The following is a 72,089-nucleotide window of genomic DNA, read 5'->3' on the forward strand; positions in this document are numbered from 1 at the left end:
TAGTGGAATGTAAGATGGGAGATGAGCAGTTCAGATTCAGATCAGGATGCAGCACAATTGCCCCAATGTTTGCAGTGAGACCGATACTTGAGAAGAAGCTAGAGATGAGGAAAGAGTCCAACTGGTCATTCCTAGACTGGCAGAAAGCATATGACAAAGTCCCAAGAAACCTGATCTGGGCAGTACTGCAGTGGTATGAAGTCCCAGAAAAATTAGTAGAATTAGTGCAGGCTATGTACAAGGACCCAATGACTCAAGTGCGAACAGTGTTCAGCCTCACAGAGGGGTTCCCCGTGGGAGTACGTGTACACCAGGGTTCAGCTCTGAGCCCACTGCTGTTCATACTGGTGATGGACTACATTAGCAAACAGGTCGGAGGGGACAGATCAACAAAGTTGCTGTATGCAGATGATGTGGCATTACAGGTAGACACTGAGCTAGAATTTCGCAAAGGTTAGAGAATGGAATGCAAAACTGAAGGCACATGGGGTGAAACTAAGCATAGATAAGACAGTGGTAATGGCAGCAAACTGGGAAAATCAGAAGAAGCTGAGAAGAGAGATAGACGGGAACACAGTGGAACAGGTAACAGCTTCTAGTATTTGGGAGGGGTGGTTGAGGAGAAGGGAAGTCTGAATGAAGAGGTCAAAGCTAGAATCAGAGGGGCTGCAGGCAAATGGCATAGAGTGTCAGGTATAGTCTATGACAGAAGAATGCCAAAGAAGCTGAAAAGTAAGGTGTACAAGACAGTGGTGCAACCAGTACTACTGTATGGCACAGAAACCTGGGCAGTAAAGGGAGAACAGTTATAGAAGCTAGAGGTGATATAAATGAAGTGCCTGAGAAGGGTGGTAGGATGCACACTGTGGGACAGATGAAGAAATGAGGACATAAGAGCAGAAGCCAAAGTAGCTCCAATTGCAGAAAAGATCAAAGAGAACAGACTACGGTGGTTTGAACACATGCAGAAAAACAGAAGACAATCTGGTGAGGAAGTTTTGGGATAGACAGGAAGATGATAAGAGAAAGCGAGGATGTCCAGCAAAGAGGTGGATGGATTGTGTGAAAGAAGATCTGTGACAGTCAGATATGAGTGTTGAAGAAGACAGGACTGTGGCACTGAATCGAGAGAGTTGAAGACAATTAACACAATACCCCAACCCCATTTAGAAAAAAATGTGAAAAAGGGGTCTGATGATATATATATATATATATATATATATATATATATATATATATATATATATATATATATATATATATATATATATATATATATATATCTATATATGGTTACTGCCATAACATCAACATTCACTTTCCCGACACTCAGTTGCCTGAGACCACAAGACTGACACCTTCAGAACACCAACATCCGGAAGACCGACATTTCACACAAGGTAAGTAACCACTTGGCTATCTCAATTAAATTAACTAAAGTAAGCACCGAAGTGGGGGACACCCCCCTAACTAAATATACCAACTCCAAGAATGCACTACCATGGGAGTAAGGGGCAAAGTTCAACAGGATGGCCAAGTGGTTACTTGCCTCGCGTGAAATGTTGGTCTTCCCGATGTCGGTCTTCTGAAGGTGTCAGTTTTGTGATATTGGTCAACTGAGCGTGGAGTAAGTGAGTGGTCAGTCTACTGAAGTAGACCCACACACATATATATATATATATATATATATATATATATATATATATATATATATATATATATATATATATATATATATATATATATATATAGATAGATAGATATATAGATACACACACACACACACACACACACACACACACACACACACACACACACACACACACACACACACACACACACACACACACACACACACACACATATTTCTAGGTGATACACTGCTATTGTCTAACAAGAGGCATTATTACCTTTGACTCAATTACTTTGAGTAATCTAGCTGGCAAGGTACCCCTGTATTTTGGTATCCTCGTCCACATCCCTCTCACACTGTTAATTTAAGTTTAACTTTGACATGTTTAAATCTCAAAGACATTTGTCATGGCTCTGGTTACTCTGAGTAAAGCTCTCTATGTTAAGACTTTGCATGTGGATTATTATTCCAAAAATGCAACTTCCCATGTTTTTTTTAATTTAAAATGCTGCCCCTTTCTCCAGTGTTTGCATGCCTCTCCTTAAACTACCTCTGCCGTTGCTAAATCTTCATCCTACCTTGTTGTCATTTTGCTAATAACTTGGTAAGGAATTCTATTCCTTGAAAAATGTCAGATGCATATACATTGAAAAAGGTTAACTACAGCACCAGTCTCAGTGGCACCACCCTAAATAATTCTCTTTCTTTCAGTAGTTACACTTTGATACCTCCTCACCAGCCATATGACTTTATATTGCAACATCTTAAATTCTACTCAAAAGCTGAATTTAATTTTCCAGTGATATGCCACAGGAATTGGCACTGGGATTATTATCTTTTAATGTATTTATAAATGATACTTTGGAAGAGATACAAACATACTATACATAAATGAATAAATAAATAAATACACAAATAAGTAAACAATGTTATGAGGGATCGTTCAATGATATAGGTACTGCATTTCAATACTAGAAAAGGGAAAGTTATATATTAGAATATGTGAGGACTGAAATATGGATATATTCTATATAAAATAAATAACATACATTTAGGATTACCAAATAAGCAAAATAGCTATGAATAAGGTAATTTGATTATTTCAGGACACAAAAAGTGACTAATACATGAATTATATTAGTGGGGGATTAGAAACAGGCCACTCTGAGACAACACATCGTATTACTCAGGTTAGCTACTTACTACAGTGTATTTTGGAGTCCTGGAGGCCACACGTCTGTAAGGAAATTTACAGGATGAGACGGCATAGAGAAATACTTGTTATGAAGGACATACAAAATGATCCTGCTTTGTACAAAGAAAAAGCCACACAAAAATTTGTGCATGATTAGTATTTATTCTCTGAAGAATAACAAAGGACAGCAGAATGAAGCAACCATACAGAGCATTATACATACACCCTCAGCCACCCTGCCCTTAAAAGCATTCTCCATAGTTACCACCCAAATAGATCTGTCCATTTAGTAGATAAACAACTCCTCTCCATTCATAAATCTAATAAAACTGCTGATCTTTTGATCTAACTAAAGCTACCATACTTTCAAACACATACTAAAACACATGCTAAAGGAATTCATATCTAATTCATGACTCTGTTCATGCTCTAATCCAGGGTGAATCCTCCCCCAAACAAAAATATCCCATTTTGCTTTCTACCACTAGTCCAAATCTGTCATGTAATACTGCCAGTTTTAATGTCTCCCATAAGCTTTTAAAATATTCACTATATTTAGCTAGCTAGGCACACCTTTTTTGCTTATTTCTTCTAATTGCAGTTCTGAAGATTTACTGCATTTACAATGATTTTTTTATTTTCCACAGGATATCTGTGTATAAAGCTTGCCTCTTTCAACTTATGTAACCCTTTTGTATATATGCATCTAACTGTATACAGTAATCAGCTTTTATATCATTGTTAGGTATAGTTTATCTACAATGAACATTTTAGGATCTCTTTGTTGTTGCCTTATTATTATAATATACAACATGGAACTTTTCTCCCCAGGCCTGAGCTGAAAATTGGTGGCCCCTCTAGGCCCATTCAGACTTTTCTGGTAAACAAATGTCAATAAATACAAACTAAGTATATAGCAGGATATAGTAGATGAAGTGTTTCACATGGTGTATCAGGTTTCTGGTGACACATCTGTTCAAAAGACAGGCAGGATATCTGTGAAATATCTGTTTATCTATGCAACCCACAGAAAGTGTGTTCATTAAAAGGGATACATATGTTAAAGAGACACATTAGGAGAAGGAAATGTAGGATCCATATCATTAAGTCAGTTGTTAAAGGCAGTGAAACACTGTACAGTAGATAATGGTTATTTTTCTTCTGTACACTAGCACAAAGATAGTCATAATCTGTTGAAGCATAATTTGCTTACTTTCAGCTGATAATAGGAGAAGGAACTTAATCAAAATACAATTACAGGGCACTGAGATGTATCTCATCTCTATGACCATCATGAGATACTTAGAATGGAATCTGTAGGCACCTCCTCCAGAGATACCCTATAAAAACTTCTGCTCCCTTTCAAATTTTATTTGTCTATGCTTTCCTTTTGTGCTCTTCAGAGTACATATTGAGCATGGAGATTTTTTTAAATTGGCATATTCTTTGCACAACGCAGGAATCACACACAGTATTAAGAGCATAATGTTTATCTCAAGGACCAACAGAATGTACTGACATTTGACTTTTATCAAACTGCATATGTGGCTGGACAGAGTAGTAGGGAGTATTTTAGATCAGTGAAAGTTTGTTGTTAATCTGACTTAGCATCACAAAGCAACAAAAATACAATCTCCTTCCAAAGGAACTTCATAATATTTATTTGCCGACAATGATCATCTTCCTGAGTTTGACCATCAGGACTTGAGTAATAAATGACCTTTTATCACATTGCTATTATAGCTTAGCTATATGATCTTCTTTAGGATGAATGTCTTAAGATAATGTCGGTAAAGCCTTCAAATGATTGACAGTGAAAGATGACATGTCAGCCATTGTACAGTGGGAGAACAAAAAACATGCAAGAGACAGATAACATAGTAAACTTGATCTGACGTGTGGTGCCTGGCATAATTCAGAACAAATCATACTATCAGTTAATTATGATGGCTAGAACACACTAGTATTAAACCAGTGCAGACTTACAGTAAGGTGACCTTTGTCAGTTACATTATTAGAAACTCTACTTTTCTAAAACTCGCAATAACAATTCTTTTCTTTTGTCACAGTTACGTACTGTCACTGTATTTTTATTCCTTCCATGATCTAGGAGAAGAACAAATTATATAAAAATAGGGAATATTATTCCGGGAACAACTGAACTTCATAAAAATGATACAGATACATGAATGGCATTTTAAACATCTGTTAGAGCATGATGACAAATTGACTTTTTTACATTTTTTAGGCTTTGAAATCTATTGCTGCTTATGAAAATTGTGACTTTACAGAACAGGCAATAACATCAACTTTAAGACAGATGTGGCATGTTTTTAAGTATTTTTCTTCATATTTATGCCCTGCATATGTACATATTTTTGTCCTGTGACTCAGAAATGTTGCCTTTTGTTACAAATTGCCTCTTAAAGAACAGCTGGGAATGTCTGCAATGCACTTTAGGAAAATAAATGAGGTCTAAATTAAGCCAGCGCCTCTGGCTTTGGCTCCCTTTAGCACACACTTCAAACTGGGAACTGTCACAGCAAGCTAAGGTATAGAGTTGGTTTGGTAAGTCTTTGTCCCAGCTTCTAGCTGCATTGAGATGTCTCTTTCAACTGCAGTTTAATAGCCATGTGTGCTTTTGAGAAATATGTTTAGCAGTGATAAATGGAGAGGCAATGGGCGCAAGACTCTTTTGTTTCTACTCAGCCTACGGTCATAACAGGTTTATAGCAAGATGAATTTGGCATTTGGGAAATGTGAAGGACATATAACAGAAAATAAACTACTGGCCTCATATGCAGGCTATGTAAACTGTGAATGGTCATTTTATACCATTTCACATTCAACATAATATACTGCAAATCCAAAGTAATAAAAAAACCCAGTATATCTCTGTTAGTGAGTTTCTTCATAATTTAATCAGTTATGACTAATGCAGCATTCACAAAACCAAATGAATATAAAACATGAAAGAATAATGAATAGAGCAGTGAATTGCTAGATCTGCAATATGGGTTTCCTCTATGACTTGAGTTTCAGCTCGACAAGGACCCAATCTGCCAAATTTTACTCATTGCAAACTCATCATAAGGAAAAAACTTAGGGTTAGAGTTAGCACATATTATAGTAAGGTGGGCAGAGGGACCTTTGCTACTGCTGTATGACTGGTTAAAAAGTTCTGTCAAGTGATTTATAGTTGTATAAGTACGCTAACCTGATTCCTTAGGATATGAGGAGGTATACTGTCACAACTCTGCACTTTTTCTTCCTTTAGCGCCTGGAGTTTTCCTTCTACATCATTTCTGGTTGTGTCTTAGTGTCTCAAACACCCTGTCTCTATCCCCTCTTCCACATCCCAGAATGGCAGTCTCTTTCATGATGATGGGGGGAATATAATTTACTGAGAATTTCTGCCTTTTTCCTTACACTCTTCTCCCTCCTAGACAAATCTATTCAACTCTGTCTCGACCTTTTTTCTCTCCTCTGTTTAATGGGCACTTTATTTTTCTTTTTATGCCTTCTACTAGTTCTTTCTCTGCATTTGTCTTTGCTTTCACTTAATATGTTGATAGCCATTTTTTCCTGTTTTACATATTCCTCCGTTCCTTCATTTTGACTCCTTGTTAATTGATATAATTTAGTTGACGAAATGCTCAAGACAATACATTTCTCTTCTAGAGAAATATATATGACTTTTCATTTTGAATCAATGTCATCTCAGTGTGAATGTATTATTATATAGTAGAGGGTAGAAAAAATGTAAAGACTTCATTCACAGACGCAGACAGAAACATAGACATACACACATGCACACTTTTTTTTCTGTTTTATTTTTTACAGTTGAGAGCTATGGGCCATGGATCAGCTAGCCCTGCCTTGTCACTATGTAGCAAGGAGAAAAAGCAGATGTAATTTTAATAAATAGCATGCTATACCACTTCAGCTTCCATTTTGTAGCATTTTTTCTTTAAAACTTCATGGTGATTATTTCCTTAGCTCATTAATTTTATTAGCAACACATTTATTACCAAAGGGTTTTGATTAAAGAATTAATGGAATGCAAAAAGACTGAGTTTTCTCACTACCTAATAGTCTTGAAGTGTAATCAGGTATTGGAAAATTCATTACCTTTAGTAAAATATTAAAGGCATAATTGTCAGCAATACTTTTCTATTCTGGATTGCAAGCAAGGGTGTCACACACAGAAATAGTCAATGTCTATCCTTGGCACAGAGGTATTCATTTTTGCCATGCCTCTCCCAGTAACTCACTGGTCTGAATCCTTCCTGTCTAGATCAGTTTTGGAACCATGCACTGTAGTCATTACTCCTACTCTTCATAGCTGTGATACTAATATGTCCAGTCAGCAGCTCTGAAAATACTACTGGATACTACTTTGCCTAGCATATCTTGGTTACGCTCCTTACCATGCCCTGCTCTAGTTCGACAGTTCCACCAAACGTGCTAGTCATGCTCACCTGTGTTATACCATTTGTGCTTTTCCTGCTATCCAGGATAGGCTTCCTTTATTCTTGGGCCTGCCCCATCTAAACTTATTTCCAAGATAGCTTTCACTGACACTTAGTCACTGCATTTTAAAATGCCTGCCCACCTGACATCCTTTGTGTTAGGGTTTCCATCTACTTAACTCGTCCATCTTCCTCCTTACCTGCTCTTCCTGTTTCACTCTTGCCTAAGTACCTGTGTTAGTTCTGCTCAGCATTTCTAAGCTATTTGCCCTGCCTTCAGCTCATCCTGCTGTCTATCAAATATTCCTGCACTTCGTCCTGTAGCATTGATCCCTGTGTCCTTCTGCGTGTCTGCAACTTGAAGTAAGAGGCACTGAGCTGCACCATCATCATCTGCAGCTGAACCACCTCACTTTTTAGAATCCCATCCTCCATCACGCTTTAAATTTACCTCCACTCCACAGGTCCCGACAGGTTCCTAAACTACAATGCAGTATCACACAAAGAACATCTGCCATATGTCAGCTTCTTATCTCTCTTCTATCCGGCACATGACAATCTCTTATATCTCTTGTATTTGACACATGGCAGTCTCTTATCTCTCTTCTATCTAACACATGGCAATCTCTTATATCTCCTATATTTGACACATGGCAATCTCTTATCTCTCTTCTATCTGATACATGACAATCTCTTATATCTCCAATATTTGACACATGACAATCTCTTCTCTCTTCTATCTGACACGACAATCTCTTATATCTCCTATATTTGACAAGTCAGTCTCTTATCTCTCTTCTGTCTGGTACATGACAGTCTCTTATATCTCCTATATTTGACACATGTCAGTCGCTTATCCCTCTTCTATCTGACACATGACAATCTCTTATATCTCCTGTATTTGACACAGGGTAGTCTCTTATCTCTCTTCGATATGACACATGACAGTCTCTTATATCTCCTATATTTGACACAGGGCAGTCTCTTATCTCTCTTCTATCCGACACATGACAATCTCTTATATCTCCTGTATTTGACACATGCCAGTTTCTTATCTCTCTTTATTCACTTTCTCTTTAACTTAGGGTTTTTCTCCCTCAGCTTTTGATATAGCTAAACTGAATGTTATCTAATAATTATAACTGAGCCTATTTTTACTTTATTTGCACTATTCTGGCCTACTTGTATGTGTCTATTTCACATGATTAGGCAATATCTGATCTGACTGTGTCTATTTAAAGAAATCAAAATGCTTCTCTCATTATTTTTGACTTCCTTCCTAATTTTGTATGCTACCTGCTTAATTTGTTTGTATTTATATATTATCTACTTATGTACAGTGGACCAAACCATTTAACAGCAGCAGTAAGCTGTGCAAATACAATAAGAAAAGCAGAAGACTGCTTATTGTCTAGTTTACCCTCCTTCTTATGATATAACTGGTCTCTGAAGCCTTTGATTGTCTCATGGTAGGTAGGTTTCTTCTTCAAAGAGCTCAGTGTCAGCTGCCTTACTATTCCAGTGTTGCCTAAAACTGTGCCCACATGCAAACATTCTGTTCCCAGACACAAGGACGCTCAAGATCCCCAGCCTGAATTTATCCTACTTCCAGAGGTTTTGGTCTTGGGTACTTGCTGGTAACTTTTACCTATAACTTACCCTTTACCAGAAGTTCTGTTCTCAGACAGCACTCACTCAGAAATCTTTAGCCCTGTAAAGGATATTTTGTGGCTGTTTGAACTCTTTTAGTGCTGCCTTTCACCGTGACATTTTGTGTTCCTTCTTTTCCTTTGCCCCATCTCAGCTTTTTCCTATCATACTGCTCTGTTTAGAGTGGTAAAACAATCCCCGAGATTTAATAAAGCTTATATGGAGTTAATCTCCATGTAAGCATAGTGGCATGGCTCAAACAAGGAGTTCGGAGCCTGTGCGATCCAGTAAACAAGGCTGGGGGGGGGTGTCCATGAGCCTCCCAGCACTATTCCGACATGGACACCATGGAATAATGGAAATCACCTCATTTGCTGGTGAAAACCATGCAAATGAGGTGAATTTGTGATCCAGCAAGCAGACAGACATCTGTGATGGAGCAGTGTCCACAGCAGAAATGTATTCTGTTAGTAACCATGTACATTTCTACAAAAATCAAAATGGGAGCATGGCAGCTCAAAGTAAAGCATGTATTATGTTTATTAGGAAGCCAATGGTTAAAACTATGGCCATTGGCATGCCAAAGTGTTTTAAATTTGCAAAAATCAAAAGTTTTTTTGTCCAATTTCGGCTGTTTAAGATGAGCGCAGCGGCAAGGAAACACGAGTGTGCAGAAAAAAAAAAGTAAAATGTCAATTAAATGTGAAACATGAATTTTGCCATTATAGTGGGCAGCATGCAGACTCATTACAATAACAGGTAACAGTGGTTACTAAGGACATAGTCTCCAGTGTAGTGGTGTAACTAGGGTATAAGCCAGTAGGATAATGCTGACAACTGGCCCAGACCGAGGAGGAGAAGAGTGTTCAGACCCAGGGTAACCTTCCATGGGCTACATGATCTAGAGATACTAGAGAGCTACAGGGTGGACAGGGACATACTTCAGCAACTCACCGAGCACTGCTGGCCTCACCTCAGACTCAGAGCCAACAGAGGGAAACCCATCCCAGTTTAAACCAAGGTATGTGTAGCCTTAAGAATACTAGCTACAGGTACTTTCCAAAGACCTACTGGGGACATCATGGGGGTCTTACAGGCATCTGCATCCAGGGTACTCCAGCAGTTCCTAGATGCTATGTGACCACATGCCGATGAGCTCATTTATATCTCCAGCACCCCTGAGTAGAGGACCAGCAATATGCACCTCTTCCACCATGTAGCAGACTACCCAGAGGTACTTGGTGCCATAGACTGCACTCACATCCACATCAAAGCACCACCCGGTGTAGACTGTAGAGTGTATGTCAACTGCAAGGGCTATCACTCCATCAACTGCCAGGTCATGTGCAATGCCCAGGACATTATCATGAATGTGTGTGCCGGCAGCCCTGGCAGCTATCACAACTCCCACATCTGGTATGCCTCACAGCTGTACCAGGAGTTTGCCAGGGGGGACATCCCATATGGCCATCTTGTGGGGGATGCTGGCTACACACTGAAACTGCAGATGATGACACCCATCAGAAATGCACACACGTCACTGAAGAATGCCATAATGAGGCACATGCACAAACTAGGAACATTATACAGAATGTGCTTGGGATGCTGAAGTAATGGTTCCACTGCCTTGACATATCTGGTGGACCCTTGCAGTACTCTCCAGCCACATGTACGCACATGTTCATAGTATGTGCCATGCTACACAATATGATCCTGCAGAAACAGCTGCATCAGGAACAGCACAGGGAAGAGGCACACAGCCCCCCCCATCATTGCCAAGGTCTGTACAGGCACAGGAGGACTTGGAGAAGGAACTCCCTGGGCCTGCCCCTGTAGGCAGATGTAGGCATGCCCAGTATGCCTTGGTCTTGGCAAAGAGGCAACGCATAGCACATACACTGACACCCTAGGGACCCAGAGACTGACAACTCTCTCTGACTTGCACACACAGGAAAATGGATGCCATACACATCACACTAACTGTACCTTACCATGTATAGGCTGTGGACTGCGTGGATCTGACAGAGTCAGCCCTCAAGCACCGTCCTCACAACTGCTGCAGGCACAAGGTAAGTCACTCTTATTAACAATAGATTAATGGAGTATTATGTTTTGGTAGCATATCTCAGGTATTGCTGCATGTATGCAAGGGAATGGGGTGGCCTACCGGGATAGCAGCAGACAACTGACATCTATGTGGGACAACAGGAAATATCTGCCTAATACTGGATTCTGCAGAGTATGCAGTAGGTCCCTAGGTGACAAAACTCACTGCAATGTATGTGGGGGGACAAATAAAATGGGTGGTCATAGGTGACATGCAGGGATGTCAATGTTGGGGTCCCATACTCACCCCTCAGCCTCTCCCAACAAGTCAGCCACAGAAAACCATTAAGAAATGTCTGGCAAAGGACCACAAATAGGGACAATGATAAAATAGTCCTCTTTCAGAGTTCCACAGTGATATCACAGCAGGTCTTGCAGTTGCATGAAGTCTGAAGCTCAAATATCTGCCATTACATTCTAACCTGTGGTCTTTAGTGATATTCCAGTATTCTCCAAGACAGGCACAACACTATGCTAAATGGAACCAAAAAGTAAAGCCAACATCTGCTCACTCTGTGCAGACGTGTACAGTTGACAGGTATGCCCCACAAAACACCCGTGTCACCATAGAAATGCAGAAACATGTATGTTTGTAGGGTAATAACAGCAGACCACGTCCACAATATGCAGGAGTCAGTGAGCTATGTATATGCATGGTTAATACTGTCAGGAAGTGGGCAGCACTTATTCTTGGCTGTTGTTGCTTAGTGGCCTAGGTACAGTACTGTAGGTGACATGGTCCATGTTCCAAGACTTTCTGTGACAACTATTTTGCATATGAGCTACCCCTAGTGTAGAACCTGTACATACTGTCATAAGTCAGTATCCATTACTGCAGGAAAGATGAACAAGTCAGGGACGGGGACCACTCATATGGACAGTACATAACTTAGAGTAACTTGCACAGTGTCTAGCATACCTCTCAGCTGTACAGATTTTTACTGAATGTCCAGAGTTTTTTATCATAATTTTGTTGTTTTTCATGAAATTGTGGTTTTCTGGCAAATCATTAGCAAATCATTAAAGACTAAAGTCAGAAAATAATGAACAGATTTTAGTTTCAGACTTCACACTTTTCGGAAAAATGCATGCTAATGCAAAAGCTGTTATTGTAGCAGCTATCTAAGTTTGTAAGTGCAATATTTAAAACATGTCTCTAGTTTGTGCCCTTTGTCCCCCAATTATTTATGGCTTTCCCCAGATTTCTGGCTGTAGGAGGTTGAGAGGTACATTGCCTAGTAGTACAGTAGGTACCTGAAAGTTAGTGTACTACAAGGTTATAAATGGCTGCCACCTTACTGTGTCAGCACTGACAACAAGCCACTGGCCACCATCTATCCCCATGGAATGACAGGCTGTCACAGAAGGACCACAGGTATGCCTTGTATATCTGTTCTGCTTGTCTTAACATTGCATTTGCCTGCCAAACTATTTGGAAAACAAGAAAGGTTCATGTCAAAACATCAATGGCAGACAGTGGAGAAGCAGACATCATACCTATAAGAAAAAGCAAGCAAATACCAAACTGGCCTCCCAACTGTCTGTGTTTGGCAGAGCATTATTAACACCCTGTCCCTATGTGTGGGCCTGTGTCTGACTGTCATATATGGGCTTGTCCAGATGTCAGTCAGTGACAGGTTGACAGCTAGGGTGAACATATAGCCTCATAATAACATAGCAACACAAACCATCTGAGGACCGCAGCATATGTAGTGGTGCAATGATGGACAGCCTGCTAAATAGATACACTCAGAGGTGTAACGTTACGGCATCTACCCCGCTCACACCAGAAATACAAATAAATAACAGCAGCCATTGTGGGCAAAGCCTGTGACTGGACTACAGAAGGACAAAGAGACACACATAAGGGGAAGGGGAACCACTGGCCAGACAAATGGAAAATGTGCACCCCAGAACAAATTGTGCAGTAACATAGGTACCCTGAAGGGTATGGAGTCAGTAAACATCGCCCACAACTAAACAACACACACCCACGTAAGTGGAGGTCATCAACAAAACAAAAAAGCAAACAAAGGACACCTCAGAGGCAAAAACACATGAGAACTCCACAAACCTGCACACCACAGAACATGCATAGTCCACACACCAGTGTCTCACAACCACTAAGGCCTTACCATAAACCCAACATATTACTCATAGGAGACTCCATCGTGAGGCACACAGATGTTCTGCTCACCAGGCTGGATAAGGAGAAAGTCATGCTTACTTGTCTGTCTGGTGCCAAAATCCACCATATCACACAAGTACTCAGGTCATGCCACAACAGGTACTGTTATCACTCTGGTCTAGTCCATGGGGGTGTGAATGATGTCAGATGTACCTCCCTGGACTATAGGAAGACAGGCATGATTCAGCTTGCTGAATATGTGTCTCATGCAGGTATGTCCCTAGCCTGAAGCAGAATTCTACCGTCACCTGGAATGATGACTCAGTACAAACAGAAAATAATTGTCAGTAACAATTGGCTTACTTACTGGTGTCATCCCAGGGGGATCCACTGCCTGGCAGCCTGGGAACATATGACCGACAGACCATGCTGCTTTGCTAGAGATGGCCTGCATCTGTCTCACTTGGCCTTCAGGCCTCTGGCAAAGGCTCTTGCCTCCCCCATAGTGCCTTTTTAGGGAAAGTCATGGGGTCAATACTGCCAACATAAAACACTCAGCAAAATGCAAAGTAAAGGCCATGCTGCTAAACGCTAGAAGTCTAAACAGGAAAATGCACTCATTGCAAGCATTTGTAACCCTGGCAGATGGTGACATTTGTGCACTCACAGAAACCTGGGCCACAGCTGCATAGAGCAACCCATCCTTACCTGATCACTCATCCTATGACACGGCCAGACCCCAAAATGTTGGCAGCAAAGCCAAAGGAGGTGGAGTATAAAGATATATTAGACAGACACACACCTCCATACTGGTCAAACAGTCTGACACACACAAGACACTCAAGTGCAGTCAAGTGACAACAAGACCCCATGCAAATTATGGGTAGCTAAAGGCCAGCATATCTGACTCAGGATACCCACCCCATATATCTGTCCCTCTAAAAATCTATCAAGATTCAACCCGTTACCCTGATCCTGGCTGATTTATATTACCCAACCACTAACTGGAAAACCAACCATCCCAGAACAGAAATGCACAGAGATTCCCCAATCTTATCAGTGCTAAAGCCTTAGGACAGTTACTTGATACCCTAAAAGATGTGATGCATATGTTGGACTTGGCAGTAACCAACATGATTAAACACTGCAGGACTCCTATGGTATCATCCTCCCTGGCAAGATCCAGCAAAAAAGCGGTCAAGTTCAATATCACCATCTCTCCTGACCCCCCTCTAGCCATGGTAAAATGAAAATGTCTCCCAAGCTGATCACAACCACCAGAGGGATGGCATAAACAGCTCAATAGCCCCCACCCCACTGGAGGAAGAGGCACCGATGTCCAAATGTACATAAAAGTACTACACCAGCATATATTTATATATATATATATATATATATATATATATATATATATATATATATATACACAGATGCATGGAATCAGGAATAGGATTCATGACATCTTCATCCATCCACAAGAGAGTACCAAATCAACAAATAAAACAAATAAAAGAAAAAAGTAACAAAAAGGATGACTGACCGAGAAGGAGTAGGTGCACAATTGGAAGTAATCACCCCTTAGCCTGAACAAACAAATATAAGCACCACTGAAATCCTCTAAAACCATCTTCAGGTCCAAATTGCCCACATCTAATACAGACAATCTTAAGGCCTTCCTCACATATATCTGCATTTGCAAAGGATGCTCCCAGATCTGTGCAGAACTGGTGGTCAAGGACACCACATACACAAATACTGTAGATATAGCCATACACAAATGCTGTAGATATAGCCAATCTACTGGCTGATAGATTCAGCAGAAATGTCTCCCTTCTGTCACCCCATCAGGAAAGCAGGGCATCCTCAGTATCAAACCACCCAACTGTTATCACTAGGGAACAGGGCATCAATGCCCTGTCAAAGCCAAGAAGACAGCCTCCATGGGACCTGAATACATCTCAGGCTGCAACTTACATGAACCCAGGTATGAACTGGCAGCATCATTATGCACCCTACACAACCAAAGCCTGAGCACTACCTTTGTCACAGCTGAGTGGCTGACAGCCACTGTCATCCCTGTACACCAAGGTGGAGTGTTCACCGATTCGGGAAATTAAAGACCCATCAGCATAACTAGCCTGATCTGTAAGGCCATGTAATGGATCATCATGGACCTCATTAACAGGAATATTCACAAACTCCAAATACCTGACCCCACACAGTCTGCCTTTCTCAAGGGGAGGTATGTCAGGGAACTCTGGATGACTTCCCTGAGACAGCCAATAAAGGTGTGGACGAGGGAAAGATGGTGCACTCTAGCCACGTTGACTTGGCCAAAGCCTTACACACTATTCCCCACTTGGCCATAGTACATGAACTCTGTCAACTAGGCAGCAATCCATATGTTACCAGATGGGTAGCAAACTAGTTAATTGATAGAACCCACATGATTGTAACAGGGGTGGGCAACTCAAGCAGTACACCTGTAATGAGTGGCATACCACAGGGATCGGTCTGAGGGCCTCTGGCATATGGGATATACTTCCCTGAGGTGCAGGCCAAAAACACTGGCCTATGGCTAACCAAGTTGGCAGATGACTGCAAGCTGGGAACAGTCATCAATACCCAAAGTGATGTGGACGTCCTACAACAGGGTCTCACCAAAGCAAATAACTGCTGCCAGATACATGGCCTCAAGCTGAATGCCTGCAGATGCATCATCATCCCCATTGGGGAGACTGATGTCCCCACATATTATCACATTAACAACAATGTCCTACATACACAATCAGTAGTAAGGCATTTGACAACCCAGGTTGATAGCAACCTGAAGCCTTTGCACCATGTAGCTTCCATTGTACAGAAAGCTTCATATATGGGCCAACTCACAAAGTAAGGTTTCTCATCCAGAGACAAAGAGGTCACAAGATCCATGTATTCTAAGCTTATAAGGCCAGTTGTTTTGTACAACACCCCCTTTGGCATGTACCTCACAAAGCACATGCAGCAGCTGGAGAGACCACAGAGGTTCCTCACCAGGAGATTCCAGGACCCCAAACACCTACTCTACACAGATAGGCTAACAGCACTGTGCCTCTATTCAGTTCCATACAGACTTCTCAGAGGTGACCTTTGTCTGGCATACAAAGCAATCCAGACCCTGCCTTGATGAGACTGTTACACATCAGGAAGACATGGCCTACTCGAACAACATGTAGGTACACCATCAACCTGGTCTATGATACTAATAGCTCTTGTTGGTGTGAAAGATATGTGTCCCACAGACTCCCCCATCTGCAGACTACACTCCCTGTCCACATCAAGCAGAGTGCCTCAATACCCCGTGTGAAGTGCTCCCTGTATAAGTGCATGGGAAACAGAAAATACAGTCCTGTGATTCCACCTATGGCTTTGCTGGATGGGGCTCTGGGTGCTCACATGTCTTAACATGGGCTACACTCTCATGTACAAGGGTTATAAGGGCTTCAGGGCCAATAGTCTAGTAACCTCATATCAACCTATACACCTATAAACAAATGTCTGTCAGTGGTTCACCACATTACTCTGTACTGCTCTGCCACTGACATAGCTGGAAATCGCAGTGCTATGTGGAATATACCGCACATATAATGGACATCTCTGCTCAGTAGAATGCACTCTGTACTCACACCAGAATATGGCTTTTCAGTTAAGAAGAATACCACACAAGCAGGAGATCCCCAGCCAGTATATCACTGAGGTGTTGGACTGTTTACACAGCTTCATCAGTCAATCGGCTGTAGCCACACCTGTCAACCAGCCGGATTGGGCAAGAATGTCTATAGTTTGGCTCAAAATTTTATGTCTGTGCATCATACATCTTGTATTTCTCAGGTAAATCACTGTGATGATCTGAGGATATCTGTCAGTAAGTAATGACACAATACATTTCAGTTTCAGAAGTCATAAATGTCAAAAGATGTCTGCTAAAACAAGCCATCTTAATCTAGCAACTTTCTACATTAATAAGACCAATATTTACAGCATATCCCTATGTTTGGGACATTGTCCCTCCATTTTGACAGGCTATCTCCAGAATTCTTGCACTAATAGGTTGACAAGTATGGCTGGAGCACAAAAAACCCAGACTGGAGTACAACTATCTCTGGAATGGAGTCCCACTCTTACTAAAGAAGGTCATACTGGGCATGCTCATACACTTAGAGAATTACAGCCCATTCAGCCCATGTCTAACCCACATCGGAGTACATAACTGTATTGTGCATACATGTCTTTGCATACAGACAGCTATGTACACCTTAACTGTCTCTACCCACACCCGTCAGACAGGATTACCCTCAGCTAGCTGTAGGTGGCCCATATGTGATATATCTACATCTGTTGCGTGTGATACACAGACATATATTTTTATTTATTTATTTTATTTTATTTTATTTTACATTTGCTAACCGGGCTAGTCCAACTGGATATATTTCCATTTTCAGCAGAGGCCTGGGGAGAAAAGCTCCAAAGTAACATAAAAAAACAAAATCTGAAGGTAATGCTACTCAATGCTAGAAGTCTAAACCTCAAAATGCACTCTCTCGAGGCACTCCTAAAAATGGAGAACATCGATATCTGTGCAGTAACTGAGACCTGGATCAAGACTCCAGAGAGCACCCCTGCAATACCAGGCTACAACTCTTATCACACTTTTCGGCCACCAAAGCAGGATCGAAACACTAAAGGTGGAGGAGTGCCAATATTCACCAAGGATAGTCACACCACCAGGCTAGTTGCCCAACACAATGCGTCTGAAATTCTCCAGGTGCAACTAACATTAGATAAGACTGCAATCCAAATTGTAGCTTGCTACAGATCCCCCACCATGCCCCAAGATTCTCACTACACCTTTCTAAACATACTGGAAAATATTAAGATACAACCAAACCTCCCTAATACTGGGTGATTTTAACTACCCTGCCATTAACTGGGAAAACTACTCATGTACCAACACCTTTGCCCAACGGTTCTTGGAATTCATAAATTCCAATGCCCTGGATCAACTAATCCATAGTCCCACCAGGGGCTCCAATATCCTAGACCTGGTCATTACCAACATGGGAAATCGATGCTCCACACCTATGGTCACCCCCCTCATTAGTCAGGTCTGACCATAAGCTAATCACCCTTAACATCCACATCCCACCCCCAGACCCCAGTAAGGAAACCTCCATAAAAAACTTTTCCAAAGCCAACTTCGTGCTACTCAAGTCAGAAGTGACAAACTTCATGACACCCATGCAGACAGGAGCTGAAAGTTCAACTGCTGAATCCTACACTAAGGCACTGTACGAGCACATCCACTCATTCATAAATCGTGCCATCCCAAATAGAACCAAGATGCTCTCATCCAAAAAAAAGAAGCCAATCTGGTGGTCCCCTGCCATAAACAAACTTTACAACAAAAGGAAGAAGCTGTTGCAGAAAAGAGGAAAATCCCAGGATGCAAAAAACTTCCTTACCAGCCTCAGTAAGAAACTGAGATCCCTCATAAAATCCTCCAAAGCTAGTTACGAAAATAAAATTGCCAAAGATTCCAAAGACAACCACAAGGCATTCTATAAATATGCCAAGAATCTAAATGGCAATGCTCAGATCTGCTCTGAGCTAAAACAGAATGGCATTAAATATACTGATCCCAAGGATATTGCCAATATCCTGGCAGATCGATTCAGTGCCAACTTCACCCCCCTCTCACCCCTTAAATGGCCCATCTCAATACCGGACGATTGCCAAATTCTGGTAATAACGGCCACACAGGTAAAAAAACGCACTCTCCAAAGCTAAGAATACAGCATCCATGGGACCAGATGACATCCTGGGCTGTGTACTACATGAACTACAATATGAACTGGCACCTCACCTAAGTGTCATGTTTAATCATAGCCTCACCTCAGGTTTTGTGCCCACTGAGTGGTGTAGAGCTACAGTTATCCCACTCCACAAGGGGGGATCCACCTTGGATCCCGGAAACTACCATCCCATCAGTCTGACAAGTCTTATCTGCAAGGCCATGGAGCATATTATCATGGAACTTATAGACATTGGCAACCTTCAAACACTGGACCCCACCCAGTTTGGGTTCGTGAAGGGCCGATCTTGTCTCCTGAACTTGACTGACTTCTTCAAATCAGTCTCCAGAGCCATGGACAAGGGTAAGGTGGTCCACACAGCCTATCTAGACCTTGCCAAGGCCTTTGACACCATCCCCCACTCTGGAATCATAGATAAACTTACTAAGCTGGGCATTAATCCCTACATCACCCAATGGGTTGCTAACTGGCTTACTGATAGAACCCACACTGTAAAAGTAGCCGACTCCAAATCCAGCTCCAGACAAGTGACAAGTGGAGTACCTCAGGGTTCAGTCCTGGGACCACTCTTGTTTGGCATCTACTTCTCTGAAGTACAGGCCAACACTAAGGGACTCTGGATAAAAAAGTTCGCAGATGACTGCAAACTGGCAGCCATTATTGAATCCCCAAATGATGTGGATACTCTACAAAAGGGCCTTCCAGAAACATATGCTTAGTGCCAGAGCCATGGGCTCAAGCTCAATGCAAAGAAATGTATAGTTATCCCCTTTGGGAAAAAACATGTATCTGTGAATTACCATATAGGTGGCAGTACACTAAACACCGAAAAGTGTGATAAGATACTTAGGGACACATGTGGACAGTGGCTCACCTTCGATAACCACATCGCCACAACAGTCAGGGAATCCTTCTATGTGGCACACCTCATCACTAAGGGCTTTTCATCCAGAAAAAAAGGAGGTCATTGTCCCACTGTACTCATCCCTCATTAGACCCATTATAGAATACAACACCCTGTTTGGTATGTACCTCTCAAGACATCTGCAACAACTGGAAAGGCCACAGAAATACCTCACTAAAAGAATCACAGGCCTAAAGCAGATGCCCTACGCTGACTGCCTTAAAAAACTCCAGCTATACTCTGTCGCATATCATCTACTCAGAGGTGATCTTTGCTTAACATACAAGGCCATGTCAAACCCAGAGCTATTGGGCATGCTACATTTAAAGAAATCCAAATCCCTCAGAGCCACATGCTCCAGGGATCTGAACCTTGTCATCACAATAAACAAAACATGCTGGAGGGATAGGTTCCTGACCCAGAGACTCCCCAGACTCTGGAATAGATTGCCCATACATGTCAAGCAGAGTGCCTCTTTGGTCCTCTTCAAAAGGAACCTTGACGATTGGATGGGAGAAAGGAAATTCACCCCGGTGATCACGTCAGCCGCCCTGCTAGATAGGGGTCCAGGGAAGTAAATAGTGTGGGAAGAAATAGCCAGGGAATTGTTATGGCTAGGCTTGTATATGCCCTAGGGCTAATAGCCTAGTACCAACCTATGAACCTATGAACCTATTAACATGCACAAATATGAAAGACATTTATTTTAAAAATAACATAGAGTATTCACTAGTTAAAAAGAATTCATACTTATTTGAGCAACACAACATAAAAGATTTTCATACATTAATATAAATGAAATTATGTTAAAATAATCAGAGAGCATTAGCTAAAGAGATAATACTATTTATGAAACTAATACCTAAAAGGATAAGACACACATTTATAAAGATATGTGAGGTAGATTACAATGCATACACAATTTCTTTCATCTCAGTTCCTAGTTGTAAGAATAATTTAATTCAGTTATTACTTCCCAAGGGGAAAACTGTATTAATTGGCGAAGGGAGGCAGTAAAGAGATAGGGCAATAGCTAAAGCAGAGAAGTAGTCAGGGTTTTAAGATGTTTCTTGAGACTTTGTTTAAAGAGTGGAAAGGAGAGAAGTAAAGTTAGATCTGATGGTAACAGGTTCCAATATTTTCAAGTGGTATTAAAAAACAAGGAGTCACCTGCCAAGTTATTGGACTTGCTTATGGTAGCTAGTAGTTTGGTGGAAGAGCATAAGGAATTGAGGTTTGTATAGGGGGTAATAAGGTTAGAACGTATAGGTGTGTTGTTAGGTTGGTAGAAAATCCTATGGACAATGGTAAGTTGGGAAAGTATCAGGATGTTTTTTTAATTCGAGCCAGTCTAGCTGCTGTAGGTTCAGACAGTGGTGTGTTCTAAATGAGTTCCCAGTGGCAAATCTGGCAATGTCGTTATAGGAATTGGCTAGTTTAGCAAGATTATTTTCCTTTAGGTTAGTATAAATGGGGGAAGCATAGAGTAGAGTTGAGATTAGATGGGAGTGGGCAATTGTAGTTCTGGCTGTTGGTGTTAAGAAGGGTTTTATTCTGTTTCGGGAGCCTGATTTTCTATTTATGGTTTTAATAGTGCTATTTATATGGTTATCAAAGGTAAGGTTATTGTCAGTTATGATTCCTAGCAGTTTGGTGGTAGAGTCAGGGGTTATGTGTGTGCCATTATTCGATTTGATAGAGAAATTTATAGGGGAGGACTTACTGTTAGGTGTGAAGAGTAAGAGTTTGTTTTTTTTATTGTTCAAAAGGAGGCAGCATTTCAAGAACCAAGTCTCGACTGTGTAAAATATTGTCTGAGTTAGTGATTATAGTTTGGATGTGGAGTTGGCTGAACATATGAGCATGGAATCATCTGCATATTGTATGCAGGTAGCTTGAGAGATTGCCAAGTGTAGGTAGTTGATGAATAAAGAGAATAAAAGTGGACCTAGATTTGAGCCCTGTGGGACTCCGAGGGAGACTGGCAGGAGGGCAGATAGATTATTCTCCCAAGAGACTGCTTGTTGCCTATTGGTAAGGTAGGACTTGAACCAGAGAACAGTCTTGGAGTCTAGTGAAAGGGATTCAAGAGTTTTTAAGAGCAGGGGGTGGTTGACCATATCAAAAGCATTTGACAGATCAATAAAGAGGGCTGATGAGAGGATGTTGTTATTACGGTTTTTATTGATGGAGGCTGTCAAAGATAGGAGAGCTGTGGTGGTACTATGGAATGGCCTGAAGCCATGCCAGTTAGCTAGTATATTATGTTGGGTTAAGTGGTTTATTAGTTGATGGTGAATGCATTTTTCCATAACTTTTGCTAAAAGAGATAAGAGAGCTATAGGCCTATAGTTAGAATAATCATTGGAGTTACTGCCTTTGTGTAAGGGGATAATGTGGAAGATTTTCCAGATGTCAGGAATGGTTCCTTATTTTATGGTTCTGTTTATAAGTATGGGTACAGGATATGCAACTACTTTAGCTGCTCTTTGCATGTATTCAGATGGTACTTGGTCAGCAGAGGGTGTACATGGCTTAAGTTTTTGGATACGTTTTTGGATGTACGAGGTAGCGATGGGTTGTATTTGGAATGTAGGGAGAGTGTCAGGTAAAGAGGTAGGGATATTAGAGTTGTTTGTAGAAAGTTGACAGGCTAGATATTTTATGGTGTCTGTGAAGAAGGTATTGAAGGTATTGGCAGTTTGATGGGAGGAATTGTTATCAGACCCTAGAGGGTGTGGTGTGCTAGAGTGCCCTGGGTGTAGGAGTCTATTTAAGTTAGACCAGAACTTTTGTGGATTGTTATGGTGTGATTGCAACATATAACAATATTTCAAGCATGCACACACATAGACATGGGGAAGAGAGAGACAGACAGTGATAGAGAGAGAGAGAGAGAGAGGGAGACACACAGACAGAGTGAGTCATGGACAGGGATACCCTGAAAGGCATAGATTGATGTCCTGCTGTGGACAGTTGCATACCCGTTGTGACTAGTCACATATGTCAGCATGAAGGTGACCGTATTGTGTAATAGTACTGAGGTAGGGGGGTTATAATATCACATCACCTGCCTTTGTGTGCATGTGTGTTCATAGGTTAAAGTATTAGGAGGCCTTTCCCCCTCAATATACATCCAAAGGCCCTGCTGTACAAGATCTGCTGATGTCATTCACCTTAGAAGTACCTTTGGACACTTGTCAGCCCTATAAGGTCTGTGGCATGTGCGATAACCGTGGAAGACTATAGTACATATAACTAGATAGGTAGGGGTTTTAATCTCAGTCCTGGGAAATGTTAAGTGTGTGTTTGTAGGTTAAAGATTTTTAGGCTATTCCCAGACAGTACACTGCCTATTGTCCTACTTTATAAGGGCTGCTGATATAATTCTCCATAACACTGTAGTACAAATAACTAGATATGTAGGGATTCTAATCTCAGTTCTGGCTAATGTGTGTGTGTGTAGAAGTGTTTGTAAATGTGTATGTTTTTAGGTTAAAGTATTTTGAGGCCTCTCCCACCATGTACACTTCCCATTGCCCTACTTTACAAGGGCTGCTGATGTCATTCACCTTAGAAGTACCTTTGGACAGTTCTCAGCCCAATAAGCTTTGTGGCATGTGCTATAGCTGTGTAATGCTGTAGTATAAATAACTAAATAGGTAGGGGTTCTAAACTCAATACTGGCAACTGTGATACTGTGTATGGGTGTGTGTGAGAACCATTTCCTCTGGGGGTGGGTTATACCATTTTGAGATGTGTTCCATCCAGTACACTTCCCATTGCCCTACTTTACAAGGGCCGCTGATGTCATTCACCTTTGAAGTGCCTATGGACAGCCCTCAGCCCTGTAAACTCTGTGGTGCTTGCGATAATTACATAACCCTATAGTACAAATGACTAGATAGGCAGAGGTTCTAATCTCAGTTCTAGCAAATGTGTGTGTGTGTGTGTGTATGTGTGTGCGTGTGTGTGTGCGCGCGCATGTGTGCGTGTGTGTGTGTGTGTGTGTGTGTGTGTGTGTGTGTGTGTGTGGGTGTGTGTGGGTGTGTGTGTGTGTGTGTGTGTGTGTGTGTGTGTGTGTGTGTGTGTGTGCATGTGTGTAGATTAAAGTATTTTGAGGCCTTTCCCACCCAGTGCACTTCCCATTGCCTTACTTTAAAAGTATTGCTAATGTCATTCACCTTAGAAGAACCTGTATACACTCTTCAGCCTTATAATTTCTATGGTGCATGCAATAACTGCGTAATACTATAATACAAGTAATTAGATAGAGAGGGGTTCTAATCTCAGTACTGACGACTATAGTACTGTGTGTGTTTGTGTGTAAAGCATATTCCCTGTGGCTGTTGTGTGTGTTGGTTATACCATTTTAAGGCCTGTTTACCCCCTCCCCATGGCGTTTCCTTAAAAAACCAGTGAATGGCATCCACCATACATGCACCATGTTAAACTATACAGCCCCTACCAGTCATCTGTATAGATGCATATGGAATACTAAGATGCTTGCAACCTATATGTTGTCTGTGTCCTCTAACAATGGTCATTTATGAGAAATCATTGCCAAATATGTCACAGTTACCATAGTGACAGACATGTCAGCATCAGACTTCATACCTGTCTGAAACATCATGCTGATACAAAGTCTGTTACTCTATCACTTGTCCAGGTTTGTAAGAGCAATATATGAGACCAGTCACTATTTTGTGTGGTTTGTCACACCATACATAAAGGCATTCCCAAGATTACTTGTTGTAAGAGGTAATAAGATGTCCTAGGCATATAGTCTCTGTGGTGCATATAATGTACCCATAGAACTATAAGACATGCAAGTGGATACGTAGGATTACTAATCTGGCTATTGGCAACTGTGTATGTGTTTTTGTATGCATATCCCCTGTGGCTGTCTTTACTGTGTATATGTGATAGCTATACCATTTTGTGTGCCTCTTCCACCCTAAGTCCCCAATTGCCAACCTAGTTTCAGCCCCTACAGATGTCATCCACCTTACAAGTACAGTTACACAGTTTCTAATACAAAGATACTGTGGTGCATGCAATAGTCATATCACTGTGTATTGTACATAGATAGGTAGGTCATCTAATATGAGAAGTGTCAACTCTGTCTGCATGTGTGTTTCAATGCATGTCCCCATGCAGCAGTGTGTGTGTGTTTCATATGACTCTACCATGTTAAGGGCCTCTGAACCCACCAGTGGCAATCCTAACAGCCCCTGCAATTGTCACCCACTTGAATAGTAGTGGCAGACACTGCAACACTACATTACCACTCTGGTGTTTGTGTTATGTATCTAGCACTATTGCTTGTAAAACTGTGCAGGTAGAGGTTGTGCTCAGCCCTTCAACAGCTACCCAATGTACAAGACTATGACTCTGTGTGCACTACCAGCACAAGAGGCCAGACTCACATATGAGATAGCAGACACACATGCTGGTGATTGTCAAGTTAGGCTAACACAGGCTGACCTGTGTCAGGAATACACTCCGTAAACCTGTCAAACACAGTACCATGCATACCCTCATCAACTGCTTCAAGGTTGAGTGGATGGGAAAGAAATGGCAGGGGCAACAGGTGCTGAAAGGTGAATCTGTTGGGGTTAAAGTAATGGCTAGGCTTGTGAAGGACCTAGTGCCAGTACTCAAGTAACATCCTCTGTATGTATGAGCCTGTGATACTACAGAACACCCAGGTGACATGTATGAAGGCTAGCTGGCAGTGTCAAGGGGTATGTATGCAAGGTCACACTGTCTGCCCCCATTGTCCCTCACACACTGTTGCATGCATTCACACCTGGTAAACATGCACATATACAGCTGTACCTTGGCCATTAAAAGGTCATTGTGCTTCCACTCCACCAGACTTACCTTTGGTAATGTCAGCAGGACCACAGCCTGCAGACACACAGACACCTGGAAGACAAACAGAATACAGTATGTGAGACTACAGTCAGTCAGCAGTACTAACAGCAATAATGTATTGTGGCTAAAAATATACATACACTTCAATGTGTACCCATAACAATTGCCAACAGACAGTACCTTACACAGCATTACATTATTACACTGTACTATATTCACCCTGTGCATCAGACCCATAGTAGCATGTCCCTGCATCGGTGGTATGGATAACAGGGATGCAGCACATGTATCATCACATGCACAGGGTGTGGCGTGGGTTTGCTAGAGGCCTAGGATGGATCATACAGTTGACATCATGTGTGTGTGTTGGTGTGTGTGTGCGTGTATGTGTGTGTGTGTGTGTGTGTGTGTGTGTGTGTGTGTGTCTGTCTGTCTGTCTGGAGGGGTGGTGTTCAACTGGGCCATGCAGAAGAGCTGTGTGCATCTGGTGGTGACCTGCCTGTGATAGAGATGTGTGAGTGTTTGTTTGTATGCAGACAGTCAAGCCATGTGCTTTCCCTACACAGGGGTATGTTGGATAGCCATGGACCATACAAGGTAGGATGTACAGTTCACCATCTTCGGCTATGGACACAGGAGTCTCATTGGCACCACCAGGCCCAAGGCCAAATGCAGTACTACTCCCCCCTGATGGTGAATGCTGTCTGCTGGATCTGTGTCCCTGAAAGGACTTGCCAGGACCACGTGCCCATGGCCTGCTCTATTGTGGTTTGGACAGCAGCCTCCTTTCGGTAGTTCCGGTAGTACTGCCACTACGGGATTGTGAATGTGCATGGCCACGTGGACTCTCAGCTGATCTTGTTGCTGATCTACGTCCACATGACTGATGCCCTACTCCCACCACATGCTCCAGCATAGACACTACACAGTCAAGCAAAGACAATGTCACACCCCACCATCTATCCACGACATCAGCATAATAACGTATGGCATCACCAAGGCTGTGGAGGTCATCACACATGGCAGGAAGTGTTTCATTCATGACCCTGAGCATCTGTCTGGTGTTGCATTCAGAATGTGCCTGTGTCCCCATGACAGACCAAAACATGCATCTGGTGACACCTGCTATGACACTTGCGACAGGGGCTTGATAGGCAGCAGTCCTCCTTCGAGCACCCCTGTCCACCTACCTTTGTGGGACCTCGCCTGCTCTCTGGCTATGGCTAGTGTCACACTTGCCATAGTCACTACACTACCCTGTTCCATGCTACCACCCTCCAACTGTCCATTATCTGTGGCTGCTGGGGACTGGTATGTGGGGACATATTGACTGTGTGCAGGGACATTGTGGGCAAAAGTGGAATGCCAACAAGTTGCACAGATTCAACCCCTGACAACCCCACCTGTGCCTTGCTATGACCACCATCATCATCAGAGTCCACTAAGACACTGACATCAGGTTGTAAGGGGGAGAGACCCCAACCCCATTTTCACCTGTGAGGGGAAGACAACATATACAAATAAATACCTGCACTATAATGTTTGCTGATATATACACCACACACGCACACACACACACACACACACACACACACACACACACACACACACACACACACACACACACACACACACATACATGTAAGGTGGCACAAAGGCATTATGCAGACCACGCAATTTCTGAATGATGGCATGCACAACACACAATCAGACCTCAACAGACTCACACTGGATAGGTCCTCAACAACATGCAGTGCAGCTGTGTCCACTTAATGTTGCTACTAATATACACCTTTGTGATACGTGAGGAGTGGTAGTATGTGATGACCTTTGCCTAACACACACTGCACCCATGTACACAATATTGATGTACCCCTGTATAGTACAGTGGCAACACCTACAGAAACGTATGTGCCAATATGTTACAGCTCCTGCGAATAGGCTCCAGTGATGACCACTGTGATGCACTGCAGTTAACTCCACCATAAGTGAACATGCACATATTGCAATATGGCTAACAGTAACAGTTGTGTGCATGGAAAAATGCATGCCCTTAACATGCTTAGGGTATTGGTGAGCCACAACAAGACATTTCCATACTCACCGGCTTCAGGCAGCTGTTCTCCAGCCAGACCAGAGGGACCTATGTAGTTGTAGGGGAGAGATAGCACACTCACATGTGGGATGGGTACAGGATAAATGATGCATTTCTGAACATGAACAGTGCAAGCTCTGATACTACACAATTTGCTGTCATTCACAATAGATGTGCATTTGTGTGCATTACAAAACCTCACCCACAAATGCAGTTTGACCTAACATATGCATCCAGATACTCCAAGGATGCCAGTATGAATGATACAGTATTGAAGTGATGCCCACTGGGGCCTTACTTGGACATTCCTCACCTGTTGACTGTGTGCCACCCTCCTCCATGGCATAGGATTGTATGGTTTCCTGGGGTGCAGTGGCTGCCCCAAGGTTGGCAAGGAACTCCTCTGTTGGTGTAAGTGGGGGTTGCATAACCGGACTCCCACATCTAACACCCACATTATACCCCTGTCATCTATCAGCACAGTATGTGTGTGGGTAGTTTCACCATACTGCCATTACAGCATGCAGTGCACTCCTGATTTTGATGTTTCATGTTTCCCCCAATGAGGACCATTAATGTGCATAATCCTCCATTCATCATTCACATCAGATGGCACATGCAGCAGCTGGGGACATCACAGAAGTTCCCTACCAGGACATACCAGCCCAATCAGACATCTACTGTACACCTACAGGCTATGAGGCCAACCTTCTCCCCAGTGTCATACAAACCCCTCAAAAGTTACCTCACTCTGGCATGCCAGACAATCACAAACTCCACATTGCTGGTAGTGCTGTATGAGTGCAGGTCATGCTCCACTCTAACACACACACACACACACACACACACACACACACACACACACACACACACACACACACACACACACACACACACACACACACACACACAGCCACCACCTGGTGAGTGACCTGGACTGGCCTTGTTGGCAGCTTGGATGTGTGTCACACACATTCCCCCTGCAGGGGAATGGGAACCCTGTCCACATCAACCAGAGTAGCTACCTACACATTTGCAATCGTAACATGGCAACTGGATGGTTAATGGCATTTACACCCTTGGGATACCACCTGTGTCCCTGTTGGATGGGGACATCAGCTGCTACCTTGCATACACATTGGCTAACATGTGGGCTAGGGATATGGCTGTTCAGGGCCCACAGCCTAGTACAGCAAAACAACAGGAGTCAGCACAGGATCCAAAAGCAGCTTTATTCTCTTATCTCTCTCTCTAGTGCCTCAGCCACAGTAAGCCTTCAAACAGCCTAGTAACCTGGTATGGTATGTGGAATGCCATAAGTGGCCTGTCTGCTGTGAGAGACTGTGTTGTTATGTGTCCACACACATCAGTGCCATCAACTGCTGGTTGTCCCCTATGGGCAGCATTACAGTACTACGTATTCAAGCCTACATACCACAAATAGGTGAGTGCTCCTACAGGTGCATGTGGACATTCCAGGAATATCTGAGCTACACAATAACTGAGATCAGTGCATATGTGTTGTAGGTGACCTCCTCATAGGTGTCTGACATCTTCAGCACCCAGATGTTTGTGGAATGTGTACATGTGCCTGAGAGATGTAGACCCCCCTGCCAGACAAATGTGTATTTCTGCACACCAGTTGAACAATACATGATGTTTGTACACATAGTTTGGGGAATGTGTCTGTGGCATGCCACACCCCAGTGGGTACAGTGATAGCACCTGGGTGTCTGGTACTGTATCCATTCCCTTATATTGTATGCTCAGTATTTATGCACTGCTGCTGAACCAGTGCCAGCATCCACCCACTACTAGTACCTATAACTTGCTGTGCTGCTGCAGGGGTCACCAGGTATGCTAGCCGTAGATGTGAGGCAATCAGATACAGGTGTGGAGTACACACACAGCTAGGCAGAGTATGTCAGGAATGGTCAGGGAGATCTAGACAGTCTGTGAAATAACCCTGCATGACATTGTCAGACTGAGAGGGGCTCAGTGACGGTACATGATGTGATATGTCATCTGTATGCACCAGTATGTACTGTCAGTGTGTCACCCCTGCACTGGCCCAATCATCAGGAAGCCTAAATACTTGACACTACCACCAGTGAGAGATGTACACAATGGCAGGATGACAAGTACATGCACATTAAAGTTCAACTACCCTTCAGAGCACACAGAGGTCACAGTCAGTGTGGAGATTGTTTCTCCCTCTCTCTCCACAACCCCAATGACAATCCACACTGGCACACCTATGAGGTTAACATCTCAACAGAGCGGTCAATCCAAAACATCTGTCACCCTCTCTGTCTAACCAGTACTTCTGGTCCCTGGCCAAGTAGCTGACACACACACTTTGCTATATGAGTTTTGAATCACACACACACACACACACACACACACACACACACACACACACACACACACACACACACACACACACACACACACACACACGTGCGTGCACACACACTCACTTCTGTTAAAGTCTGGCACAACTTTGCTACCTATGGGCTCTTCAGCCCATACTTTAAGGTATTTCTGACTGCCACAATCCATCTCTGTAACAGCTACGGTAAGGCCCTCAACAAAGGGTGATAAATCCTACTGTGTAATGAGCCTATTAGCAAAAGTGTGACCAAGACTGATGCTATTGGAGTGAGCTATACAGTGTCACCATGTGCATATGCAAGTACACTAAGAGCTGCCTTAGTAATATACAGACCGGACACAATGATAAGGTGTAACGATATGTGACAATAACTAATAAAGGAACAAAAGAATACTCTATCAATGCAGTAACTACACAATTCAGACTCACAGGGATTTGTATCGGACAACATTGCAGGACAGTCTGCAATACATACAGGAAATGGGTAAAGTACTAGGTGCATAGGTTCATAGGATGATGCTAGGCTATTGGCCCAGATGTCCTCATAAGCCTAGCCCAGATGTTTGCCCATATCCCTTCAAAGTCAGCACCTGTCTCCCTTGTCCATTTGGGACACAGGTGGGACCCAGTGGTGTCTTCTGTGTTTCCCAAGTAATCATCCAGCCCCCAGACAGATCCTTGAGGTACACCACTATTTAAGGGTCTACTACTAGGGGTAGCTTCCACTACTTTGACTGAGTGGGTACTATCAGTGAGCCAGTTAGCTGCCCATCTGGTAACATACAGGTTGATGCCTCGCTGTGCAGGCTTATGTATTATGGCCGACTAGGGATTATTGTCAGAGGCTTTGGGTAGGTGAAGGTAGGCAGTTTGTACTGTCTTACCCTTGTCCACGTGTTTGTTGACCACTTCAAAGCAGCTGACCAGGTTTAACAGGTCTTATCTGCCTTTGACAATATCAAACTGTGTTGGCTCAAGCATTTTGAGGATGACGATGTCCCTGTTTATTATGTCATTGATAATGCCTTCCATGGTCTTGCAAATCAGGCTAGTTAGGCTGATGTGCATATGATTGGCTGGGTCAGTCATTGCTCCACTTTTGTGTGGAGGGGTGACAGTGGCTGTCCTCTGTGCAGATGGGATAACACTGGCACTCAGGCTTTGATTGAGTTCAGTGTGTAATGGAGCTGATAGCTTATGCCTAAGTTCATGTAGGATGCAGCCAGGGATGTTATCAGGTCCCATGGAGACATCAGTTTGTTGCCTTGAGAGGGCATTACAAACCTGCTCCCTGATGATGAGGGGAGGCGGGCAGGTGCTGTGCATGTCCTTCTTTACTGATGGAAGGATGGAGGGGGTGATGTTTTCATTTAACCTGTCTGCAGCAGGTCGGCTATATCTATGGTATATGTGTATGTGGTGTTATTGACCACCAGTACAGAACAAATTTGCGTGTTGCCTCTGAGATTGCAGACATATGTGCAGAAGGCCTTGCGAGTGGCCTTGAGAGGATGTGTCCAATTTGCACTCAAAGTTAGCCTTAGAGTAATTCACCTGTGACCTTATTTGCTTGTTCAGACAAAGGTGAGATTGCTTCCAATTTGGCACCTGCTCCTTCTTGGTCCTGTACAGCCAGTATTTCCACCTATTAACAGGTTTGTGTATTGCTCCTGCCCACCACAGAGGTTTAATCTACCTTGGGGGAGATGATTTTGTCCAGTCAGATATTACTGAGTCCATTAATGTTTGGTGTAGGCTTGGACACAAAGTCATGACATGGTTAAACACTTTTCCAATTTCAAGCTAGTCATTATAATCAGACTAGTAATTATTTCTGTTTCAAGGCAATACAACAACCTGTGGCTCTAGACATTTATGTCTGTTTGATACACTGAAACTCAGATTACACATTTGTAAAACAAGTACAGCATATTTACCTGACGTTTTGCAACTCATGGCTGTATGTTTGAGGCTTCCAGCTATTACTATTAATACATACATGTGCACAGGTAATACTTGATATACATTTCTGTTCTTTGTCAGTATGGCACACTGTGTTTACACTCTTGCAGCTCAGTCATACCTCTCAATCTGTTGGAGCAAGACATCTGGACAAAGGCACACATAAATGGGGGAACAAAGACCCAAAAGTAGTGACACTTTATACATATTGCTGTAACACAGTTAGTTGATAGCAAAGTAGGTTTGCAGTCACAGGAATACTCTGAAGGATATTACATCTGACATTCAAATGTATACTGTTATGTTATGACTTCAATCTTTACTGATTTGCCAGTGATTTGCCAGACAAAACACAACTGTATGGGAAAATGACTACAAATATGAGACAAACATGTAGTCAGTCTGCAAAACTCTGGACAGTTGAAAGGTATGAGCTCAGTATATAGCATACAGTTCAACACACACTTCTGTGGCAGTTTTTTACTATGCACTTACCCTATATAGGTCTCTTACATTTGTAAGATGAGCATATGTATCATAGTAGCATTCACAAGTGACATATGAATATTTACAACATCTCAGGTAGTACAACATCCGGTAGTAGTCATATGTGAGTTGACCTTTGCTGGGGTGACTCAGGCGCCAAAGCTGTGCTCCATGTCACTGCAGACAGAGCCAGCAGAGATGGCCGTAGGTGATGGATAGCAACATGTCAGTCCAGGAAGTCTTGTTGAGACCTATTGTTTAATTTCCTATTTCCCATTACTGCATCCCCACTTCTCCATTTCATTACATGCTTAATTGTTTGACATACCTGTTATAGTGCTACAGTTTTCTGTTTCAGAGTAATGCAAATGTGTAGGCTTCTGTAGTCCCAGTCTGACTTTGCATAGAAAGGTTCAGACCTGTTTTGCATAGGCATCAATTTGCCTTTTGTAGGTAATGCTCATGAGCAGGTGATGGCCTGTGCAGCAACTGGTGTCTCCCACTTTCTAATTGTATCCAGAACAGCTGTGTGGTCTTTCCATTAGCCAATGGCATGGCAACACAGTGCTATAATTAAGTCCTTCATGTGGGTCTTTCCTCTTTTCCTTGCCTGTGAAGAGTACATTATGGAGATGTGGGAGCTACAGCATCACAGAAGGTAGGTAGAAATACCTCTTAGAAGAAGAAATGTGGAGAAAGCACATTACTATTCAGGGTTCAAATTGTAGTGCAGGACATATTTCATATTTCATTTATATCTTAGTTTACAACTCCACAATCTACAGTTTTGCATAACAGTTGGTTCTCAGAACAACCTCAGTTAATGCATGCTGTCAAAGCCATATTTGCTGTGAAGACCCTGTACACATTCTATTTCTACAACATACCAGAGTAAACACAACAGTTTGTGGTATAAATCTTATTTGAGTAACATGACACAGTGCTTTATTACTACATATCCTGTAGAGCAATATTAGTCTGACAAACTTTATTCAGTAGACACAGAACACACTATACCTACTGGCGGTAAATAATGTATTCCTTCTGATTTATTGCACTATATACTGCAAGATAAATCTGTACTCACCAACCTGTTGGCTCAGCCTAGACAGTCTGTCCTCATGGGCCTCCACATTGCTAGCCCTCTCCACCATAGCTGTAGGGGAAAAAATGAACATTATGCATACCTATCACATACTCAGGCTAGAATTTGATGCAGCTATGGATGATATACTTACAAAGTACTAGGCCATTCTGGTCCCAAGCTTCTTGGATCCATTGGGCCAAGAGCGCCCCCCTTCCTATGGCTTAGGTTGGTATAATGATGCCATACCTGCTGACCAGTTTGGGGGATTCCAGTAGCAGTGGTGAGATCATGTGCCAGACAGTCCCAGGCCTCTGTTTTGTACTGTGAGCTCTGGTACTGGCCCTGCAGCAGTCTGTGGTCATGTTCTTTAACAAAGAGCTCAGCCATGATCCTGGACTCCAAGATGCCCCAGTGCTGCACCCGAAGGTGTGCTCCCTGTCCAACGCTAGACATAGTTCCTGCAGAGATCAAACTACAACAGGTTCTGGCTGTAAACCCACCTGTGTGGTTTAAATAAGGCCATATTACCACCCTTTGCCATCATTGGACCATTTTGAAAATGTTGAGCACAGCTCAGCAGTGCGCAAACCCGCTAAGCTGAGTTGAGCAGTGTTTAAAGGGGAAATGCTGAGCAGTGCTTAGTGGTATGCAAATCTGCTCAGCTAGGCTGAATACTACTTAGAATGAGACTTCTAAGTAATGCTCATACCGGCTAAGCAGAGCCAAGCATTGCTAAGCATTGATAAACATTGCTCAGATCTCATTTTAGAAATATTTCAGAATTGCAACTTAATTAATCAATACTGACATATTATTAAGTGTATATAATTTAATTTACATGACGTCCCCCTGTGTGCTTTCATTACATTACCTTGGGGTGTGAATATACTGTATGAGACACTTGTGTTTACATGGGTGATGTTACATGTTATATACACTGACACTTCAATTTTGGACCAGCTACACTACCCTGGTTAACAAATATCAATTACTACATCATTTCAGAAAAAAAAAGAATTTTAACAATGCTTTCCCATGTAAAAATGAAGGGCCTGTTTTGGTACTTGAATCATGAACTGCTGCATGCAAAGCCGGAACTCTAACCACTATGCTAGCTCACCATTGAAGATTTTAGCTATACATTTGTATTTAGCTCCTATCAGATGATTAAATAATGCTGAGCATAGCACTGCGACACACAAACCCACTCAGCTATGCTTAAACTTCACTTATAATGAAATAAAAAAATGAATACAACCACTTTAATTACATATATTATGGATATATATAAATGCTGATTCTTATTTGGTAATGCACTGCCTATCATTCTATCAACTTTCTAAATCTGTATGTGCAATATGTTTTAGATTTGCCCTATTTTGGGACCTTTGTCCCATGTTTATTTCATGGTTTTATCCAGATTTCTTGGTGGAAGAGGTTGAGGTGTGTGCATACCTCTCAACTATCCAGATTTTTACAGACTGTCCAAATGATTGGCTCATATTTTTGTTTTGTTCCTCATAACATTTGTGATTTTCTGTAAATCAGTGGGATAATTTCAGGACTGAAGTCACTAAATAATAGCATACATTTGAGTTTCAGACTTGTTAATACAAACCTTGTTCCTCTATCAACTTTCTGAGTTTATGAGAGCTGTACTTAAAATATGTCCCTATTTTTGGACCTTTGTCCCTCCATTTGGTTGGCCTTTGTCTGGAGTTTGGGCACTAAGAGGTTTACAGGTATAGCTGTGTGTTTGAGGACACACTTGTACTGTAAAGTGCTATAAGGCACTTTGACAATGCAGGGGGTGTGTTAAAGTTCCTGTCACACACCCCCTGCATTGCTTCACATTCACACTCCAGCTTTCATTGTCCATGGACACTGAAAGCATTGTAAAGTGCTATAAGGCACTTTCACAATGCAGGGGATGTGTGACAGTACCTGTCACCCCCCCCCCGCATTTATTTGAAGTCCTACTAACTATTTCACTGTCTGCGGACACTGTTTTACTGTTATTAGTTGCTTTCAGTGTCTGCAGACACTGAAAGCATTTAGAAAGGGCTGTACAGCACTTTGAGAGTGCAGGGTGTGTGTTGGATCTGCGAGCACTACTGCAACATGCCCCCTGCACTCATTCAGTGTTCGTGTCTGCAGATCCGTTCTCAGTAGTATGCCTTCATTAATATGAAAGGTGCACTGCTGAGAAGGCTATGCAGATGCAAACACCATTCACTCCATGTAGGAATAACACTATTCCTACATGGAGTTTATTGAATCCTGGGGAATGTTTGTGCTAATATTACAGCTATACTTGTCTGAATTAAAATTTTCCCACACAGCATCCCTTCTCTTGTATAATTTTTACAAACTTGGAAGTCTTACAATCTCACTGTGAGGTAAAATGAAAGAAATAGTTAAAAAAAAAAAAAAAAAAAATATATATATATATATATATATATATATATATATATATATATATATATATATATAAAGAGAGAGAGAGAGAGAATTGCAAACCTAAAAAAAAAAAAACTCTGAGCCAGACGATTGTGAAGAGTACTAATCTGTCTTATTAATTAATTGAGTTGAACAATGTACTTTATCTGATCTCATCTCATTCAGTTTGTTTGCACTGACAAAACTAAAAAATTCTTTACATTGGTGGACAGAACAAATAACATTTTATCTGATAGGTCCACAAATATTAAAACTGCATGACATATACATAGATTTAAATATTATAAGGGCTGAAAAACTGCTGGCAGTAAGGCAGTCCTGAAGGAATTTTTTAGATTTTTATAGTTCCTTATAATAATCATTTGCTAATGAACAAAGGAGAGCATATCTTCTACACAGTTTACATGATGTTATTTCTCATTTTGATCCCAGGTCCCCTGAACATTTTCAAATTCTAGCTATTAATCAGCCAGTTCCAAAGCATCTGTGCTGTGCTGTGGATATGTTCACTTTTGACATGTACGACAGTGGCAGTTTATTTCTTTGAACCATAACAAATGCATTTCAGGCTTCTTCCAGTGGTAACTCTCCATGGTTCTGCAAGTCAGGCAGTCATTATTAAGTTAACACCACCACCTAACTGATCAAACATAAAATTATTGTCCTGTAGTTCTTCACAGTATCACTCATATGTTGATAAAGTACTGTATTTTAAATTAAAAGTCAAAGTGGTTAAGTTACATTAAACGTGCTACCTCCTAAAAATAATTTTCCATGTGAGATGTTATCTAGGATACACAGCTAGAATCTTCCATGTCTGATCAGTGTATTACTTTAACTTAAGCAATTGATTGGCAGACTTTTTTTCTGGGCCCTCTGTACATAACTATCCATTTTCATGGGCAGCCCTGGTTAAATAATTTGCTGGCAGTCACTCAGCAAGCTAATGGAAGAAAAGGAATCAAGCCCTCCATCTTTAATTACAGAAAACACCTAACTAACAGCGCAGACCTTTAATCCACTGCAGTAATGGTCAGTTATTTCACTGGACATTTAGTGATTATAAGCATCAACACAAAGAAGAATCCTTGTCATCTCAAAAAATGGTGACTCATTTTCACTTGGTTGTATCAGATTTTTGTCAAAACCTTAGTACTGTTAATAAACAATCAGTAGTGCAGCAAGTGTGTTACATATTTGGTAACAATTTAATAAATCATTCTTGTGGCATGCTTTCTAGATCTGGTTCTGTGCACTGCATGCCCTTTTCTCACTCCCTTCCCTCATTTAACTTTCAGCCATGTGCTTTCAAGTTTTATCTGAAAGTTACTTAAGAGACAAAAATCAACAGCTCCTTCTGCAGATAATTTTTCTGTGGAACATCTTCTGCGGCAGGATATGATGTTGTCTACCCACCATACCTCTCAACTGTCCAGATTTGTGCCTCATATTTTTGGTATATTTCACATAGCATTTGTGGTTTTCTGGCAAATCACTGGACATTGAAGTCACTAAATAATGACATACATTTAAGTTTTAGACTTCATATTGTTCAGAAAATGCATGCACCACAAATCTTGTTATTCTAGCAACTTTCTAAGTTTAGAAGAGCAATATTTAAAATCTGTCCCTATTCTGGGGCCTTTGTCCTCCCAATTATTTTTGTCTTTGTCCAGATTTCATGCTGTAAGAGGTTGAAAGGTATGCTACCCAATCTCCGTTCTTGTCAATCATTCTTTATGTTTTGTTACCCTAAGCTTTGAGAAACTACAAAATACCCCTCTCACACACACACACACACACACACACACACACACACACACACACACACACACACACACACACACACACACACACACACACACACACACACACACAGTACACACTATTATTTTGGGATTTTATCCCCCTTATTCACACTTCTAGGAGTAGTGCATTCATACAATGTAGGTGTCAGAACTAGATGTGATACTGAGTCTTGCAAGCTATATTATGTGTCTATTTATGTCCTTCACTCAATACAGACATACACATATCATATACATTGTTCTAAAACTATTGCCTCAAGAATCAGGGACAGTTAACAGATGGCACAGAGGCAGGGTATCTTTAGGAAAAGACTTGAGCATCTGGTAGAGTTAGCTGGGGAGGATAGGATAATGTGGTTGATAGTTCCCCTATCCTAGGGGGTGTATTTTGGGAAATCCTAATGCCTGGGAGACCTCCAGTAGATGCCAATAGCCTTGTATGACATCTCAGGTTAACAGGCGAACCTCCAGTGTATGTCAAGGGTCTTGCATGACATTTAAGTTTAACACAAGGGTGGGACTGATGCTAAGATAATATAATTTGAAGAAAATGCATTTTATTTTTTTTTTTCATTTATTTTCTGCAGTGTTTTGTACCACTGCCTGCCACTCGTCCTTCCTTCACTTAGTCAACTGTCTATTTGTTTCTCATCATTAGAGTGAGGGTCAGTTGACAGGGCACATTATTCCAGCAGCCATGAGGAGTGATCTGAGATTTTTTTTTTCTATTTTATGCCCTATGCATACATTTACCTACACACTTTATTCACTTGCAGTTTGATAGCTTGGTAGAGCCCTCCAGATCTTCTGGTTGCTTATTCCGCATGATAATGAAGTATATTAATATTACTTTGAAACATTTTCTACTGCTGTATTTCTAGATCTCTCAAAGGCCTTTGACATGATATCATAAGAGCTACTACTCTCTACTCTCCCCAATCTCTCCTTCTCACAATCAGCCTGCAACTGGTTCCACAGGTATCTACATGGACACCAGGAATCAGTAATCTGGGACCATAACCTATCACCTCACCTCCCAGTTATTCTTGGAGTTCCCCAAGGGTCTATCCTTAGCCCTCTGCTATTCTCACATTTCACTAACAACCTACATACTGCCACCACACAAGCATCTGTTATACAGTACGCAGATGACTCTACTCTCATCTGCTCTGCCCCCATTCTACCAGAACTACAACAAATCACACAGGAATCATTTTCTTCTAGAGAAATCTGGCTATCCAATGCTCAGCTCCTACTCAACCCAAGTAAGACAAAACTTCTCTTGTTCCAACCTTCCAAAGCCACCCAAAACATCCCCCACATCAACATTCTCGCCAAAGACGATACCATCATCTCTCCATCAGAACACACAAAATTACTCAGTGTGGAAATCGACAACAAACTTAGATTTGACACCTACATATCTCTCACAATAAAAAAAGTTCACAAGAAACTTGGTGCATTATATCGAAGCTGCCAATTCATAACCAAAGCGGCTAGAATCTCCATAGCCAATTCCCAGCTAATCTCCATCCTACTCTATGCATCCTCCATACATACCAACCTTAGACAGACAGACCTATACAAGCTGGATGCTTGTTACAACAAAATTGCTAAATTTGCCACCGGAACTTCCTACCACAGCAATCATTGTATCTCCCTTAAAGAACTAAACTGGCTAGAATTCCCACAACTCCTTCACTTTAATCAACTCACCCTCACTCATAAACGTATTAACCACCCCCCTTAACATCCCTTCCCTTCAAACCCTTCTCCAACCCTATCACTTCACTAGGCCCCTAAGATCAAGCAACAAAAATCAACTCACTAATATCAAACCCAAAAACTCAGCAGGAGAAGCCATATTTTCAGGTACTATATCTAAACTTTGGAACAATCTTCCACCCTCTATAACTACTCTACCTTCCAGCAGCCTTTTCAAGACTGCACTCAAATTCCACTTAAATTTGCACTGGCTTTGCCCTTGTTCTAATCCAGACTAGCACCCCCCTTACTCCCCCACCTAGACTCTTAACCCAACTATACTACCGCCACTACTAACCACAGTCAGAATTAGCTAGTTGTCTTTACATACTTTAAAATCTTGTCTGACATTTTTGTTACTAATATTATAAACGACAAGAAACTATCTTAACTTGCAACATTTACTGTATATACTGTTGATAATCAATATCTTGTTATTGTATTAAAGCCAACAACCTGTAATGTTGTTTACTATTGCTGCAACTTTGTATCTCTTTTTATCATGTACATGATGTGGAGCTTTTCTCTCCGGGCATCCGCTGAAAATGGACCTGCGTCCAGTTGGAATTTCCTGGTAAACAAATGTAAATAAATAAAATAAATAAAATTTTATGCAGACATGGACCCTCCCATTGTTGCCTTGTTGCCAACTGGAGGAGTTCTAAGCTCAGCGGCAGTTGAATTCAGTAATGAATGAGCAACAGAGGACTGAGGTCATTGCAAAAAGAAGAGGAGGAAGAAGATGGAGAAGCAGAAGAATAAATGTGTTAGCAAAAGAGCTACAGTTATAGACATCTAATGCTGTAAACACCTGATATGCTGTAAGGAAGAAATACAAGTAATCATTAGTGTGTTCATAGGTTCATAGGTAGGTACTAGGCTATTGGCTCTAGGGCCTATATGAGCTTAGCCAAAAAGGTACCCTGGCTTTCGCCACCTAAGAAAATTATTTTCCTGTGCCCCTGTCGAGCAGAGCCACAGAAGTGATCCCTGGGGTGAATTTCCTATTTCCCATCCAATCATCAAGATTTTTCCTGAAGAGTGCTAATGAGGAGCTTTGTTTGACATAGATATCTAAACTTTGGAACAATTAACAATGGTTAAGGTGTTTGCCTTACAAACACAAGGTTCAGAGTTTGAGTCTCTCAAGGGATAATTGGCTAGGCTTAAAATGGCTCGCAAGAGCAGTCAGCCTAGTACTAATCTATGAACCTATGAATCTATAGGTAGTCTGCTCAAGAGTATGGGAAGTTTCTGGAACAGAAATCTATCCCTCCAGCATGTTCTGTTTATTGTGGTGACAAGGTTTAGGTCCCCAGAGCATGTAGCTTGGAGGGATTGGGATTTCTTTAAGTGGAGCATGTCCAACAGCTCTGGGTTTGACATAGCTTTGTATGTTAGGCAGAGATTGTCTCTCATTAGGCGATATGCAACAGAGTAAAGCTGGAGGTTTTTTAGATGGTCTGCACGGGGCATCTGTTTGAGGCCAGTAATCCTCTTTGTAGGGTATTTCTGCAGCCTTTCCAGTTGTTGTAGATGTCTTGTGAGGTACATACCAAAAGGGGCTTTGTACTCTATAATGGGTCTAATGAGTGATGAGTAGAGTGGAACAATGACCTCTTTTTTTTCTGGATGAGAAACCTTTTGTGATGAGGTGTGCCATGTAGAAGGATTTCCTGACCACTGTGGCGATGTGATTATCAAAGGAGAAACTACTGTCCACCTGTGTCCCAAGGTCTCTTATCACACTTTCAGTGTGCTATGATGTTAGCTCTACAAATGTGATAGATACATTGTTACTGATGTCATCTGACTAACTGAACTACCCAAATGATTAGTAATAGGGAAGTGCTACTGGTAGAAATATCCCATTTGGCTGCTATACATACATGTAATGGAATCATAGAAGTAAAGATTACTGAATAACTTGAATGACTGGAACATGAAGAGATACAAAGTTTTAGATTTGAAACAGACTTTTTCATCTGCTTTCAGTTAGGATGATTTTCTTAGCATGCACTTAGGAGTGGTGGCCAGTTCAAATGCTTGTGGGAATTAACACAAGGAAGGCAAACCTTGGAATATTATAGCTGGTGAGCCACAAAACAGCAAATATGCAATAATAGAAATGTTCTACTTGTTATGACTGAAACCCTGGCTGGCACTCAGTCATCTTGCATAGTACACAAAGCAGAGATGTGCAGATGTGCTTGTGTGTGTGTGTGTGTGTGTGTGTGTGTGTGTGTGTGTGTGTGTGTGTGTGTGTGTGTGTGTGTGTGTGTGTGTGCATACCTCTCAACCGGTTAAAATAATGGGGTGACATGTATTTCTGACTGGCTCCTTCAATTCCTGATTTTTTCAATCTTTTTTTTTTATTTTTATTTACAAATTTTTTTAATGCTGCTGACATCATCATGCATCGCCAGCATATCCCACAACATCATCACCTTGCAGGGGCAATGTGCGTGATAACATCAGCAGCTTCATGAGGAGATTCTGGGACAGTACTGTTTAGCTGGCATGACTGGACTGGTTGGCCGTAGAATTAATAGAAGCAGCAAATCAGTGAGCGCCGAGCGGATCTAGCCTGCCTGTGTGTACAATTTAAATTCTGAAGCAGAGTCCATACCCAGTGTCAGGAATAAAGATGGGAAGGAACTGAAAATTTACTTGCTCCTGTCATGGTGGTGCCCTGAGTCCCGACCTCCTCCTCGAGTAAGGTAAGCTTAAAAGTCAAAAGTAAAAAAAGACTACAAAAAAAAACATGTATGAATTGCCTAATAGAAATTACAGCAATGAAATCAATTCAGCAATCTGCTGCAGTGCACATTTTTTTTTAAGAATAGTTAACTTAACTCTTGGCTGCTTGCTGGTTGCCGCTTTTGTTTGTGATATGTAAGTGTGAGAATGAAATTGTGAATCTGAGAGAGTTAGTACAGTAGCTGCTGTTAGATGGAGCCCGGACAGTTCATATGGTTTTTGTTTTAAATGAAAATGGTTCTTTCATTCCTGTCTTGTAGCTCAAGCATGACATCCCTAAACCAGAAGGCAGACAGGTGTGCAGCTGAAATGTTATGTATGATCGATCCACTTTTCAGACAACAGCCAATGATAAACTGTAACCCGGTCAGAATCATTGGAATAGGTACTGAAATGTGCAGCAGTTTGGATACATAAACATGAAATTACTGATGACTAAAATGTCAGTGTAAGCAGACCATTCAGCAGCTCATGAAATACTGCAGGCACTGAAAACATCTCCTGATAGATGCCTGCACACAGAACAAATATGTTAATGTTTAGTGGCAGTACTTAAATACATTAGTAACTTTCAACTGCCAACTATACAGCAGCTCTCAGAACAGATTATAATTTTCTGCGTATTTCAGTTTCAATAAACTCCTTGATTTATAGGTAGAAGGCATAGTGCACTGATATTTGCAGATCTTCTGACTTGTAGCAACAAGTGTGTATACATATATATATATTCACACATGTTTTTTTTTGTCCCTTGATTACTGGGGATACCATTACTTTACCTGCCAGAAATAACAAAATTTTAACTTTAAAAACTTTTGCGAATTGCAACACAAAAGGGATTATTTATGTTGGGTTATGTAAAAAATGTAATGCTTTTTACATTGGCAAGAGTGAAAGAAAGGTTAAGCAGAGAATTTATGAGCACACCTATGATATTCGTATAAAATGTGAAACAAATTCTCTGTACAAACACACAAACACTTGTCCTGAAGCTGAATTTCAGTTTTTTATATTAGAGGTTGTGCCAAAGGACCCAGGGGCGGTATGGGAGACTTTAGTTGAATACAGGGAATTATACTGGCAAGTGGTGTTGGAGGCCAGTAAATTCCCTGGTTTAAATGACATGATCTCACTTGCCCCTGTATTAAAAAATGAGATCAGCAAAATTGTGACATTAATGTGTAATAATCCTCCTTGTCAGTAGAGGGCAGTAACTCAATGTATTTCTATGTACAATGATTGTTTTTACTGGCTGTTTTTTAAAAGTTGGATGAGTATATAAAAGCAGTTAACTGAATGTATTAGTGTAATCTGATGAAGTTGTGGCAAACGATGGTGATTTGATTCAGCGTTATTTTTTCGAGTGAACTGTTCGGCTTAATAAATTTGTGTGCCTACCTAGCAGTGGTTCAGGGTGCTTTGTTTCTGCTTACTGGTTTGTTCTGCATCCTCCTTTTTTTGGTTACTACTATGCATCTGTATGAGATACTGGAATATTTACTCAATGGTCAATTTTATATGAAACAGTTTTATTTATTTGTCTTTGTTGACCATGAAAAAGTCCGACTGAGCAAAACCCATTTTCAGCAGATGCCTGGGGAGAAAAACTCCACATTTAAGTTGCACATGATGTACATTTATTATTGCAGGGTAAAAACATCTATACATTATTTACATGATTTTTAAATATTTTACATACTTCTTACGTGAATATAACATGTTAATACAAAAAAAGAGAAAAAATATCATATATTGGCTACTTATTCAATAGAGAACCTCATACAGTAACAATGTGTTTATAACATGATGGCTACAGGGAAAAGAACTGGGGTGTTTATGAGTTTAGTAATAATTTGCAGACAGACATGTAGAATGTTTAAATATAGATTTAAATACGTATTTATTTTTAATATACTGACAGGAAACTGTCCCTGATTTTGTTGGATGTCATTGTCTTTACCAAATATTTTGTAATGCAGTTTGTTTTCACAGCTTATAATTTGGTTTTACAGGACAAGTACAAATTTATGTGAAATAAGCTAGAATATTTACTAGATGTTTATGCAAAACCCAGATTAAACTGTTTCTGATTTTAACTGACATTTTTGGTCGGTGGGACATAAAATTTGTATTTTTTTTTGCAAATCATTGAGGATTGCAGTCAATTACTTAGGTAGAGGGCTGGTTGTGGATGAAAGCAGCATACCTTCTTGTTGTTTGCTCACCTTACATTCTGCCTTTAAAGGACTAGTGTGCATTTGTGAGCTATCTATTGGGAGCTAGGATCCGCCACATAACACACTCACTCAAGTCACTCCAAAGCAAGTACAAATATGACTCCGTCATTGTCCATGCTGGTGTGAATGACCTGAGATGTACCTCCCTGGACTACATGAAAAGAGACATAGAGGAGCTCTCCGATTATGTAGCCCAGGCTGGTATGCCCCTGACCCTGAGCAGCATCTTGCCCTCACCAAGAATGATACCTCAATACAAAGACAAGATGATCAGCTTTAACAATTGGCTCAAGTATTGTGAACCAACTCTTAATATTATTGCATATTAGTTCTTAAATTCCTTACACAGGTAAAGATTTGTATTTTTTAGAAGTAATTTTACAGTCATACCCAGCTTTGAACACCTGATGGTACACTTAAGCTCCTTACTAGTTTGGTTGTTCTTACAGCAGGCAGAAGAAGACCTCATAAGCATTAAGCAATCTCTTTCTCTTATTATATAATTTTTTACATGGGCACTTCTCCACAAGGAGTTTCCTTTAAAACTTATATTTGATGTAGATAAGGACTGCCTATCAGAACTATTTAAGTCAGTGAAGAAGTCAGAAGAATAGGCAATAGCTTTAACAATGGGACCCATCAGAGGTGGTAGATTGTAGCAGAATTTATTTATTTAGGTCAGCGGGTAACTGAAGGTTTGCTTTTGAGAAGTCCTTAAACGCAGAAGTATTTATAGGGGAAATACCTTCGGTTTTGAAGGAAAAGGTCACCAATTTTGTGCTCTGATTTAACAATCTTTAGTTCTTTTTTTTTTGCCTGAATTAATTTTGTGCTCTGATTTAACAATCTTTAGTTCTTTTTTTGCCTGAACTGTTGCTATTCTTGTGAGTCTCAATTTTTTCCAAAATGAAAACAACTTCTCTTTTTGCAGAATTCGCTGTTATCAGCTAGAGAGGGTTAGTGGGCCATAACTTTTGGGGGAAGGTCCCAACAAATGTGACAGCAGGAAGCAACCCCCCCCCCAATAAAAAAATAAGAAAGGATTATAATTTACTATGATTACCTTGTTTGGAATAGAATCCTAGCATAGAGAATTTTGAGCATTGCAAAGTTTTAATTAAGACAAACTATTTAGGATAGATGGAAGTCTTAATCAGGGCTTTGGTTAAACACAGACAAATGCTAAAAGGACAGCCTCCTTCTTTAGTGAATTCAAAGCTTTCACTGTCTGTAACAGTATGAAGAAATTTAAAGTCATTGTGAAAAATGGCACAGATCCACAAAGGCAAAACAATTTTCTGATGAAGCAATGGACTCAGGAATAGTCCAGAAGAAATGGCTAGGGATAGGATGTGTGGAATAAAACAAACCTTGATAGGACAGATGTAATAAGTCTAGAGCAGAGTTTATTTGGCCCTCCATTATGTCCTATATAACAAACTGTTTTGAATGTACAGATACAGATTAGACATGGTAATGTGGCCCCCCCCAAACCTTGCCAAGTATGGTACACGGACCCTGAACTGTATGATTAGTGGCCCCTGAGCCAAAAAAGGTTGGTGTGTATCCTGAACTTTAGTTTTTCTGCAAATAAATCATCATCTTTTTTCGGCTGTTCCCATTAGGGGTCGCCACAGTGGATCTTCTGTTTCCATTTCTTTCTGTCCTCTGCATCATGGTCTTTCACATCAACTGCCTGCATGTCCTCTCTCACCACATCCATAAACCTTATCTTAGGCCTTCCTCTTTTCCTCTTACCTGGCAGCTCCATCCTTAGCATCCTTTTCCCAATATACCCAGCATCCCTCCTCAGCACATGTCCAAACCAATGCAATCTTGCCTCTCTTGCTTTGTCTCCAAACTGTCCAACCTGAGCTGACCCTCTAATATACTGATTCCTAATCCTGTCCATCCTAGTCACACCCAGTGTAAATCGTAACATCTTTAACTCTGCCACATCCAGCTCTGACTCCTGCCTTTTCGTCAATGCCACCGTCTCCAACCCATATAACATAGCTGGTCTCACTACCCTCTTGTAGACCTTCCCTTTCACTCTTACTGGTACCCGTCTGTCACAAATCACTCCTGACACTCTTCTCCACCCATTCCACCTTGCCTGTACTCTCTTCTTCACCTCTCTTCCACACTCACCATTACTCTGAACAGTTGATCCCAAGTACTTAAACTCATCCACCTTTACCGACTCTACTCCCTGCATCCTCACCATTCCTCTACCCTCCCTCACATTTACACACATATATTCTGTTTTAGCCCTGCTGACCTTCATTCCTCTCCTCTCTAAAGCATATCTTCACCTCTCCAGGGTCTCCTCAACCTGGGCGCTACTCTCACTACATATCACAATGTCATCTGCAAACATCAGAGTCCATGGGGCCTCCTGTCTGATCTCATCTGTCAACCTGTCCATCACTACTGCAAATAAGAAAGGGCTCAGAGCTGATCCTTGATGTAATCCCACCTCCACCTTAAACGTATCTGTCACTCCCACCGCAGTCCTCACCAATGTCACACTACCCTCATACATATCCTGTACCACTCTTACCTATTTCTCTGCCACTCCCGACTTCCTCATACAATACCACAACTCCTCTCTAGGCACCCTGTCATATGCTTTCTCTAAGTCCACAAAGACAAAATGCAACTCCTTCTGACCTTCTCTGTATTTCTCCAACAACACTCTCAGTGCAAATATTGCATCTGTAGTGTTCTTTCCTGGCATGAAACCATACTGCTGATCACTAATCATCACCTCCCTTCTTAACCTAGCTTCCACTACTCTTTCCCATAACTTCAAGCTGTGACTGATCAATTGTATCCCTCTGTAGTTACTGCAGCTCTGCACATCACCCTTATTCTTAATGATAGGTACCAAAACACTTTTTCTCCACTCCTCAGGCATCCTCTGACTTTCCAAAATTTCATTAAACAATCTGGTTAAAAATTCCACTGTCATTTCACCTAAGCACCTCCATGCTTCCACTGGTATGTCATTTGGGTCAACAGCCTTTCCATTCTTCATCCTCTTCATAGCTGACCTTACTTCCTCCTTGCTAACCTGTTTCACTTCCTGATTCACTATCCCCACATCATCCAACCTTCTTTCTCTCTCATTCTCTTCATTCATCAGCCCTTCAAAGTACTCTTTCCATCTACTCAACACACTCTCCTCACTTGTGAGTACGTTTCCTCACTATCCTTTATCACCCTTACCTGCTGCACATCTTTCCCAGCTCTGTCCCTCTGTCTAGCCAATTGGTACAGGTCCTTTTCTCCCTCTTTAGTGTCCAATCTCTCATAGAACTCTCCATATGCCTTATCCTTAGCCTTCACCACCTCTCTCTTTGCCATGCGTCTCATCTCCTTATACTCATGTCTACTTTCTTCATCTCTTTGGCAATCCCACTTCTTCTTCGCCAGCCTCTTCCTCTGTATACTCTCCTGTACTTTCTCATTCCACCACCAGGTCTCCTTGTCCTCCTTCCTCTGTACTGATGTCACACCAAGCGCCTTTCTAGCAGTCTCCCTTACTAGCTCTGCTGTAGTTTCCCAGCTATTCGGTAACTCTTCACTGCCTCCCAGTGCCTGTCTTAACTCTTCCCTGAACTCCACCTCACAATCACCCTTTTTAAACTTCCGCCATTTAATCCTTGGCACTGTTTTCACACTTCTCCTCCTCTTCTTGATGACCACCGTCATCCTACAGACCACCAATCTATGCTGCTTAACTACACTTTCCCCTGTCACCACTTTACAGTAAATAGCAATGGTTAAAGTAAAGAAGCTTGAAGAGGATGTGCTGACAATGGAGATAGAGAGGTAGCATTTTAGCTTTAGATTGTGAAATATCATGATGTTAATTCCAAGATGATGATAAAATACACAGCATCACATTTAATATGAGCCAGACAACTGAGTTTACAATCCATAGATGTATGCAGCATGTTGTGAAAAAGAAGGAATGGGACCCCTGGTGGATTGTAGGCGTTTGAGTAGACTTATGATGGAAATGTACTGAATTGGGCAGTTTTGTCATTATTGGTTTATGCATTTTGTTTCATTGCTTACTGGAAAAATGTTCAAACAATAAATGTAAAATGTGCTCTAACAAGTGTGCTGTATTATACAAGGAATATAATTTAATAAAGTCAGGAAGGTGTATCAAAGAACACATGTATCTTTCTTGTTTCATGTGCAAGGGGCCTGTGATTTGAAAACAGCCCAAAGGTAATCTTTATCCACCACTGGCCAGATGCATTTTCTTTAGATGTGGGTTTTAATGCTGTTTCAATTAATGTGAGTTTCAAGGGCAGATAAGTCTTATTGCTAAGTCTATTTTCATTGTGAGACTGTATTGCTTTGTTTAGCAGATGTCTATTAGTGTTTGTGCTATAAAATGTAAAATAAAATTCAAATAATCATTGTAGAAGTAAAGCAGTATGCAGTACATTAGTGTTTATGGTAAATGTGCAAAATATACCAACCAAACAAATCCTCCTGCACGAAGTAAGGTTGCACGGCAACTGAAGCAAAAGCATCCACAGAACCAAAATGAAGCCAGCAACCGAAATGGATCCAATAAAAAAGATTTAATGTTGAATAAACATCAAAAAAGCTCACAGACCGGTTTCGGCTGGCAAAAAAAGCACAGCCTTCTTCAGTGACAAAAAACACAGAGTCAATTAATTCAACTTAAATAGTGCTTCAACAAATCCCATTGGTTCAATTAAAAATATTCATTTAATCCAGGTGAAAAAAGAGCACCTAGTCTGGTAATCCATTTCTTTTCTTTTGTATCTAACATTGAGTGCCATCCTGTTTTGTTAAATTTAATACCTTTAATCACATCAATCACCATAAAAGAGAAATTAGCAGTGTGATGTTTTAAAGTATGTTTGTACAATGCATTATTTATTTTCTTATTTTTGATATTGCTCATATGTTCAGATATACGTAGTCTTAAGGGACGAGATGTTTGACAAACATAGAAAGAGCTGCAATTACAAGTTGCTAAATAAATGAGCCATTCGCTGCTACAATTTGCAAAAAATGAAATATCATAGACCTTTGAGCAATTCCTGCTAGAAAATTCCTTGGATTTGACAATTTTACAACAGTTACTACAATGACCACAGGGAAAACACCCCACCAAAGGTTCCCCTGTAATAGTTGTTTGTGAAAATTGTCCAGCACTGGCATGATGTGTATGTTTATAATGATTAAAACATGAGGCTAAATTCCTGCCCTTGCGAAATGAGAATAAACATTTGTCAGGTAATACATCTGATAATTCTGGTAGACTTAACAAAATATTCCAATTCCTTTGTACACTATTCATGAGTACATCTGAATTCCTAGCATATGTTGTTAAGAACCTGATTGGCTGTGAGGTCCTCTGATCCCTAAGTTTTAAGTTAACAGCTCCTGCCTGGATAAGGTATTAGCCCAATTGCTGGCCCGCAAAACATGTCCCATAGAATATCCCCTTACACAAAATCTATTGATTAAATCACACCTATCTTCTTGAAAAGTCTCCTCCTGAGAACATATATGCCTCAGACGTATAAACTGTGATTTAGGTATGTTTTTAGCAGTATGTGGAGGATGAAAGCTGGATGCGTGAAGGACTGTGTTGTATTCAGGATATTTCCTGAAAACCTGTGTACTAAGAGTATCATCTGGTTGTCTTGTTATTAGCACATCCAGAAAAGTTATTGTGTCAGCGTGATAATTGACAGTAAACTGTAAGCCCCAAATATTATCATTTAAATATGAGACAAATTCAGTTAAATAATCAACATCAGCCCTCCACACCATCCAGCAATCATCCAAATACCGCCTCCAAATATCAATTTCAGGAAGGTAAATATTATGGCTACTATTGTAGATAATATGTTCCTCAATATAGGCCATGAACAGGTCGGCATAAATAGGAGCAAATGATGCTCCCATAGCTGTTCCTTTAGTTTGCCAAAAACAATTGTCCTGATAGAAAAAAACATTATTAGTAAGTACATGCTTTGCGAGACCAACAAGAAAGGAATTAAAACCTTGTTCATATAGATGGGCAATATTGAGCCAGTGAGTTAATGCTTCAAGCCCAACCTGATGTGGAATATTCGTATACAGGGAACTGACATCAAGTGTACACATCAGCCAACCAGGTTCCAATTGTGCATCAGATATGATGTGTAGGAATTCGGTCGTGTCTTGCAACCGAGAACGAACAAATGACAACAAAGGCTTAAGGTGTTTAGTCAAAAACAAGGATAATGGTTCTGTGAGATAACCTCGGCCAGAAACAATGGGCCTACCTGGGGGATGAACAGGATCTTTATGAATCTTGGGAAGAAAATAAATGTATTGATTAATAGGATCCTGAATAGTAAGTTGTTCTAATGTAGAAGTGGTTATGAGGCCAGTATCTCTGGCACTAATAAGAAACTCATCAATCTGTTTCTTAAACCTATGCGTGGGATTTAAACCCATTTCAGCATAGTACCGTTTGTCAGAAAGTTGTCTCCTGGCCTCCTTGTCATAATCTGACCAGTTCATAACCACGACTGCCCCACCTTTATCTGCTGAAATAATAACCAAATCCTTGTTTTGTTGTAATTCGACAATAGCCTGTTTTTCACTAGATGACAAATTATTGGGTTTATAACGAATATCAGAACTGTCAAAATGTAGATCTTTGAGAATCATATTCTGAAACAAATGAACAATGGGGTGCATCGGAGGAAGATATTTAGATTTATGATAAATGAATTTGTTATAATCATAAGATGCATCACCATCTCCAAACTGTAATTTCAAATTAAGAATTCTACAAAATGACAAGACATCCTGGACCAATTGGTCCTCAGAAATAACAAACCCAGGGATAAAAGTTAAACCTTTATTCAAGATAGCCACTTGAGATGGAGACAAGACACAATCAGACAGATTTAGAACATTTGAATTTACATTGCTTATTTCTGTATTACCATCTCTAACAAACTCTGAATGTTCTCAATTCTTTTTGTGTTTCCTTCCTCCACGTTTGTATTTCCCCCTAAAGGGACAAAACCATGGGCTCTTTTGGGGTTGGGTGAATCCAATGCTGGCTGTATGTCACTATCTGTATGTGATGAAGGATCATCAGTAGATGATCCATTTGTTATGGATTTATTACGTAATATGGATCTGGGTCTCTTTCTTCTTGGTGTTTTAACCGGATTGGGGTTAAACCGAACATGTTTGGAAGGAAAACTAAAAGGGTTAGCTCCCTGATAATCATTTAAATCACACTTGAATTTTTTAATTTTCCTTAATTTTAACTGTTCTTCAAGTTTGGTGAGATCACTGGCCACCTTATTAAGATATTTCTGAAAGAATATTTCACCCTCAAATTTCTGTACATCATTGCACAAGTCTGTTACAGTGTTAATTTCAGAATCAATAATTCTGTCATGATATTTGTCCAAAGCTTCAACAAATGACATGGAAGCATGCTGTTGTATATTAGACCATTGGCTATTGAGCTCCTCATCTGGATGTCCCACATGTGGTTGAATTCGAATTCTAAGACCCCTTGGTGTGATTCCTTTTGCAATATAAGCTTTGAAAAGTTTGGAATGCCAAACACTAGATCTTAACAATTTTAAATGCTTAAAAAGATTATCAAAGGCCAAACTACATGATGGCTCAGATCCCAAGGGGTCATTAGAAGAGTTGTTGATAGAACCTGTACAAAGACCAAATGCACTCAAATCTGCCCTATCAGCAGAAAGCCCTGAAACCAAATTAAAAAGGTCCATCTTTGTATTAACAGAAATGACAATAATGGCTTCTCATAAAATGGCCATGTCAATATAAAGGGAACAATAATAGCTCTGAAGGACAGGCCAATATTACCTGTCTAATATTGCTACGTTCCCAAAGACAAATATAGCCAAATGCCAATGGTCAAAAACAATATATGCTTGTTGACATATAAAATAGAAAAAAAACAAATGTATGATAACACTGTAAAAAAGACCTGGGCAATATTACAGAAAATATATTGATATATATATATAAATATGTTAGTTGCAAATGATTTCACCAAAAGTAATAGTAAAAATTCAATTAGATCATACTCAGAAAATCAAGGGGCCAAACCTGACCACTCCCTAAGAATTGTAAAGCTATAAACTTCACAATTATATAGATAAATTTAAAAAATGATAAATACTGCCATGCACTAGATGGAATGTAATCATAAAAATAAAATATGACCCATATGTTGGTAAATAGAAACATACATCGAAAACAATGTTATATGGAGAAACACTTATCTAACCCAAATGTGAAATACGAGGGGGGCTATTGAAAATGCTAGATTCAGGTGTAACCTGTTCTAAATAGACTTATACTAAAGAAAAGGACATCAATTGTGAGAAACATTTGGCATCCCCAGTTAACATGCATTGATCAAGCTAACAGTATTATTACACAAAATAATGTAAAATGAACCAATCAAATGATTGAAATACATAGCCTTAAACAAAAGCAATCAAAGCCAATGCCTATATTTTGGGAATAAAAAAAGGAGGGGGGGGCAACAGGGCCTCTGTATAGGATATATACCCCAAAAGAAGAACTGTCTGACATATGAAAAATATATACATCAACCAAAATCTTGCTGTTGTAATGAAAAAACACAAGAAATGGCACGACCTTCAGTATGTTATAAGAAAAAAGAGTGTTACTATACTCAAAAATCACTCAATACTGAAAAACTAAGGCCTGCAGTTCAAAATGGTCTAATAAGCCAAGAAAAGTCACAATGAGGCTAGACCAATACAGTATACATAAGATGCAAAAAATTTTTTTAACATGCTAAAAACATATTATACTTATTGTCCAATAATTTCCTCACAAGTGTCCACAATAGTCCACAATAGTCCCTGTTGTTTCAAAACTTCACATAAAGCGTTGATGTAATCCATAAACGTTTTTATTCATAAATTTGTCGATCCAAAAAAGAAAAACAGTTCAGCAGAGCAACAGTTGTGATCGCAACCGTTATGATCGCAAATTGCACTCCGTAATGTGATGTAAAAACAGAATAGTCCCCAAAAAATAATAATCCTCCAAAATGGTTGCTTGGAATGCGTAACACACACAGTACTTAGTCCAGTAAATGAAAGAAAGCTGGTTTTGACCCAAAGGCCTCGTAACAATATCACAAGGTGGTGAAAAGATTGTATGAACAACCACCATGACTCACACGAAGCAAGTTGTCCATTAATCACAAAGCTGTAAACACTGTTTGCCAGGCGCCAGGCCCATATGAAGTGTATTATAAGCCCCTATTTGGTAAAGTTGCTGATAACAAGTTGAACGCCCAAAAAATGAATCAAGCTATAGGCGAAAAGCTTCGAAACATCTAACCCCTGCCATCTTCAAAGCTTAATGTAATATTAAAAAGTACACACTATAAACCATAACCCAATATGAAAAATGTTATATTTGTCTGTCTGTGAGCTTTTTTGATGTTTATTCAACATTAAATCTTTTTTATTGGATCCATTTTGGTTGCTGGCTTCATTTTGGTTCTGTAAATGTGCAAAATAGCCAAGTAATGGACATTGAAATGGCTGCAGGGGGAATCTGGGGCCATATTTTGGTTGTCTGTTCTTCAGTTTGCATTTGAAATGTTGGTATCCCACAATTCCATTTGAGTGGGTGGGGTTACATAAGTATGTATGCAAATGTTATGTTAATCAGCATACAGATTTGTACCTATTTTTCATTGGCCTTTGTCCCGATTTTTGATGTTTCCAGGTTGAGGTGTGTGTGTGTGTGTGTGTGTGTGTGTGTGTGTGTGTGTGTGTGTGTGTGTGTGTGTGTGTGTGTGTGTGTGTGTGTGTGTGTGTATGCGCGCGTGTGTGTGTGTATGCGTGTGTGTTAACATGACTGTTACATTATCTGTGCAGGCTGTATGCCTCTAGTGGCAGATTACAGTAGGGACAATTTGGGCTGTAGCATGGGGCCCACAACTCTGGGAGCGCTATGACCATTAAGAAAATACATTTATTTTGAAAGATTCATTACGTCCAGCATGTTGGCTAACTCATTTTCATTAGCTTACACACTGAACATATTAAATGATAAAAACTAAAATTAAAAAAAAAACACTAAATGACAGAGTTAGTATTTATCATTATATACATGTGGTGTCTTTTTTTGTGTTTGTGCAGCATGGGCCAGTGAAGTTACTTTGGGCACTTTATTTATTCTTTTAAGAAAATACATTTTCTTTACTTAAAAGAACAAATAGATGTCTGCAGTTGCATCAACCCTATCTAAAGTGCTGCAGCTTTCTGTTTGTTGCTTTCCCTTGAATTGTTAGACCAACAGCAAACAAATATCTCAAGGATATTAAAATGTGTATCTGAACAGCTGTGGACATTAGTGGATTTCCAGTCTGAAGGTAAGTAATTTTTTAACATGCAGGCAGTGAGATGTTTTGGGCAGAGTCTAGCTATGCTGTGGATCAAAGCAACTTGCCCTTTTCCTTTGCACAGTTTAAAGTCTAGAAATCTGGCATTGAGAGCTTGTGAACGTCACTGTGAAATTATTTGGAATAGTTACTCTCACATATGCTGGCAGGCAAAAAGATGGGGCAGCTATATGAGATGTGGATAAACGTAACCTCACTCATTTTATTTAGTCAGTTTAAAGCCAGGCATTAAAGGCAAGTATGCATTTGTGTGAAATAAATTGGAATATGTTTTCTCTTTTTGGGGGGTAGAAGCCAGCTGTGTTGTGAATGAAACCAACTTGCACAATTTAATGTTTGGCATTATAGGGTAGTATGCATTCATGTGAAACTGAATAACTTACTCTCTCTCTCTCTGTTTATTGTATGCTGGCAAGCAACCAGATGGGTGTATTGGCTGCAGTATGGATGAAAGTAACTTGCTCTTTTTTTCATTTGCTGCATTTGTGTGAATCAAACTGGATATTTATTCTTTCTTTTTGGGGAAGGCTAGCTGTGCTGTTGATAAAAGTAATTTGTCCTTTTAATTTGCTCATTTGAAAGTCTTACAAAAAGTGCTAGGGTGTATTTGAATTAAATAAATTAAAATATAGATTCAAATGCTAGCAGGTGCTCTCTTTTTTAATATGCTGGCAGGTGACCAGATGGTGGGTAGCTGTCCTGTGAATGAAAGCAAATTATCCTCTTCACTTGCTCTGTTTAAAGTCTGCCATTAAGGACTACTATGCATCTATATCAGATACTCGAATATTTACTTGATGGTCAGTTTTATATGAAACAGTTTTATTTATTTGTCTTTGTTGACCATGAAAAAGTCTGACTGAGCAAAACCCATTTTCAGCAGATGCCTGGGGAGAAAAACTCCACATTTAAGTTGCACATGATGTACATTTATTATTGCAGGGTAAAAACATCTATACATTATTTACATGATTTTTAAATATTTTACATATTTCTTACGTGAATATAACATGTTAATACAAAAAAAGAGAAAAAAATATCATATATTGGCTACTTATTCAATAGAGAATCCTCATACAGTAACAATGTGTTTATAACATGATGGCTACAGGGAAAAGAACTGGGGTGTTTATGAGTTTAGTAATAATTTGCAGACAGACATGTAGAATGTTTAAATATAGATTTAAATACGTATTTATTTTTAATATGCTGACAGGAAACTGTCCTTGATTTTGTTGGATGTCATTGTCTTTACCAAATATTTTGGAATGCAGTTTGTTTTCACAGCTTATAATTTGGTTTTACAGGACAAGTACAAATTTATGTGAAATAAGCTAGAATATTTACTAGATGTTTACGCAAAACTGTTCCTGATTTTAACTGACATTTTTGGTCTGTGGGACATAAAATTTGTATTTTTTTGGCAAATCATTGAGGATTGCAGTCAATTACTTAGGTAGAGAGCTGGTTGTGGATGAAAGCAGCATACCTTCTTGTTGTTTGCTCACCTTACATTCTGCCTTTAAAGGACTAGTGTGCATTTGTATGAAATAAGCTTTGAGTACTGCTTGTGTGAAACCAAGTCAAAACTGTCCCTGATTTTCAGAATGTTCCTGACTTTGCCTCCTTTTGATCTGCTCTTCATAAAATGTGTGTGTTTTTTGGCAAATTACTGTGCACTGCAGTCATTAAATAATGTTAAACATTTGTGTTTCAGACTTCAAACCCTTCCGGAAATGTTAAGTAATACAAATGTTAATACTGCAATAACCTTCTGAGTAGATAATATTAATACTTAAAATATATCTCTGATTCGGAGCCTTTGCCCCTCATTATTGTAGCTTTGTCTCTGATTATTGTGCTATGAGGTTGAAAGGTATTATTTTTATCAACATTTGAGGTGTACATAACAATGTGGGAATAATTGTTTCATGGGGGTGGGGTGTGTTTCTGGATGGAAGTAACTTATCTTCTTGCTGTTTATTGAGTTAAACATCTGGCTTCACAGGAATATAATGCATTTCTGTAAAAAAATTGAAGTACTTCTAGGCTATTTACTGTTTTTTTGTAAAACAAAGATGAAGCCACATAGCTTTCCACTGACCCAGAGATTGCTGCTTTCCATTGACCCAGGGTTTACTGATTGCCCCTAATACTGTATCATATTTTAGGGTTGCTCCTCATAACATTTGTGGTTTTCTGGGAAGTTGTTGAGGATAATGACAAATATTTGAGTTTCAGTCTTCATGTTTTCCAGAAATTCCATGCTGATGTATTATAGCAACTTTAAGTATATAACAGAAATATTTAAAATCTCTCCATTTGTGGCCTTTGCCCCTCATTATTCTTTTGCTTTGTCCTTATTCTTACTCTAAGAGGTTAAAACAAATTACGTTTTTACCACAATCAGATTGAAGGGTGGCACAATGTTTAAAGTCTTTACCTCAGAGATGCAAGGTATAGAATTTGATTCTAATATCTGATTATTGACTAAGCTTTTAATAGTCCACATACTAATAATCTAATATTTACCTATAAACCAATGAACTATCACCAAAGACATTTCCATATTGAATGGGAAAAATCAAGTTAATGCAAAATAATATTTTGTTTTGGAGGTGGAATACTAGTTATCGTATTTACCTCAGAGATACAAGGAACAAGGTTTGATTCTGATCCTTGGTTATTGGCTAGGCTTGGAATAGGCCTCACATCTACCCATGGGATGAACATGTCAAAGAAATTATAACTGCTGGGTCAATGTGGGGGTGTCTGTCAGTGAAAACAACTTACATTATTTTATTTGATCAATATGAACAGTCTGGCTTTGCATGTCTAGTGTGCATTTATATGACGTATGTTGGAATACTTGGGCTACTATGTGTTTATGTGAAACAAACCTGAAATAAATTATTGTGCCCATCATTTTTTATTTATAATATAATCACACATCCAATGTGCATACAGTCAACCAGTGAGCTATGATTATTGAGTATAGGGGCTGTCTAATGATGTGAATGTAATACCCTGCTGTCAAGTTTTAGTTAAACAGTCATTAGTCTAACTTTGCAGGACTGCAAAGCAGGTTGGAACACTTTACTATGGCCATTTTTAATCTCAGTCAAACATTTGATGTATACACAGTCAGGTGGCTATAACTGATTATTATTGGTATTTGTGGATTATAATGATAGCAGTCTGAATTCTTTTAAATGAGGAAGAGAGATATAAAATAACATGTGCATTTATATATGGTCCCCTCCAAAATCTGTCTTTGGGTGCCCCATGACCTGAACACCAGCCAGGGCCCAAGGAATTCTAAGACCACACATAATTAATTCTTGAGCCTCTTGACAGATTATATCTGGGGAACTGGCACCTGGATTTGTTAAAGAAATAGGGAGAGGGACTGGTGCATGATATGGTGTCAGTAAAATGTGGCACTGGTAAAATCACATGTCCTATAGTAAGGGCACAAATGTGCAATAAGAACAAGAATACATTGTGTGTGTGTGTGTGTGTGTGTGTGTGTGTGTGTGTGTGCGTGTGTGCATGTGTGGGTGTGTGAGTGTGTGTGTGTGCGTGTGTGCATGTGTGTTTGTGTGTGTGTGTGTGTGTGTGTGTGTGTGTGTGTGTGTGTGTGTGTGTGTGTGTGTGTGTGTGTGTGTGTGTGTGTAATTGTGGGGAGATATGTGCCTCTGTCTCTCTGATAGTACCGGTGTTCAACTTTGTAGTGTGGATTGGTAGGGTGATCAGCTGAGCAATGCAATGCTCCAGATGGTTGATTCATAGGGTCATATTTACAGTTTAAAAATGTTGCTCCAATGGGACTGTGCATGACTATAAATTCCTAAATGTTTGTGCAGACTCAGAGCAAAATGACCTATGGGATGCAGTGCATGTTGCTTCCCACCACCCATGACTATGAATCATTACCACTGCTGGAGAAGGGAATGCATATATGTTATCTAGCTAGAACAAATATTAGTATTAGTGCAAGTACACCATTTCAGGGGGCTGGAAAAGAATTTTAGAAGTGGCAAGATGATAAAACAGAATAACAGTGCTAATTTTGAAATAGAAGAAACAACAGAAGTCTATGCAAGTGATGTGATAAGATACAGGGAAAATAATATTCTTCCTTACATAAGATTTCATTTTTGAAACTATAATAACAAAGATGCTTTATTTTAGTGCATGTGGTCAAATAAGCATAGGAAATAAATACAACTTTTTAAGTCTCCAGTGCTCTTATAATCCTTTAAAACAAATGTCAAGCAATGTAATATGCTTCACTCATATGGTGACACAATAGTTCCTTATGTAGAATTTTATTAAATAAAAAATCAGTCATGGCTATTTAGCAATGAAGAGATGGAGATAAATCAAGAGTTAGTTCAGCTTACTGTGAGATATGGTACATCAAAAGAACAAGAAACCATAGCTGAATATTTATGAGTATGGAAATTTAGCTGGAGCACCTTGGTTTCTTTTAGATGAATATGTATTCTTTGAATTAATAAAATATCTTTCTAGTGTTTTCTTTTTAGATAAAGTAAGAAGTCAGAACTTCTATCCCAGATAAACAGGGTTATACTAATAGATCTGCCAAATTTTACTGTAGGTTGCATTTTTGTGAATTACTTGAATTTCCAGTTGTCCACCAAACATCTTCTGACAAGTGATAAATCAGACCAATTAATCCTCTGTAGACCATCATTGAGACAACCATTTACTTTTTGCTCTTATGTCCATGTCCTTAAGCCCAGAGGCTTGCATGCGTGCTTCTAATCAAGTGCTGCTATGACTTTCCCTGTTAGCTTGCAAATTCATGTGCCCCTTGAAGATGACCATATGCACGCAGCTTGATGAGCCAAGCATGCATCCACACCCCACACACTACATTCCATGCACCTCCATCTCTAGTAGGCATCAGTATTACAACAGGTTGGGCAGGCCAGCATTATCTGCTTATGTCCAACATACCTCACTACCTCCTCTAGTGCCAGATCGTGTGGTCATTCCTGGCTTATCATGGTCACAGACAGAACTTTATCCCAGTATGCCATGGAGATGATAACACAAAAAATATATTTTGTAAACAAAAGGAAAATGAGGATAAATATTCACAATATTAATATGAGAATGTTATAAAACACTGAAGGACTGGAATAGTAAGTCACATTTTTAATTAGTTTTAACACATGGAAAGTTTTATAAGAGAATAAAAACAAAAACACAAAAGAAAGGAAAAAATAAGCTTAACTTTCCAAACAGGAAGAGGTTAGGAATAGGAAACAGCACTAAGCTGTGAGAAAATGACAAAAAAAAAAACTTATAGTTAGCCATGCCTGAGGTGTTATCACACAAAGACAGGAAAATCAAAAAGGATAGTCAAGGAAAAATGGATGTTATTAGAGAATAATTGTGGATGGATCTCAGGAAGACAAATGAAGACCAGTGTGTAAAGAGGATGGATGTTAGTTATGAGTATAACAGGCTGGATATAGTGATAGTATACCAAATGAAAACAGCAAATTAGACAGGCAGCATAAGCATACATGCAGCAGTACAGCAGGATTAGTAGCATTATCATAGCGTGCACAGATATGCAGCATACACAGTGTCATAAATAAACTATTCCACTGTACCCAGTGCAGTAAGTATTGCAGTGCATAATGTCACAGCTTTCAGCATTGGACTGCTGCACAGAGCCACATAAGATAGCATAGCACAGCTCACCACTGTATAGGAACAGCAATGCTAGTGTTCACATCTAGGTACCCAAAGTATTCATCACATAAATAGGGAGGAAAATGGATAGACAGGAAAGTAGGAAAGATGAATATAGCAAGCACAGAAAAAAGCACAGAGGTCAGAAGTAAGGAACAGAGGTGAGGGGAAATGAAAGGTATTTTCAGAGTTTTCTTCCCTGGGCACTGCTGAAAATGTTTTTTGCCCAGCTGGACTTTTTGGACAACAAGGACAATTAAATGAATAAATTGTTAAGTACTTGCATAACAGACATCTGTGATATACATAATGTGTCCCCAGTAAGTCATCCTGCCATGTACTCCATAAAATGAGTGTCTTCAAACTAGATGAGTAGGGTTGCACAGCACTGCAGTTTTATACATCTTTGAATCACTCCACCATTTTGGCCTGCTGCATTTACGTATTCCTTGATGGTCATTTGCATAGGCTTTCTCATTTACATGGCTATATGCAGTTATTTGCTTGTGCTGTACATCATATCATTCTGAGCACTGCACTTTCATACGGTGTCTTTGGATAGTTCTCACACCACTCATGGCCACTAGTGATATTGCTCTATGCTCTGCACTGTACTTCCAGTCTATAAATCCCAACTATTATTAGTAGTAGTATAAAACAAACACAATGACAGAAAATAAAAAGTACAAACTAAGTGGGTTTTGTGCATTATGTTTACATCCAATATTGACAGAAGCCTTCATATTGGTAAAGAGAAAATTGTAATATTCAAATATGACATAGACAATACTGATAAACCAACATAAACCTTGATTAAGCTTTACAAGATTGAAACACACATGGAAAGAATCTCATTCATATTAATTTTTAAAGAATGCAAGAATAGGAGGCATGGCAGTATTGCCACAGATCCTAAAGTTAAAGTTGAAATTCATGTGCTGGACTCTGGATTATAGGTTCATTGGTTAGTACTAAGCTAACTGCCCTTGTGAGCCATTTTAAGCCTAGCCAATTATCCCTTGTGAGATTCAAACCCTGCACCTTGGGTTTGTAAGGCAAACAGCTTAGCCATTAAGCCACCCTCCCAACTATAGGTAGGATGCTTTATATTTTGAAAAGAAGAGCCAAGGGATTCGGCCCTAACTCTGATCTAGATGATTTAGGATTAGTTAGCAACTCAGTTGCTGTAACGGCCAGTTGGGAAGGGTGGGAGTGAGTGGGTGACCTGAGCTCACCAAAGCCAGAGGTGAGGGATGCCAGTTTTGACCACTGCACTAATGACATTCTGAGGAACCTGGGTGTCATTCTAGGACAGTGCAACAGCCATGGGTGCACATTTCCACAAAGAAGTTTGCTTGTGTGCTGTGGTCAGATCAAGTCTCTATGCATAGTTCCTCTCAGGACAGCAATGGAAGAAAAAAAGGTTCAAATGGACCCCAGGAAGACAGACAAAAAATGTAAACAATGTCAGTCAAAATATTTACATAACTCCTTCCATCATGTGCTTATCTTCTTGAAGTATCAAAGCTACTGCAAAGTGATAAATAAATCAGCAATTCCAAAAAACAACAAAAAAAAACCAGACCAAACAAATCTGCTTACTCATTATTGTAGAATGACAATCAATATGCTAAATGTTCATTCATTTGCTTAAGGTTAGGTAGTCAAATGAATAAATAAAAATAAAACTCTCACAGCAGATGCATATAAACTCAAGCAGGAAGACATTGTGGCAAAACAAAGAAACATGAGTACAAACATAATTGCAAGCATTCAATTATCAGGGCATTGGGGAAATATGATAAGCTCCCCTAAAAATAATGCTATAGTGCAACTGATTATGAATGCACAATGATCTTTCATAATGCACAGTCCAACACACCTTTATTTGGGCTAATCAGGATAGCATGCAGATTTGTTTAATATGTATTATGGTCAACAATATAAAAACAACTGGATTTAGTGCATATATTTCTTACTTAAGGAAAGATTGTTAAAGCGGGTTAATTACAAATGTCAGTAAAGGAAGCAGCAGGAAAGATGCATACAACATGGCATATATACATGTCTTAAAAAGTAGTAGTAGTAGTTGAAAATTGTGGAATTTGGAAATGAACAGAAAAACCAAAAACACTTAAAACAAGGAAGTAAATTTCTACTAAAATTTATTTTTTTGGCAGATGTACAATTTACAGAGGAGAGGTTAAAATGAGTAATATAGTTTGATTATGAAGTTCTTAGAAGAGTAAAAGCAAGACAGAAATGTACTGCTAAAAAAGGTACTATAAACAAGCTGGCTTTCACTCATGTACTGCCTGCAGTAACTTGCTGTGTCAAACAGTTACTCCATTTTCAAGTCCAAAAGATAGGATTCAGTCAGTCCCCATTTGACATATGTCAATGAGAATTGCCAATGTCCAATGTCAGATTCTAAAGAGGTGATTGGACTTGTAGTGCTGCTAGGAACAAGCAATGAAAGTTCTATGACATACTATAGTAAAGAATTCCATTACCTTTTCTGTGCACAACCTGAACTTACCGCAGCCTTGTCCCATGCTTCCTGGGTGGGCACGAGGCCATGCAACCTGTTCTTCCTCATGGACAGTGAGAATACAGGCATAATAAAAATGCTGGCAGTCTTCCCTGTATTCATCTGTCTGCCATACAAGCTGAGCTTCTCCACTGAATAACCATGGGTGTGCAGCTCCACCTGTCTGACAGGCATAATACTGCAGGGAGGCTCCATACCCGCCATACCACTGCTCATATTTGGGTGGCAGTCCTATACCTGAGATCCTTGTCTTGACTTAGTGACCCCATTAAGTCCTCAGGTAAGATCAGACTATGCACAGAATAGGTAATGGATTCATTACCATAGTGTGATATAGAATCTTCATTACTTGTTCCTAGCATAGCATAACTTCATCCAGTAGTAATGATGTGAGGTATAGAACTGGTCAACACTGCCCCAGAATGATGTCATCCTTGGAGAGACAGGGTGGATTTCATAGTTTTAAATAGTGAAAGTCAGATAGCAGAAGCTGTCTGCCCTAACTACTTGTTTTTTGTTGGAATCCAGCCTAATAATTACACACAAAAAAGGATATTAGCAATACTTTATTCAGACATACTTTGTCAAAAGGGAATGATCATTAGTTTAAATTTACAGGTATTCACACTTTAAAGAATACTTTCTGGGGCAAGGGCATGCGTAATGAATGGTTGTATTTGGAGTCAGTGACAAAATATTTTAGCTATACATGTTCCTTAGGAATTAAAAAAAATGTTAACTATCACTATTCTCAAGAAACAGCTTATTCATTTAATGAACTGACCAATTAATACTGTTTATACATATATATATATATATATATATATATATATATATATATATATATATATAGGTTCATAAGTAGGTACTAGGCTATCGGCCCAAGGGCCTAAGTAAGCCTAGCCAACAAAGTTCCCTGGCTTACGCCAACCCAAGAAAGTTAATTTCCTGTGCCCCTGTTGAGCAGAGCCACAGAAGTGATCCCCAGGGTGTATTTCCTATTTCCCATCCACTCATCAAGATTTTTCTTGAAGAGTGTTAATGAGGAACTTTGCTTGACATAGATGGGTAGCTTGTTCCAGAGTATGGGAAGTCTCTGGGTCAGGAATCTATCCCTCCAGCAAGTCTTGTTTATTGTGGTGACAAGGTTTAGGTCCCTAGAGCATGTAGCAAAGTGGGATTGGTATTTTGTTAGGTGTAGCATGTCCAGCAGCTCTGGGTTTGACATAGCTTTATATGTTAGGCAGAGATCACCTCAGAGTAGGCGCTATGCTACAAAGTAAAGCTGGAGTTTTTTGAGATGATCAGTGTAGGGCATCTGTTTGAGGCCAGTAATTCTCTTTGTGAGGTACTTCTGTGGTCTTTCCAGCTGCTGCAGATGTCTTGTGAGGTACATTCCAAAAGGGGCATTGTACTCTATAATGGGTCTAATGAGTGTCGAGTAGAGGGGAACAATGACATTTTTTTTCCTGGATGAGAACCCTTTCGTGATGAGGTGTGCCATTTAGAAGGATTTCCTGACTACTGTGGCAATGTGATTATCAAAGGAGAGACTACTGTCCACCTGGGTCCCAAGGTCTCTTATCACACATTCGGTGTTAAGAAGACTGCCGCCTATGTAGTAATTCATGACTACAGAGTTTTTACCAAAGGGGATAACAATGCACTTTTTGGCATTGAGCTTGAGGCCATGGCTCTGACACCAGGCATCTGTGTCAGTGAGGCCCTTCTGTAGGATGTCTACATTATTTGGGGACTCGACTATAGCTCCTAGTTTGCAGTCATCTGTGAACTTCATTAGCCAGAGGCCTTCTGTGTTAGCCTGTACTTCAGAAAAGTAGATACCAAACAGGAGCAGTCCCAGGACTGAACCCTGTGGTACTCCACTTGTCACTGGTTTGAAGTCAGATTTGGAGTCTGCAACTTTTACAGTGTGGGTTTTGTCAGTGAACCAGATGGCAACCCATCTTGTGACGTAGGGATTTATACCTAGTTTAGTGAGTTTAGCTACAATTCCAGAATGGGGGATGGTGTCGAAAGCCTTGGCAAGGTCAAGATAGGCTGTGTGAACCACCTTACTCTCGTCTACGGCTTTGGTGACTGCCTCAAAGACGTTGACCAGGTCCATGAGGCAAAATCTGCCTTTCACAAACCCGAACTGAGTGGGGTCCAGAGTTTGGAGGTTATCAATGTCTTTGTTTATGAATTCGATGATGATACGTTCCATGGCCTTGCAGACCAGTGTATATATATATATATATATATATATATATATATATATATATATATGTATATATATATATATATATGGATCTAGGACTATTGAGCGAAAGTTCAATAGTAGTGCTTTCACCAAAAAAGCATTTTCGTTGTGTGTTTAAAAAAACAAAAAAAAATTACTTAAATTACACCCCCCCCCTACTTAAATATTCTCACTCTGAGATCACACTACAGTGGGGAAAAGGGAACTTTCCCTTATCCCCACTGTAGTAAATCACATCCCATATATAGATAGATAGATATATATATATATATATATATATATATATATATATATATATAGATATATATATATATATATATATATGTAAATGTGTTCACCAGATATGCATACATAGATCTGTAGATATAAACAGTATATAGATATGTATCTAATATATATATATATATATATATATATATATATATATATATATATATATATATATGTATATATATATATATATATATATATATATATAGAGAGAGAGAGAGAGTTTACTATCATAATAGTGAAGCCAACTATCTTAAAAATCATAATCCCAAGTCTATAATGTCAAAAGACTGAAACACTGAAGACCACAATGTGTAAAAATCTAAAATATTGAATTGCACTACCAGTGTGAACCCAGAGACAAGTACTCACTTGTGGAAACACGTGAAACATGGGTCCAATAGGGGAAAAAGTCAAGTATTTCAATACTCTGGTCTTTGGTATTTTGATCTTTCAAGATTATAGTCTTGGTATTATGATTTTTAAGATTGTGGGCTTTAAGATTTTGATACTAAACCTATATCTATATATATATATATATATATATATATATATATATATATATATATATATATATATATATAGAGAGAGAGAGAGAGAGAGAGAGATCTACTGATATCTCTCTCTCTCTCTCTCTATATATATATATATATATATAAAGGTGCGTGTATGTGTGTGTGTGTGTACACACACAACCACCTCATGCACATATTAATATATATATATATATATATATATATATATATATATATATATATATATATATATAGTACACACACACACACACACACACACACACACACACACACACACACACACACACAGTATATATGAATTTATTGGGCTTATTATTCTCTGATGAATCTTGCTTGTGAGAGAAGACGTTTGATAAACTATAGTGGGCCAGGTATTTTTTTTTTTTTTTTTTGATTTATTGCACTTCTGTTTTAAGATCTAATATTTTTACATTCATGCAAAACAAACTGACAAATGGTCACTAATATATTTAAATATTACCTTGCAGTTTTGAAATGTATCTACCTTATTAACTAACAACCTGCTAATAATTGTAGCAGTACCAAAGATAGTGTATCTGGTTTGTTGGTCAACTAACTGAATGAGACCCAGGATAGACACTACAAGCCCCAGCTTTAAACAGGTTATGCTTAAAATCTCCAGTAATGGTACAATTTTTCTTAATCAATGAACTTTTATGTACAAGATATTGCAGTTCCAAAATGTAATATACACTCTGGAAGTTAAACAGTACTTCTTTAACTAATAACAGTATTCTATCTTCTAGTGTAGTTACCCAATCCTCTCTAACAACACTGTAACCACTATGCAATTTTAAAATATTTTTTGCAAGCAAAGTTTCTGTTACATCTTAATAATCATATCAGACCTGTGTGCCCAGTGAAGAGAAACATCCTGTTTTGTGCACAAACTATGTTTATTCAGTGTTGCAATTGATAAAACCTCTGTTAATACCAATAATTTACCCAAACTAACATGGTTATAGCATAAATTATGATTTTTTTGTTCCAAAGTGGCAGCATCCAACTGGCATGGAATATGACTACATAGCTCAGTTCACTCTTTTCACTGGAGCAGAAAAAAATAAAGCAGAGAGATGGAGCAGCGGTATCATATCATACCAATGAGAATGCAGGTGCAGCAGAAAGAAGGTAGGAGTAAGCACTTGATTTGGTGGAAAGGCCCTTTTATTTTTAGTACTGCAATGTTGGGGATTTGTGTGCAGTTTTAGTGTTTGGCTTAAGTCCCTGTATAGATGCCCTAGATATGATATACTAATATATGGAGAGGTGTCCAAGGAAACACTTATATAGATAACTATGAGATAAGACTGGAGACTTTCACCAGGTCTTTCTTTTTCAGATTCATAGATCATGGAGGAACTGATGAGCAATTCAGAAAAATACCAAAAATGGAAGAAGATAAGTGTGGGGCCTAGTCTTACATCTTCACTGATGTTTGTCTACTAATGATTGATTGGGTAGACTGGTATTTGAGGAAGTTTCAGTAAAGTTTTTGGAGTTTGTGCCTGCTTCAGTGTTTTGGCTATGGTACTGATAAGAACTGCAATGGGTAAAGGAACATATGGGGATATTGTGGAATCAGATCATCCTCCTTATCTGGGAATGTAGGTGGGATGTAACTTGATGAACACTGTAAAAAGAACTTGGAGGAGATAAAAAGGAAAATAAAATCCATGTTGCTGAAGGGTGGAACCATAGGTCACTACACTAGTTGAAAGGATTAATCTTACCATGGTCATGATTGCTCCCATACTATATGATGTATTGAGACATACCCTGATTCAAATTTGAAAGCTGGAATTAGATGGCATTCAGAATATTGTGAAATCATATGTGATAGTTAAACAAGGGGATACAATTGATATAATCTAGCTGCACACTACCCAGTGATATGCAGGATGGAAATTTTTTTATTTTCCCACTTTTGTTACATCATTTAACTTTGCTTGGCCACTGCCTACACTAGGAGAACAAGAAGGTTATTGGGAAATTCTAGGCTCAGAGGCTAATGCAGACTGTTTCAGAATCTGGCAGAGTGGTCTTTTGAGAAGTGAGGGTATGAAATGCAGCCAAAGAGACAAAATGTGGACATGGGAAAATGCTGAAGCAATGGAAAAAGAAAGATGAAGTGTATATACAGAAAAATACTAAAGCAATTAAAAGGATGAATATGAGAGATGGAGAGATATGGAGAAATCTGGGTGGGGGTGGTATCAGTTGTGACAATCTGTACAAACTAGTGGAAAAAATAATACCCTGAATTCTTACATTTCCATTCTATTAAGGACAGGATGAACTTACTCTCATCCCTATGGCTCAACTATACTAAATTAAAAATCTTTTTGGTACAGAATACTAGAATGGTTAGCAAACTCACCAGCTTGTGAACTGTGCATGTTGAAAATGGAGAAGGGAGGGGCGCGCTTTGGAAGAGGAAAGAGGTAGAAAGGTGTCTTCCGCATTTGAAATAAAAATGGAAACTAAATAATATTATATAGACAAGGGGATCAAAATAGGGAGGCATAAGATGGGTGGCGCAGTGGAGCAGTGGTTAACATTGTTGTCTTACAGCAAGAGGTTCTCTGGTTTGATTCTTGGTTGGGGTGCCTTCTGCATGGAGTCTGCATACTCTCCCAGTGTTTGTGTGGGTTTTTTCTGGGTACTCTGGTTTCCTTTCACATTCCAAAGACATGTGGCTGGAGGGTTTCTCCCTGGGCCTTTGCTGAAAATAGGCTCTGTCCAAGTCAAACTTTCCTGGTCAAGAAATGTTCAATAAAGTACAATGTCTGGGATCAGTTTGTAAAAGTGCTGTATTATAAAGCATTTGACTCCAGTTAAATAATTTAAAGAAAGAAGAAACATAATAAAAGATGCTGGAAGTATGACTACCAAATGATTAAAAAATGTAGAATGGAATGCAGGATGAGAATGAGATAAAAAAAAAAAGATGTCTAGTTTACCTGGGGGGGGGGGGGTGGCTTGTGCTGCTCAGAACAGGACTGAGTGATGAAATAAGGAGGATTTAAGCTGAAGAATAATATTATATTTTGCACCAAAATCTGAAATTGCAGGAGAATGGAAAAGCGAAATGGGGAAACAGTTACTCAAAAGTAACATATGGTAGAATTCCGAAAGCTCTGGGGCAGCATAGAGAAGAGCCATCATGATTCTGCCTTGCTACTCAAAGACCTAAATTTCAACTCTACCTCAATATTGACACCATTACAGGGGAAGGGTATGCCAAATCAGTACCTTGCAGTGCTGAAGTAGTGAATGGCTGTGATTCTTGTTACACTAGGAGTGGGTGATGAGGTTCTGAGACAGTATATGGTAATGAATCTCCTTACCCATTCCTAGTGTACAGTAGCAGTACCCATATGGCCATGAGGCTGTCTTGTACAAAAACTCCATCTTTAATGAGATATCTCAAATACATACAGTCACTAGGGTGAAATGTTGTTGCTATCAACTCCTGCACACCTGGATTTCTGGCCCTGCTTATTTGTCGATAACTCAGGGATGCACAGTGTGACGGTCATCATTAATTAACTATTACATTGTATTTCATCATGAGTAACTTAATGATAGTAGTGCATATGTAAATTGAATAATGATAAATCACAATTCATTATATCACCATATCTGTTCAGTAAATGATAACAGTAATTAATAGATGTGTAGGTGTGATTATGGGACTTACTATAAGTATCCAGAGCTGTCATTGATCCTCTGCAATCCTATTGCAAAGATCATGCCAATCCCTATGGTGAAAATTGTTTTATTGGTGATGGACTTGCATACTAGTATTGTAGATTCTGGAGCTTCCTTGGAGTTGTCTTGCAAACCGGTTAGAAATGATGATATGTGCAAAGTTCTCTTACATGCCATCATCCTCTGCTCATGTCCCATGCAGACTGTGAGCATGTGGAGGATCTCCTTGTCATTCCAGTAGGGTGCTTGGTTGTACAGCAGCCTTCTCTTTAATCACATCATCTTCAAATTCTCCATGCTTGTACAAAATGCTCACTGAGGTACCACTCAGTTTGCAGGTAGCAAGGATATGATTTAAAATGTGTCAGTATCATAGTTTAAAAGTGGAGCACAATGGGTGGCAGCATTCTATTGGTGGGCATTAGGCACATGTCCCAGATGTTCACATTCAATGGTAACTACTGGGTATTTGCACAGAGGATTGCACACTTATGCTGAGCTACTGGTTAATGAGCTGAGATTCAAGAACTTGCACATTTATTTATTTATTGACATTTCATGACCAGGAAAGTCCGACTAGGTCAGAAACCCATTTTCAGTGGAGGCCCGGGGAGAAAAGCTCCAGCAGTTACAAATAACAAGCACCAGTAGTTAATAACAGAACAGAAAGAAGTTAGACATAATAATCAAATATTAGACAAATTCTAGGATTATACATAGTTGTAGGATGCACACATTAAGATATTTTTACAAACATTGATACAAGTTTTTTTTTTTTAAGGAGGAGAGATGATAGATTCAAAGAGCACATCAAATAATTAATAGGGTAGTGATTATAGCACTAGTTAATGGAAGAATAAGTTATTAGGGTTTAATGAGATATGTTACACAGAGAAATAAAAGAGGGATTCAGTTAATTTCCATTAGAGGGATGCGGTTAAATTACATACATTCTCTGATGTGATTCCATTGTATGCTAATAAAACTCATTAATTATGTATTGCGTAAATGATACTTGATAGCTGTTTGTGCTGAACTAATCTCACTATTATGTATAGCTGCGTGACTGCAACTATAAGCATAAGGTAAGCTGTCATGGGGTCAGCTGCTTATATTGCTATCTTGAACTGCTGTGCTTAATATTGCTCCATGATGTTCCTGATGTCCATTGTGCACCTTGTAAGTCATATCCCAGGCAGTCTGCAATGTAAAATCATCTAAAGAGCAATATGTCAGATACATGAAGGGTATGGGTGACCTTCCCCACTGTGAATGCATATGGATACATGCCCGTCATTACCAGGGTGGTTTTCCCCATATCTGCATGGCTGATCAATATCCAAGCACGCCGGCCCCACTGAAATGAAGATGCAGAAAGAATACACTCATATCCAGCAGTAATGTGGCTTCACCTGTATATCTATAGTACTGTTTGCAGTTTATGGGTGTGTCAGCAAATCAGATGTCCAATGTATGCTTTGCAGATATTCACTCCTACACTGGAAGCTGGTATGTCATTCAAAGGTATTAGGAGGATATTAAGATGAGTTTTTGTTTTCACATCTATCCATCGCAGCTAAGATGTTCATGCTTATGCTCATATTCTCTTATTGTCTG

The sequence above is a fragment of the Protopterus annectens genome, chromosome 5.part1 (assembly GCF_019279795.1).
Source record: "Protopterus annectens isolate FY-2018-M chromosome 5.part1, PAN1.0, whole genome shotgun sequence".
In the NCBI taxonomy this organism is placed as follows: Eukaryota; Metazoa; Chordata; order Ceratodontiformes; family Protopteridae; genus Protopterus; species Protopterus annectens.